Source organism: Periplaneta americana, chromosome 3 (genome assembly GCF_040183065.1).
Source record: "Periplaneta americana isolate PAMFEO1 chromosome 3, P.americana_PAMFEO1_priV1, whole genome shotgun sequence".
NCBI classification, from domain to species: domain Eukaryota; kingdom Metazoa; phylum Arthropoda; class Insecta; order Blattodea; family Blattidae; genus Periplaneta; species Periplaneta americana.
In genome coordinates, this window is record NC_091119.1 from 47,177,837 (window position 1) to 47,238,784 (window position 60,948).

The following is a 60,948-nucleotide window of genomic DNA, read 5'->3' on the forward strand; positions in this document are numbered from 1 at the left end:
TATTTGACAAAAAAATGGCTTGTTCTTTAATACTAAAATACTTAGTACCAAACTCCTCTATAAACACGCAATTCTGAAGTATTATATCGCAGTATGTTTGATTGAATTCTTGTCTGCACTGAACAAATGTTAAGCTTTGACTATTCCAACCACAGTAATGCAAAAACAAGTGCTTACATAGGTATACATTAGCTGTAGCTGCTCTATCTATTTGGACAGGTCACAACTCTTAACATGAACTGCTGCTACTATGAGACCGGGAGGTCGCTCACCTCCTCTATACTACCGTACATCGGCAACCTGATTGCATGCTGCGTGTGGCAATTTAACGAAGTCTAATTATTATGTACTGAACTATACCTTTTTTTAGCGTCCTGACGTAAGCATTTAGCGTCAGAGTTTCAACTCTGAAATGCCAGGATGTACTAACCGATAACTTCTCTAACTTGTTTGGGAACGAAAATGCGCTGCCTGATTATAAGCTAATCTCGGGTTTCGAGTCGGGTTCCAGTCTGATTCAACACGGGCCAGACCGGGTCGGGCCTAAGAATTTCGGTATGTGCAGACCTCTATATAGAATAACGATGACGACGGCCATATTTAATTTAAACCACTTAGCAACATCCTGCAGACATATTGGTGTTTAAGGATTAGTTTTGAGATGAAATTAAACAACCTGATAATATGATTCCTTTCTTTGTAACAGCGAGGACGAGAGATGCAGAGACATTATGTATGAGACGAGCAATTGATGTTCTGGAAGCGTCAGTATAAACTAAGACGCTTATCTTCCAATAATGAGAAGTGGAACCCATGACTTCAATGTGTCCCTGTTGTTAATACTGCAGCTGGTCATTGCTGAGGGCTGTGCAAGGCCCATGGCATCAGCGGTGGCTACCTTGGTGGCGCAGGTCCGTCTTCGTTTACATACTGGCTGCGTCTTTCTCATCCACAATTCTGAGACAGGTAAGCTTAACTTGGACTATAGATCATTTGTTATATCATGAAACCGAATGGATGCATGCGCAGTAGTTTATGAGCTATTCCATCTCAAATCGATCGAAATTTAGAGAAAATTGACCTTGCAGTTTCTAAATACAATGAAACTTTTTTGTACGCAGAGAACTGTGATACAATGCTTTGTGCAAAGTTTGAGGCATCAGAACTTCATAGTGTTTAAATTAAAAATATTTAAATTTATCGTATTTTTATGAAATTAGCAAATTTAAACTGTTGTAGCTCCGAAACCCTTTCACCCAATGATCAAAATCATGGTTTATTTTGATGCTGAGAAATTAAAGTTTATGTTGACATATAAACAGATTTTCTTACTTTTTATGGAAATGGAGAAATTTAGATTTTTCCTCATTAAGACGCCTTTGCCAAGGAAAAAATATTTTAAAAATATATAGTTAGATTCCACATTGAAAGTACAAATAAACACATATTTTTTACTGATGGTACGTTGATAAGAAAGTATTGAAAATATTAAATAAAGAAAATAGATAGTACGCGCGTGAACTAACCAGCTGACTGTGAGGCGGGAGCTAGCCTAGGCAAGCAAGGCCAGGAGACTTAAACACGTGATGTGTCGTCTAGCAGCGCATGGCTGTGCTAGCTTTATCACAGGTTTTCATAAACACTGGAGTAAAATGACGCCCAACGCTCGCTTATCTTCAGCTCTCGGCCAGAGCATGCGGTACTACGCCGTTCAAGTCTAGGCGTGTGAAAATAATTTATTTAATACCCTCGAAACTTATTGCCGTACCACTAAGCAAACAATGCCAAATTCCTCTTAATAATGTAAGGTTTTTTCTCAATTTTTTTTTTTTTTTTACATTTTTACAAATGAGCAAAAATCCCAAAAATAAGTAAAATCAGATTATCTGTCGCTCTGTGTGCAATAAAAATAAGGATTACTTCTTAACATAACCTACCAAATGTCAGCTTCAAAATAAGCTCCCGTTCAACGTTCTGCAGTAAATGGTTCCAGAGATTGGAGCGCTGAAAGAGGCTTGTTTTTATCAAATACGCTAAATTTGTCGCTCAATAATACGAAAACCGTTTAACTTTTGATAGTATATTTTTTAAAATGCACTCTCCTCAGCACCTTGCATAAGCAGGGAAAAAATTAGAATATAACAAATGCGAGGTTTTTTACTGATCGATTTCATATGGAATAGCCCTTATAGTGTGAACTAGTGTCGTGCAATGTTCGAACATGAGAGGGGATATCAAGATACTACAAACTTCACCCTACTCCATAGGCATCCCAACAGTACGTGGAAGTTATGCATGTAAACTAAAATAACCGAGTTCATTGAAAACCGGTAAGAGGCTTTATTTTCAGTTCAAGTTTGCCGAGTGTCTGTAGAATCGAAGCTCCTTTGCTTTTGTAGAATCTTTTCCTTTCCTTTAGACTGCTCGGGAAAAAGAGTATAAGTCAAAACATACAACTTTTCAGTACAAGCAATTTAATGGTTTACAGTCTACTGTTTGCTAATGTTACATACTAGAAAACTGATTGTATTTTAATTGAATAATTATATTATTTTACTTATATTGTTTATACCAATCTGTAGAACATGTCATGGTGCAACATAATATTGACTTATCTTATTTTGGCCATTTTTTTGACTTATACTCTTTTTCCCGAGCAGGCTAGATATATGTTCGGTGCCTTTCTCCTTACTTCCTGCTCTCCCTGGCACATATCCTGCGAAGTTACGCATAGTAATGGGCAGAGACCGGAACTTTGGCAGAATGCCTTTTTAAATGGGTTAAATCGATCTTCATTTTGAAAGTAAATCTGTACGAATTATACCTTTGTGATTGAAACGTCACAGTTTTATGTTGCCCTTTTCTGCCTTTTTAAATATAAATGCCTAATTTACAAAATAAATGCTTTTTTTGCCTTCATTTGATTATTTATCTATTATTTATTAATTTATTATTAAAAATTGCCTACAGGTATATTTTAATTTACTTCTATAACCGCTACAATGAAAGTGACTTCACCGAATGTATATTATTGTTTTTCAGTCAGTTCATATTCTCTTTGCAACAAAGAGTGCTGCCGTGCAAAAATGTATAACAGTAAGCTTGTGGTTATCGCTTGTGTTTATTTGACAAGGCAACAATGAGTGCGGGTCTAACGTTATTTTTAACGGTTTCCTTTCAATTTTCATTGCGACGTTGTTGTAGCTAGCTAAATATTTCATATCGCAACATATCAGTACAACCAAACACAAAAATGCACTTTCCAAGGCTACTGGGAAGAAGATGTCTTTGCTTCCAACAGTAATTGCAACATCGAGTCGAAAATCTCAATTTGCATTCGACCTATGTAAAGCTTTCCTTGTTGCCGAAATCCCTTTGTGGAAAGTGCAAGGTTGTGGGTCTAGTGCAAGGTTTTTGTAAGTGTCTTTTATTGCGTATTTTAGCTGTTTATAATGCCTTTTTGCCTGCCTATTTTAGCTATTTGTGATGCCCTTTTGCCTGCCTATTTTAATGATTCATAATGCCTAAACTTCCGGTCTCTGGTTGTTAATATACTGTGACATTTAATTACATCTTCAAATGTACGAGATTAGTCAATTATTTTGCAGTACATGACCGTTCGTGCAGGGATGGTTTGAAATTAATTTGATCATGCACAATAGTTGAGGTTGGAACAGTTTTCAAACAGATATCAAACCATCACAAACTCGCTGCAGAAACTAACCTATTGATATATGCTTTGGGTCAGGAGTGATGAAATGAGACCTGTTTATGCACTCTCGCTTATAAACCAATATTAGCTACATAATTCAAACTGGTTTATAGCAGATATTTGTCGAACCTCACTATATTACGTTTACTGACATTAGTATTTTAATAATTCAGATTTTCAGGTCGCCACGTGGGTGGTGCAGTTTCAAAAGAGAATGGCGGACTTTAATGTTCCAATCGTCACTGCACACCCACAGAAAGATATCCGAGAGACTAACTGTCACTCCTTGGTTATAGCTGTCGCAGAACATGTAGCAGCTCTGCAGTTTACCTTCCAGGTAAAATAATTTGCCATTGTACGAACTTCTTTTTTTTAAATTATGTTTTATTTAACGACGCTCGCAACTCCCGAGATTATATCAGCGTCGCCTGTGTGCCGGAATTTTGTCCCGCAGGAGTTCTTTTAGATGCCAGTAAATCTACTGATTTAGATTTGGTGACTTCCACATGTAATTTTCAGAGAAGGCAATTGTAATTTTTCACCTCATTTCCTAACTCCATATCAGATAGTCTATTACCTTCTGTCACAGTCATGTCAAAGCATGCGCATTTTTCTGACCTTGACGTCGTTCGCGGATATTAAGCGCTAGGTATGGAAGGAGGAAGAATTATGTATTGTATATGAATGAGCAGCCTGTTGGATGAAGAAGATAGTGGTGTACAAACTTCAAACGGAACGTGAAATTTTATGTCGTTATTTTTATATGGCTTCTTTCTGTTTGATATTTTATAAATTGTATGTAAAATAAAAGTACTAACGTCAATTTTTTAATTTTGTAGTTGTGTTTTAAATGTTAATAACATAATAAAGAGTTAAGAAGAAATATTCACATAAATTCCATAATAGTACAACTACACTATTCGAAGTGAATGAAACACATTATTCACAAAGAAAGTAATATTCCAAGGAAGGAGACTGAGCATGACATGATAAGTTGGAATTGATATTGATGGTATCTTTAGTCTTATAAAAGTAATCAATAAACTAATCAAAACAATATTACAGTACAAAGCAAAGTTACCTAGGTATATGTTTTACCTGTAACTAATATTACATAACAAAACTTTTAACGCATTATGCTTTTAAGGTGACATTGGTGCGCAACTTCCTATCATCAGAATATTAAGTTATTTTCTCGAAATCTGCTGAAGCTATAGAGCTGACGTTTTTACAAACATGGGCACATATAATTTCCTTACAAACATTTTCCAAGCAAATATTTTCAAACTTTTTAATACACTATCTTCAGTATGACAACAAATTGAAGTCATGATCACTGTAAGAATTTTGACAGTAGCATTTCTCAATATAGGCTACTATCTTCAGTAATACGTATTTACGATATATTAGATTTACGAAAAAATATCTGAAAATTTCATTTTTCTGTAAAAAAAAGTTAAGAAAATATTCCCTTTGAATAGAAAGACAAGCTTGTAAAAAAATTAGCATTAAAATTAAAACTTACATTCTTATAATGCATTTATACTTCTCAAATTTACAAATTAACATGGTTACAGTTTTAATAAGTTCTCTTCCCTTTATCTATTGAATCAGTGCTGGCCATCCCTGTAGGCTATATAGCTCGACCAAACGGCATATACTACCTCTTTTGTCTGTCTCTTTCTTTTCCGCTGTAAAGCGCTCAGGCTCTTCTGAGCTTTAAAGCGCACGCTTGCGCCTATGGGCGTCAGTTGACACGACTGCTCTATCAGATATTTTGACTTGCTGCAGCGCTTTTAAGAGACATTCTTTCAGTATTGACCTATGAATAGTTAGCAACCTTTCGATTGCCGTCTGTTCTTCTAATAATGTGACAAATAATTTGTGAACTGTAGAATTTTAAGGCGTTATGTACTTACATATACATGTACTGGGAAGCTGTCTAGGGATATGTGGGGCTGACTGCATGAAACTTGGATGCACAGCTAACTTTAGCACAGTCAACTGGTAGGAGTTACAATTCTCCTAGCCTGAGGTTAGCGTAATAATTAACTACGGCAAATATAGGTCTAGAGCAGCGGTCATCAGCACAGTGCACCCTCGGGCTAGCGTCTCTTACCCGCAAATCTCTTACAACACCAATGTGCATCCGAGGCTGCTGGCCGTGTATGCTTTCTACCTCTCTATTCTGCACGAGGGTGCATATTTCGTTGCACCGCTTACCTGTTACCCATTTCAACAAGTGCTGACGACCACTGCTCTAGAGGTTCACGCTCATCTTTCAGGTTAATACAGATGAAGCACAATTTGCACATTTCTCTTCTCTTCTCTTCTCTTCTCTTCTCTTCTCTTCTCTTCTCTTCTCTTCTCTTCTCTTCTCTTCTCTTCTCTTCTCTTCTCTTCTCTTCTCTTCTCTTCTCTTCTCTTCTCTTCTCTTCTCTTCTCTTCTCTTCTCAACTAGTCACAAGTTACGAAATGTTACTATTTTGTTGAATCAGATACACTTTGCAGGAATATGAAATGTATAATATTGTCTTATTATTTTATGAATTCTGTAGCGCAATAAATCGTAAAAGTGTGTTTCTTTAATCAAGAATTATCTGCCGCGTTGGACCATACGATAAAGATTTTTTGAAGTGACTAAATAGCCAACGAACTTAGATTTCAAACTAGTACTGTTTTATCTTAACCAGCGCAGACTGGCTTCCGTGAATGCAAGTCACTCTACCTTATAATACGAGCAAACAGGCAGGCTTTCTTGGGTCCCGCCTGGACTGAAGCTATAAAACCCGGGCTCAATGGGTTCAGTCTTAGAAGTTAACTTGCTTTGTAGCGTCACCGGAACCCAAGTCTGACTGCAAGCAGGTACGGGCGTGAGTCTTGTCTGATTTGCCGGTCTCTAATGCTTATCCATCTTATTCGTAATATATTGCCTTACATTTTCTAGCTTCACTTACCTCATGCGAAATGGTTGTTGATCTTGAGCAACGCTACGGAGGAAGATTTTTTGAGAGACGTTGACATTCCGGTGGACCGTTACGTGTTGCTGGCTAAGTGGGGAGCCACGGTGCTGGTGAAAGAGGTGCTTCAAGGTCCGCGACTAAAGCTAATCGCGGAATGGAACTTAACCGAAAAGTATGTCAACTGGGGCATTTCCGGAAGAAGAAACGATCTACGGAACCAATCTATTCAGGTAACATGAGTACATACTTCACGTTGGGAAATGTTCTTCTGACAGAAGAATCACTAGTGTAGTGACTTTCACTGCCGAAGTCCTAGTAGATCTGATATCATATTCAAATTGGCAGTCTAGGTACACTTTTTGAAAATATTCAGATTGATACTTCTAAATTCATCAATACAGAGTGATTCAGGACCTCTGCAACAAACTCTGGGGATCGGTAGATCTCGCAATGAGGATCATTTTTCGTAAAACAACTCATGTTCTTCGATGCCTCGTTTAGGAGCTAAGCGACATCGAAAAAAATACAGGTTTTAGTGACATTAACAGAAATGAATTATTTTTAAGTATGTTTGGTGTTCAAAGTGTCTACCCTGAACCTGATTATATTCATTACACCAGCCGTGGCGAAAATGTAACTCACGAGCACATTGTGGCTCGCAATGATAGCTGTGCATGTCTCTTGCTCCCCAACCCCTACCCTCTCACTCACTGGAGTCAAACTCCGTTCCATTTGTATTTGTCTCTGACCTGCGAGTGGCGTATCGTCGCAATGCCTCTACAAAAACGAAAGTTTCAAGAAGGATGGGAGGACATATTTTTTTGCTGCCTATATGATGAGAATATTAAATGTATGATTTGTTCACAAGTATTACGAGGAAAACGGTTGTATAACATAAAACAACATTATAATACATGTTACTCATGAAACATTAAAAGGTTGTGTTATTATTATTATTATTATTATTATTATTATTATTATTATTATTATTGTTATTATTATTATTTCGATTCTTTTTCAGCAGATGTACGAATAATGCGGTTAGGTCTTCAATTTAAACTCACAGATTTACAGTGTAATGCTCCAATGAATGCTAGATGTAAGGACTTGACAAATGGTGAACTTTTCAAATCTTTGCCAAAAAGTAAATATCCGAAGCTTCGTTCTTTCGCTTGCTCTGTTGAAGCCATGTTCGCTACAACTTACGTTTGTGAAAAATTATTTTCAACAATAAAAATAGTAAAAACCAAATTTAGATCACGACTGACAAACAAATACCTTCGTGATCAACTACGACTGGCAGTAAGTGACATAATTCCAGATTTTGAAACTCTGTCGCAGAGACATTTGAAGACAGTTAACTTTAGATTGTGATAATGTGGCTTATGTTTTCTTGTTCATTTCTTTCTTCGTTACACGTACTAAACATTAGTGTGTAACCTTGTACTGTATAAAATTATATTTGAGTGCGTGACGTAAGGAAAATGAAAATCCGTTAATAAGTCAGACAGTTGCTTCACTTCCCCTTCGGGTGTCTGCCTCCCTCCATAGGTGCTATGCACGTTGCAGGTTACACAATGCTCGGCGCACGATTACATTTTCGCCACGGCTGCATTACACCGTCGTATCAGTGGTTATCGGCCTGTGTCGAATTTGATCAAAAGCAGCTAATACTCGCATAGTCGGTTCCTCTCTGGTGTCAATTCCGAGTGGTGTATTACTTCACATTACCCAAAAGAAAAAAAAATGACGTGAAGTCGGGTGATCAAGCTGGCCACGCAACAGGTCCAGCTCTCCCTATACATTGCTCCTCATAGATGTTGTTCAGATGTGCTCGTACAACCAGGTTGAAGTGCGTTGGTGGTGTACTCGGCCATCAGACGGAGAAGGTGGAGTGGGGAGTTAAGGGATAGTCTGCAGTGACTCAATCGAGTTATTATGTTTTATCGTTCCATAGGGTTTTCTCTAAATTTGACCATCGTTGTAATGATGGATAAAACATTGAAAATAATAGGGAATACGCCGAGAACTGATCAAATTTATCGTTGCAATACTGCTTATCGTTATATTAGTGTCCGTTGTACGGAGATTCAACTGCAGGAGAAGTCATAATAAAATTAACAGCAGTGGAGATTTCGCGCGCTTGTTTTAAAATGTAATGTATGGTTGTCTTACGTTTTTGAAGATCGTGACGGCACTCCAAACAGACAAGGCCACTGGTCAACTCACAGGATTTTATGGGGAAGTCTGGAGAACTCTGGAACACACTCTAGGATTCACGTAAGGATTTCTGATTGGAGTCTTTCCATTGTATGTAGGCCTATTCACGATGAAGGAAACACAATTAAATAGAAAGCTACTAGACTGTCTGCAGATATTGCAATGTTTTCATTTGAGACGGAGTAGATTCTGGTTTATTTTACTACAGGTCTTGTATTTTTGTTACAATTATTTCCATTTTGCTGTAAGCTACTCTTGACTGTTGTAAAATAAGAAACCTGAAAATAATATGGCCACCTAATTTGAATTAATTTTCTTCATGACTGTGGTATTCTCTAATTAAAAAGTTCGTGTATTTGCACGAACTTTGATTCTTTATGCATACGTAGAAAAATAATCCAAAACTCTTCTTAAAAACAGAATGCTTTGTTTTTTACATTTTGAAAAATAATTGTGCAGGTAATATGCGCATATGAAGATAACAGCTACGGCTAGAAGAAAGAAAATTAATTATTTTGAAAAGAAAAACATTTATTGGTGATTAATGAAGTTTGGATTGAAAATAATGGTTCTTGGCTTCAAAAAATATTCCCACAAATAATTCGAGAAGTCTATAAACCATTGCAATTTGAAAAAAAATAGTGACAAAGTTAACGAACACAAAAAAGAAAAAAAAAACATATATATATACAAGGTAAGTCATAAGTATGTTTGGAAAACGCGTGAGCGTGCTCCTGGATCAAAAATAAGAACAATTCCTTATATGAAAATTTAAAGGAAAATGCTTATTTATTGGGGTAATAGTGACGTTTGTTTTCATAAGTATCTCATCATATTATTGTGTTGTTTTGTTTTGATTTTGTACCAGTGTTTATTTACAAACAACACAGTGAAAATACAGTAGTCATTGTTTTCGTTTCGATTGGACGCGGTGGTCCAGTGCCTTGGCCACCCAGATCACCCGACCTCACAATGACAATGACATGATGACATTGAGGTCGAGTAATCGGGTATTCACTCCTCACAGCATTCTATAGCAGTTATGGATGTACAGTACCGTATGTACATATAATAATGTGTCCAGGTCGGAAGTGTACAGTGGCGATTCGTACGGCACTTTGTTGCCGAATGGATCGTGGAACGGCATGATGGGCACGCTGGTGGAGGGACGGGCACAAGTTGCTGTGGGTGGCTTCGCCATCACTGCCCAGCGTCTCGACGCCGTGACGTTCCTCGCCCCTATGGTGGAGGGCAGGTAGGCCTACGTATTTTCATCCTATATTCTGCACGTAAGTCATAAACTATTCATGTAATATATTATTTTGACATCCTATCGTAATAACTAATAATGTACCCTTTTGGAAAGAAAAAAATACCTGACTGGAAATTTGTATGAATGTGAGTGTGATTGAGAGTGTGCCGGGTTAATATTGATTAACCAATCACCAAATATATAAAAATACATCAGGACTGCCGCTGGGAAGCATCTAATGGATGCTATAGAGTTACCAACAACGAAAAAAAAATGACCGGCTTAAAGGCGTTTTCATGGCGGCCATGCAGTACAGTTGTAACGAAATTTTGCATCTCTCTCTCTCTCTCTCTCTCTCTCTCTCTCTCATGCCTTTATAGCGAACATAATCTTGTTCAGCCGTTATCTCTATCTAATTTAGGTAATTATATAGCTCACGAATCTTCCAAATACACGGATTTAACAAGGAGCAATTTTCCATGTGCCCGCTATGTTCACAACGCATACCATGTGAAAAAGACATTGATAAAGACTTGTAGTCGGAGTGTGTGGTAGTTCAAAATTGTACAATATTTGACTACGATACAATAATTACCGTGTCCAAGGGATGCTGATTGTATAATTTATCTTTCAGTATACAGTAGGTTTTTATTTAGTTTGGCGTGACATATATTTAATTCTACTATCCCTGTCGTAATATTTACCCATATTGTGTGTCTTATTAGCAGACATCAGTTTTTTAGGCACTAAAAATTGCAGTTTTAAGTGCCTAAATTAAGTTCAAAATTTAATAAATTAGGCTGTATTTGAGTAAAACTAGGCATCTTAAGCATTTAATTATGATCAAGGCTTCAAACCTAATTTATTTTCGGAAAACGTATTATTTGACTTTCTTGTGTTAAATGTTATAATTGCCGCGGTCTCATGGTTAACATTCGGCAGGTCTCTGAGCAGCCTTGTGCATAACATTCGGCAGGTCTCTGAGCAGCCTTGTGCATAACATTCGGCAGGTCTCTGAGCAGCCTTGTGCATAACATTCGGCAGGTCTCTGAGCAGCCTTGTGCATAACATTCGGCAGGTCTCTGAGCAGCCTTGTGCATAACATTCGGCAGGTCTCTGAGCAGCCTCGTGCATAACATTCGGCAGGTCTCTGAGCAGCCTCGTGCATAACATTCGGCAGGTCTCTGAGCAGCCTCGTGCATAACATTCGGCAGGTCTCTGAGCAGCCTCGTGCATAACATTCGGCAGGTCTCTGAGCAGCCTCGTGCATAACATTCGGCAGGTCTCTGAGCAGCCTCGTGCATAACATTCGGCAGGTCTCTGAGCAGCCTCGTGCATAACATTCGGCAGGTCTCTGAGCAGCCTCGTGCATAACATTCGGCAGGTCTTTGCAATTTAATTGTATTATTGTTTTCAATTTCTTATGTCGCCGCTCCAATCACTCGCCTCAATTTCAATATTGCAAGCAATAAGCTGCTTCCATTATTAAATGACACCTACTTGTCTAATCCACGTGGACTAAAACAGAGGTTGCAATGTCTTGTGCTGAGGACGAACATTAAGGTATGTGATTAAAAATTATTATTAAAGAGTTATTATTAAGAGTTAAGAATGTCAACATACTCGTATATGAAATAATAATAATAATAATAATAATAATAATAATAATAATAATAATAGTCATTTAACAATATAACAAACTAGCGCTTCTTCTTATCGAGGAAGTAGACGTGACAACGTGACGCTTAGAGTGAAACTTGCAGAGCAACAATCGGTCGGCAAAATTATGTTTTAAAAGCACACTAACCAATCACATGACGTGACGCATAACTTTAGTTATGCAATTTGTTTCAAGTAACACACCTTCTTTAGGTGTTTGCCTTGTCTGGATTTCATAAGAAACATGAGGAGGCCAGCCTCCAATAATACAAAATCATTTGAACAAAAAGTTACATATACACAACAAAAATTATTGGATGAATTGGCTAGTAAAGCTTTTGGACGTCTGTGTGGGCCTATGATGTTATAATTTCCAAGAGCGTTGAGAAGTGGATTTGGATGCTCTTGTAGATATCTGCCGTAGAGATGAGTGATGCGTCGGATTATGACGCTCTGGATGGCTTCGAGACCCAGGTCCTCATGAAGTTGGACGATGCGAAGTGCACGTGGTGAATTGGTAATCATTCTTGCTGCTCTGTTTTGCACCCGTTGGATTTTTAATAGATGAGTCTTGGCAGCAAAACCCCAAGCTTCGCAGGCGTACAAGATGGCGGATCTGATGAGTGAGTAGTAAAAGACTTTCTTTATTTTGAGTGAACATAATTGATGTAGTTTCAGAATACACTGATGCTTTGAGGTAGTTGTACTCGTCTCTTAGAGAATATAACGGCTTGAGTTTTAGCAGTATTAATGTTAATTCTCCATTTCGTAAACCAATCTTCAAATTGACGAACATAACCTTGGAGAATGCGGATTATAAAAGGAAGGCTCTTAGCAGAATAGTACATCAGAGTGTCATCGGCGAAAAAGGCAGTTTGACAAGATCTGTGCAAAGGAAAATCAGCTGTATACAAAAGATAAAGAATAGGGCCAAGGACAGAGCCTTGAGGAACTCCAGCTTTGATAGGGGTAATGGGTGAAAGTTCATGTTCAAGGTAAACTTGAAATGAACGAGACGTAAGATAGTCGGCAATGCAATGCACAAGAGTATCAGGAAAATTGAACTGAATGAGTTTACAGAGGAGACCATTATGTCACACTCTGTCAAATGCCTCTTTGACATCTAGAAATAAAGCGACTGTATACACCGCACGTTATTGTATGATGCGGGCATGTTAAGCATGAGGCCACGGCGATAATACACCAACACCACACACATACACAACACATTTAATCACCCCACACAACACAAACATGCTGCATTCAGGACAATGGTACACAGATTACTCAACATACCCATGAGCCAACAACGCTACAATGAAGAAGTGAACACAATCAAATACATAGCACAAGAAAATGGTTACAACCCAAACATAATAGACAACATCATAAGGAAGACAAAACAAAAACTCAACAGACACAAAAACACAAAACACAACACAAACACAAGAACATAAGAAATACATCACACTAACATACGAAAACAAAAACAAACACAAGATCGCATCCTCATTCAGAAAACAAAAGTACAACATAGCATACAGAACAGAAAACACACTACAAAGATATCTCAACACACAAACAACACAAACAAATAAATACAACCACACAGGCGTATACAAACTCACATGCAATAGTTGCGACAGTTTCTACATTGGACAGACAGGCAGATCATTCCAAACTCGTTACAAAGAATACATTAAAGCAATAACCAGAGGACACAATACATCTACATATGCCGAACACATAACTAATGATAACCACACATACAATAACATAAATAACAGACATGGAAATCCTACACATACAACCCAAAAACCAAAAACTCAACACACTAGAACAATATGAAATATACAGACACACTAAAACACACCCTGATCAAATTCTCAAAACACAGATCAATTTCAGAACACACACACTATTTGACACCACATTTCAACACTTTTCAACAATCGAACGCACCCACACAACAGGCAGCGAAGTTCGAGATGACGCCGAGATCTAGTAGGTTCTGAGGATGGTGTGAAGAAGCACCGAAACAGCTGTAAGCCGCACATGCTTACACAATTAATACGAGTAAGATCGCCATTTAATCAATTAGTTACAATGTAATGCAATGGTTATTCCCAGTTGGCCATACCTAAAAAAAAAAACATGACGTTTGTGTTGCTTATAGTGTGACTGTGTACATACGGAGTGCCTCTTCGGACACTTTCGAGCCAGCCTGGTTGTGGGCACCGTTCAGCGTTGGATTGAGGCTGGCCTTGCTGTCTGTGGTGGTGTTGCTGTCCCTAGGACTCTACGCCTGCCAGAAAGAATGCCAACACCCCGCATGGTTCTGTGTGCTCGCCAGTTTCTGTCAACAAGGTGATTACGCGTTAGATATCCAGTTATTCAACGTAAAGGATATAAATTTGTAACACTCCATGTTTGAGAAATTAACTTCATAACAAATAGCAACAAACTTCCAAGTAAGGCCTGGTCCACATAAACCGAAACGGAAACGAGAATGAGAACGGAAAAATTTTAAAATACATATACAGTATTTAAATGAGAGCATTCACAATTAACGAGAAGCTTTTCGGAGCCCGGGAACGGGAACGTGAAGGTTGGCAAAGATTTAACAGGAGGTTCATTGCCGCCCTCACATAAGCCCGCCATCGGTCCCTATTCTGTGCAAGATTAATCCGGTCTCTATCATCATATCCCACTTCCCTCAAATCCATTTTAATATTATCCTCCCATCTATGTCTCGGCCTCCCCAAAGGTCCTTTTCCCTCCGGCCTCCCAACTCACACTCTGTATGCATTTCTGGATTTACCCATATGTGCTACATGCCTTGTCCATCTCAAACGTCTGAATTTAATGTTCATAATTATGTCAGGTGAGTTTCATTGCCACAGGATAGTATTAAAGAAAAAGTAGGCCTATTTACAAAATAGAAATAGGCATTTTTAGGTTCTAAAACGTTACAATAGTTCACAGTAGGCAAAATTGGTATTTTAAGCACCATAAAACCCCTTCCAAACATTCATATAAAACGTTAAGATATTTAACTGTTTTAGTTTATCCCTATAGAAGAAAATAGGCATTTAGCATAAAATCCGAGATCTAGTCATATGCATTTTCGGACTATGCGTTTAGGTATTTTTTCTTGTTTACTTACTTACAAATGGCTTTTAGAGAACACGGAGGTTCATTGCCGCCCCACATAAGCCCGCCATCGGTCCATATCCTGAACAAGATTAATCCAGTTTCTACCATCATATCTCACCTCCTTCAAATTTATCCTCCCATCTACGTCTCGGCATCCCCGAAGGTCTTTTTCCCTCCGGCCTCCCAACTAACAATCTATATGAATTCTGGATTCGCCCATATACGTGCTACATGCCCTGCCCATCTCAAACTTCTGGATTTAATGTTCCTAATTATGTCAGGTGAGTTTCATTGCTACAGGAGAGTATTAAAGAAAAAGTACTTACAAAATAGAAATAGGCATTTTTAGGTTGTAAAACGTTACAATACGTCACAGTAGGCAAAATTGGTATTTTAAGCACCATAAAACCCCTTCTAAACATTCATATAAAACGTCAAGATATTTAACTGTTTTAGTTTATCCCTATAGAAGGAAATAGACATTTAGCATAAAATCCGAAATGTAATAGTCATAAGCATTTCCAGACTATGCGTTTAGGTATTTTTTCTTGTTTACTTACTTACAAATAGCTTTTAGAGAACACGGAGGTTCATTGCCGCCCCCACATAAGCCCGCCATCGGTCCCTATCCTGTGCAAGATTAATCCAGTCCCTACCATCATATCCCACCTCCCTCAAATCCATTTTAATATTATCCTCTCATCTACGTCTCGGCCTCCCCAAAGGTCTTTTTCTCTCCGGCCTCCCCACTAACACTCTATATGCATTTCTGGATTCGCCCATACGTGCTACATGCCCTGCTCATCTCGAACTTCTGGATTTAATGTTCCTAATTATGTTAGGTGAAAGCAGTTCTGTGTTGTGTAACTTTCTCCATTCTCCTGCAACTTCATCCCTCTTAGCTCCAAATATTTTTTCCAGTTTGGGTGTGGAGAACTCACCCCCAAGGCTTGAACAAGTATTTCTGAATTACTCTGCTTAATAGCATAAGAAAGACGAAGGAATTGTATGCTATCGCTTTGTGCTTAGGTGATTGTCCCTCGATTCGGCGAAATTGGTCGGCTCGGGCGGTAATTGTGACGTCGAACCTGGTCGCAGTGGTGGTGCTGGCAGCGTACTCCGGTACACTGGTGTCCTTCCTCGCCGTGAGCCGTCCTGTCCTTCCATTTGATTCCTTCGGTGGCCTCCTTCAAGATGGATCCTATCGTCTGGGTATATTGGCCAGCTCAGCCACAATCAACTACTTCGACGTGAGTCAATTGCAATTGAAGACTGGACATAGGAAGGGCTATAAGTGCCAATATCTTTGAAAATTATTTTTTTCAAAAACAAAAGTCTATGTCCCTGGCTCAATCCGCTGAGAAAATGAAAAAAAATGGTAAGTCCCTTTGTAATTTTATTTAGAACCCAGCTTCTCCCATAGATGTGCAAAATGTATGATATTACATTATACAGTGCGTCCGCAAACTCACTCCACAGCGAGGAGACGGCGATGTACGAGCGTATACTCTAGGGACTGCAGTTGTGTTGGTAGGTGGGATTCACCGCTATCGGCTGCAATTATGTCGGGAGGTGGGATTCACTCCACTCGAAGGTCAACATTGAACACGTGTGAATGATTTTGCTGCCAACTTAAAACTTCCCGTTAGGAAATCAAGCGTCTCTCCTCGCTGCAGAGTGAGTTTGCGGAAACATTGTAGTTGCACAAGAAAATTCTGTTTTCTAAGGTTTGCCTCTCTGGCACTTTCAGATTTTTTTATGTCCAGTCTTGAATGTATGGAACAAGATTTAAAGTTAATAATGAAACTAGAATCTTTTTCATAATTGGTGTATGTTTCTTTATATATAATAATCCGTGGCGCTACAGCCCGTGAAGGGCCTAGACCGACCAGCCGGCTGCTGGCTTCACGCCCACATGCCGAAGCAGAGGTGGACGATCATCCAACCAGAATGGAAGTATCGTGTGGTTAGCACGATGATTCCCCCAGTTGTTATAGCTGGCATTCGCAACCGGATTTCGCTACCTATCGTAGCTCCCCAAGTGCATCACGATGCTGGGTGGGAACCGGTCCCATACACTGGCCGAAATTTCATGAGAAAATTTCTTCCTCCATGAGGACTCGAAATGTTTCTTTATAAATATTAAAAATTATATACTCCAGAGAAATAAATAATTTATGTACTTTTTGCCCTTTACTAGCTCAAAAACCACAAATTCTAAAAATGAAGTAGTAGGTAGGTAAGTGTAGCAGACGTTTAGATGAAACCACTAATAAATAGGCGTAGCTCAGTCGGCGAAGGCGCTTGCCTGCCGAACTGGGCTTGCGCTCGGGTACGGGTTCGATTCCCGCTTGGGCTGATTACCTGGTTAACCCAACCAGGTAATCCGAGGTTTTCCCAACCGAAAGTAAGGTAATCTATGACGGACCCTCGGCCTCACCTCATTTCGCCATATACCATCTCGCTTTCACCAATCACATCGACGCTAAGTGACCTAAATAATCAACTTGAAACTTGATACTACTAATAAACCCATGAACTTGTAACAAGAAATTTCGATGCTACGAAGATAACAGATACTTTTTCATTACCGGCATACGTTTCATTTGTATGGCATCAGTTCAATTCTTTCATCACGTTGTGAGTCATATTTCCGTGTATAGTTTTATTTTCCAGAAGTACCATGCAAATAAAATGAAATGAAATAATTTACTATGTGCCCCAGTGATGTCAAAGCTAGCGCTAAGTATGGAAAGAGGAAGCGTTGTGTATATGAATAAGCAACCTGTTGGATTAAGAAAACAATGGTGCACAAACTTCAAACGGAACGTGAAATTTTATGTCGTTATTTTTATAAGGCTTCTTTCTGTTTAATATTATCTATATTGTCTGCAAAACAAAAGTACTAACACTGATTTCTTAATATTGCACTTGTGTTTTAAATCTTAATAACACAATAGATAGTTAAGAAGGGATATTCATTTAAATTCCATAGTAGTGTAATGTTATATTGTATTAAGTGGATGAAACATATCATTCATAAAGAAAGTGATATTCCAAAGAAAGAGATTGAGTATGACATGGTAAGTTGGAATTTATATTGATGGTATCTTGAGCCTTACAAAAGTAATCAATAAACTAATCAAAACAATATTACAGTACAAAGCAAAGTTACCTAGGTGCTGTATCTGTTTTAAGTGTAACTAATATTACATAACAAAACTCTTATCGCATTATGCTTTTAAGGTGATATTTGTTAGCAAATTCCTATCATCAGAATATTAAATTATTTTCTCGAAATCTGCTGAAGCTATAGAGCTGACATTTTTACAATACATGGGCACGTATCTTTTGCTTATGATGTAACAGTAGTTGCTTTGTTAATTCATTTTCCATGCGAATATTTTCAAAATTTTCAATACACTATCTTCAGTAATACGTGTATACGGTATATTAGATTTACGAAAACATTCTGTAAGCCTACTACATAAATAGGCCTATACCTGAAAATTTCACTTTTCTATACGAAAAGTTGAGAAAATACTTCTTTTTGAATAAAAAAATCAAACTTGTGAAAAATGAGCATTACAATTAAAACTTACATTTTTATAATGCACTTATACTTCTCAGGCAAATCTAAAAATGAACATGGATACAGTTTTAATAAGTTCTCTTCCCTTTATCTATTGAATCAGTACTGGCCATCCCTGAATATAGCTCGACCAAGCGGCATATACCACCTCTTTCGCCTGTCTCCTTTCCGCTGTAAAGCGCTCAGGCTCTCCTGGGCTCTAAAGCGCGCGCTTGCTCCTGTGGGCATCAATTGACATGCCTGGTGTACCCGAACAAGATAATAAACTTTATTTTCCTGAATTAAACATGGAAGTCATTTTTTAATATAATCTCAAAATACCAGATATCTGACTTCGTTGATAAATTGGATAACTTTTTGTTTTGTGACGTAGGAGGAGCTCGAAGGCAGTCTTCAGTGCGCTTATTGTGCCTTACTTCTCCGTTCGTAGAAATAATGTAAAATTCCGAATAGTCGAGATCTTAACTCAGCTATGTAGTGCCATCTATAAGCTTGCAGGTCTTTATGAACTTGGACAGTCATCAGGGAGCACAATTAGCCCTCGAAAAGCCAAGCCAAAGCTATGTAGTAAGCCTACGCACATTATGAGGCTTCCTTCCCACGCCACTCGCTTTTTAGTCTGTTCGGAGGTGCGTCGGTGCGAGTTTTGTTCGCTCTGGTGTATCTAAATTCTTTTATTGTGAGGAACCAATTTTGTAGACTTTAAAAAAATTTAACATTATCATAACATTAAATAAATAAATAAATAAATGGATGGATGGATGGATGATGGATGGATGGATGGATGATGGATGGATGGATGGATAGATAGACAGACAGACAGACAGACAGACAGACAGACAGATAGATAGATAGATAGATAGATAGATAGATAGATAGATAGATAGATAGATAGATAGATAGATAGATAGATAGATAGATAGATAGATAGATAGATAGATAGATAGATAGATAGATAAGTAAATAGGTAAGCAAATAAATAAATGAATAAATGGATGGATGGATGGATGGATGGATGGATGGATGGATGGATGGATGATGGATGGATGATGGATGGATGGATGGATGGATGGATGGACGGACGGACGGACAGACAGACAGACAGACAGACAGACAGACAGACAGACAGACAGACAGACAAGTAAATAGGTAAGCAAATAATTAAATGAATAAATCTATACTAATAATAAATCTGTAGCCAAAATGTTTCTGGTAATTTTCGATTTTCCAAAAATAATTGCTGTTAACATGTATAATTAACCACCCTGAAACCGAAAATCGCTTTTTTGAAATTTTTGTTTGTATGTGTGTCTGCCTGTCTGGATGTTTGTTACCTTTTCACGCGGTAATGGCTGAACCGATTTATATGAAAATTGGAATATAAATTAAGTTCGTTGTAACTTAGATTTTAGGCTGTATGGCATTCAAAATACGTTATTTAAAAGGGGGGTTATAAGGGGGCCTGAATTAAATAAATCGAGATATCTCGCTTATTATTGATTTTCATGAAAAATATTGCATAACAAAAGTTTCTTTAAAAATAATTTCCGATAACTTTTATTCTATACCACATTTTGATAGGACTGATATTTAATGAGATAAATGAGTTTTAAAATTACAATAACAACGCCATCTAAGGCGCTGTACTGAAATAAAAACAAATGACTTCGTCTATAAGGGGCCTTGGACAACAACAATCGAAAGCTATTAAACATAGCCTAAGAGAATGTTTTTGTGTTTGTATGAAGTAATATCGGAAGCTAATTAATTGTTTAATTATTATTTCACCATTGGAAAGTGTAGTTTCTCTAGATGGACATAATTCTACAATGTTATTACAGTAACTTCTGAAACATATAGCAAGTAATATAAAGTATACACGTTAAAACTAAATGATATGTCAATCTTCATTAAACTATGGTTGCATGTAATAACAATTAAAAAACATGTTAAAGGAATTGTCATTGCACCAAATGATTGCTCTCTGGACCAAAATGACCGCATTTTAATTATTTAAATACAATTTAAATTAAGTAACATATTAAACGATGTATCCTTCTATCAAACACGAATGTTCCCTGGATCAAATGTCCTATTTTAATTTTGTAATTACTTTATATTTGTTTCTAACAGGTGCAGCGGAGCGCACGGGTACGGCTAGTAAATAAATAAATAAATAAATAAATAAATAAATAAATAAATAAATAAATAAATAAATAAATAAATAAATAAATAAATAAATAAGTGAATAAATAAGTGAATAAGTAAATAAATAAATAAGTAAATAAATAAATAAATAGTTTTCTTTCTTTTATTAACTTACTTTGACACATTCATCGGTATTTCTATTATTTCATCGCGAACTTTGGAACAGTGATCGATAACGATTTCTTTGTTACACACATTGTAAACTTGTAAATCAATCTCCAGCAGCTAGAAATCTTAATGTAACGACCTAACTTTCCTTAATAGTAATCACTTTTCATTATAGTACTTTGCAAACTTTTGGACCAATCGATGAAGCTGGAAATAATCATTGTCATGGACTGATTCAAATGTTGTAACTTATAGTTGTGCATGTTGCATTAAAAAGCAACGGAGCTTACTTAGTGAGGGTAATCGATTTGTCATCCTGCGTAAGTGCCCCTCATGTCACGTGACATGTAAAATAAGTTTATGCACTTTAATTCACTTAGCTTGAGTGTTAGAGCAATATTTCTTGAAAGGTCACAGTGCTGGGTCAAAATTCGATTTGAATATAGGGTATAAGTCTATTTATAAGCAATATAAAAGTTTATATTTGAACCAATGCTTAGTTACAGTATCAAGATTTACGTTTTGTTATTTATATATGCCTACGTTAGAAAATACGTAAATAACTTATTTTAGTTATATTACAATGAGGGGGGGATGTCCGATAAGAGGACGCCTATATACCCAATAGTATTTTCTAAACTCCGAATTCTCTGTAGATTAATATTCTATCATTCGTCATCACTAGGGCCCGGATATATATGCACTGAAAGTACCTAAAATATATATGCAAATATGCACTAAAAACAAAACAATATGCACTAATCAAATCTTGCAACTGTACTGTGGTTGTTTTTTTTCCAACACTTTGCATGAAAGTAAATGAGGTTTGCTGGGTTCTTTTCGACATAATTTACCCACTATGAAGTTCGCTATGTATCTGCCACACGAATCTGTTGATTTATCAACCAAAATCCATACGCAGTTCCCTCCTATGCAAGACCGTATTGAATCTAGGATAGAAGCATGTAGCGAAAGTAAATAATTTTTCCTAAGAGTGGATTCATCCGGTGTCCTCTGATTAAGACAATATTTTTTAAGAAATGATCGTAGATGTGGATTATTTAATTTATGCAGCGGAATGTTGCTGCATACAAAAGCTTTACAAAGGTCAGCGGAAAATGTACTGACTTCAGACCGTGATTTCATCTGAGTTAGAAGTACCTGTTGCGTGTTCTTACCCTTTTGTTTTGAACAGAGATGTGCAGTTGTTTTCCAATGCTGTTCTATTTAAAACTTTTTCTCGCATTTCACAGTCTTCTCACATACTTGACAATACACTACATCGCCGTCACTTGAATAGTCACTATTGCCAGTGTTTAATTAAAAAGAATTTAGTGGACTTATCTTTAGGCATTTTTAGTTTAATCTGACAGAACACCGCATAAACTATCAGTATATGAAAAACAAGTCAACAGATGAACACCTGCGGTCCTGTCGACACAAACTTTGAGAGGATACTGCATTGAGAAAGGAATGTAAGAAATTCCTTTTGTGAAAAAGGTCTGCAACGTTCATCTACCTGCATGTATTGTGAGAGTGAAAATATGGTCCCATTAACATTTCACTTGAAATAGGAAGGTTATTGTGGTGCCAAGGGATGTCCGACATACAAATTCATTACTAGATTTACAGTTCGTTCAGAAATGTCAGATAATTGATCATACATAAACTAAATAAATACCGAAACATGCACTAAGCCTCAAAATATGCATTTGCATATGCGCATATGCATTTTCGAAAAATCCGGGCCCTAGTCATCACGTACGCATTCGATCGTTCAGCCAGTCCAGCAGTTGGAAGACTCTCTGTGGCTTGCTTGCAGAAGTCGGATAACCTGCTGATGAGGGACATATTCAGACGGCTCGTGGCACCGGAGATGGGCTCGCTTCCGAAGTCGAATGCGGCCGGTCTGCATCACGTGTGCGCACGGCGCCATTATGCCTTCCTGTGCCCAAGTATAACCGCAGCGCAGTTGCTTCCGAGTCTGCCATGCGACGTGGTGCCGGTACCCGGAGCCAGTATCCCAGCGTCGTCTACCATGGCAGTCGGCAAACACAGCCCCCATCGACGCACCATCAACCACTGGTGAGAGTCTTGTTATGGCTATGACTTGCGAACAGTTTTCATAAGGTGGACTGTCTGACATCAACATCTCTTCGTAAACCGTCATGGGAGTTCACATCATAATCATTCAATTCTTTTTGTATATGTATTTTCGTAATAATTTATTGATGCGCATACTGGAAAACTTAGCTCCTGAATTTACTGTTATAATTTCAAATTCTTTTAAGTTAGCCATTTGGCAAATGAACGGGTTATTTGAGAAACCCCTCATGTCCATTTTTTTTCAAAATTGAGATACTGATAATACACTATCTTTATGGGTCGATACATCGTTTTATGAAGAAATCCCTCAAGTTTAGTCATTCTTGTAGCATACAGAGCCTGTTGGAAAATGCATATATTTGAGAAACCCCTCAAGTATAGGACATGAGGGTTTTATCAATTACATCACTTTCTGTGATTTTGGAATAGCTTTGAAAATATTTAATATTTATATGTTGGTAATGTTAAAAAGTCTCAGGAGGAAATTAAACACAGAATAAATACGAGAAATGTCTGTTATTAATCGGTTGAAAAGCTTTTATCATCCACTCTGATTTCAAAAAACCTGAAAGTTAGAATTTATAAAACAGATACATTACCAGTTGTTCTTTATGGCTGTGAAACTTAGACTGTCACTTTGAGGGAGGAACAGAGGTTAAGGATGTTTGAGAATAAGGTGCGTAGGAAAATATTTGGGACTAAAAGTGATGAAGTTACAGGAGAATGGAGAAAGTTACATAACGCAGAACTGCACGCATTGTATTCTTCACCTAACAAAATTAGGAACATTAAATCCAGACGTTTGAGATGGACGGGGTATGTAGCACGTATGGGCGAATCTAGAATTGCATATAGAGTGTTAGTTGGGAGGCCGGAGGAAAAAATACCTTTAAGGGGGCCGAGATGTAGAAGGGAGGATAATATTAAAATGGATTTGAGGGAGGTGGGATATGATTGCAGACACTGGAATAATCTTGCTCAGGATAAGGACTGATGGCGGGCTTATGTAAGGGCAACAATGAACCTCCTGGTTCCTTAAAAGCCGTAAGTAAGTAAGTAATGTTAAAAAGTTGTATATTTATATGTTGGTAGCATTTGTATGATTTGATATAGCTGGACAGTGCTGTGTATGTTACCTTCCCTAAGGATGATTTAATAGAAAATTCTTATCAACCAACTTTTTTTCACAGTATTATTGACTGATACCAATAATTTTTGTAGACATCAAAATATAGGATGTGGCAGTGGGATATGAAGATTTTTGCAGCCCTCTTGTGGGGCACTGGGGACGAATTGAAAGGAAACATATTTACTGGAAGTAATCTAGTACAATGCAATTTATTAATGTTAGATTACTTTTTAAAAATTACATTCCATAAGTAACCTCCACGGCAACGAATACATTCCTACAAACTGCTATGAAAGTTCTGCATAACTCGCCCCAACAAAACGGATTCGGTGGCACTAATTTCGTTCCTTATGTTTTGTTTCAGCTGGATGATATGATGGTGCGAGGCTTGTTGTGATACACCCTACTTTTGAGATAACTCCGTAGAAAGTAATGTGCGCACACTGCTCATGGTTCAATGAACTGACTGCAAAATATGTTTCCAGGACGAATATTGTCACGATTTGAAGACATTGACTGGCCGCCAAGATCTCCTGACCTGACTACAGCTGATTATTTCGTATGGGATTATCTCAAAAGTAGGGTGTATCGCAACAAGCCTCGCACCATCATCCAGCTGAAACAAAACATAAGGAACGAAATTAGTGCCACCGAATCCGTTTTGTTGGGGCGAGTTATGCAGAATTTCATAGCAGATTACAGGAATGTATTCGTTGCAGTGAAGGCTACTTCGAAATGTAATTTTTAAAAAGTAATCAAACATTAGTAAATTGCATTTTACTAGATTACTTCAAGTATATGACTTGTTTCCTTTCAATTCGTCCTGATTGTCCCACAATAGGGCTATAAAAACGTCATATCCCACTGCCACACCCTATATAATACGTGTATTAATACTTTACAACAATACAATACCTTCTATCGCATTCTGCTTCATTAATAATGACATAAATTCCCACATTTAATCTTTTATTTGAGAAAGCCTTCATGTCCCACATATTTAAATAATTTTTCTGAGGAACTGACTTGTGTTAAAACCTCAATTTTGGAAACATGTAGTTACAACGTAAAATTAAGGGAAAAATATATACTTCAATAAAATTATTTTCATATGGGAAATATTTAGATTTTATCTCTCCTGAAAATTTTAAGATTTTGGACATGAGGGGTTTCTCAAATTACCTGTTCAAATGTTGTATTAATAGCTATTTATCGCTAGACGATAAATGCTGTCCCGAAAAGGAATAGGAAGAGATTTTTTGAATATTGTAATCCAAACTCAGGGACATAGGCGGAGAGAGAACCGTTTCCTTGGGGGGGGGAGGGGGCAAAGCAAAATCATAGAATCCCCATATAACGGGGTTATCCTTTACCTCCTCCCCCCGCTATAGCTTGACCGTGGTTCAGTACAGTATAACCACAGTCTAGTATATACAGTCGCGAAGCTCAATACGTAGTAAATATGCAAACATTAGGTAGTTGCTCGCTAGTAGAATCGCTAATAACGCCTCATTACAGGCAATGCAAAATAGTACCGTCACAGTCTATTGTTTCTAGCACCCTCAAAACTCAAGCTTCGTGACTGTATATAGTAGACTGTGGTATAACGGAATATGATCATTTAATGAAGGTATTTTCGAGGGTGCATATTTCTTACAGTGTTACATCCATATCCACGATGTTTCGGACCGAATTGTATAGGGCTTGGACTGTAGATCTACTATAAATTTTATTATAATATGTCATAATTTAAAACAATCTCTCTGTTTTTCTCTCTCCTACAGAAACACATATAGATCAATAAAACTACGTAACGGTGCTAACAGAAACTTTTTTTTTATAATTATCAAGCTTTCCTGAAGATATCATAATTATGAATTGTAAACTCTATTATTTTATTTAATCTCATCTTTAAGTTTACACATTATACCGGGATCACTTTTCTTTTTTCTGCATTGTTGTGCAGTAAAAAAAAAGAAGGATAAAGGTATCCCCGTAACATGCCATGAAAGCACTTGGAGGGCATGGAGGTAGAGCCCCATGCTTTCAATGACCTCGGCACTAGAATGAGGTGGTGTGGTCGGCACCACGCTCTGACCGCCTTTTACCACCGGGAAAGACCCGGTACTCAATTTTATAGGAGGCTGAGTGAATCTCGGGGCCGTTCTGAAAGTTTGGCAACGAGAAAAAATCCTGTCACCACCTGGGATCGAACCCCGGACCTATTGTTGTGCAGTATGTTATTCATATTTCTTCAAGTGGCGGCCTGAACACCTGCAGAATTCTAACACATGATTAGAGGCTGTTACAAAAGAAACATTGCAGTGCTTCCATTCCTCATGAGGTATAGAAATTCTTACACATTCAGAAATTAAAATAAATATTATAGTCCAGACACATGGTCCGAAGACATTAATTAATCAATTTAAGCACAGAAACTTAATCATAAACAGAAGCAAAAAATATATTTTGAATTCAACACTTTCTAACGTTAAAAAAACAGAGGTCAGACAATTTGGGGGGGCCAGAGCCCCCCCCCCACCTATAACTCCGCCTATGCCCAGGCATAAAAATAAGTTTTTAATAATACACGGTGTTCCATTCAAACCTCTCTGACTTCAATGAATCATTGCTAACAAGGTATACGGGTTTATGAAATGAGACTGGTACTATAAGAAAGAGAAACTCAAAGAATTTGTATTTCATTTGTTTGAAGTTGATTGTTTTGTCACTACGTTGCGCAACAATCGCAAAAACAAAAATGGCAACTCCACAGCAACACGAGCAAACGGTGATGTGGTATGCGGAGACGAAATACGTTGATTTCAACGCAACGACGAGTGTACGGAGGAGTTGCACCTGATGAAAAATCAATTAGGCTCTGGTTCAATAAGTTCCATTCAAACCTCAATTTTAGGCAGTGTCCTAAAACAATCTGGTGGAGCTCGGCGTTCCGTGACAGAAGAAAAGGTGGAAGAAATTCGAGCGGAATTTCAGAGAAGCCCGAGTAATTCGCCAGGAGCAAAACAATTCAATGTGCCTCCGACGACTCTGTAGTTTCGTTGCGTTGAATTCACGGATTTCATCTCCGCATAGCACACCACCGTTTGCCTGCGTTGCTGTGGAGTTGTCATTTTTGCTTTTGCGAATGTTGCGGTTGTTGCGCAACGTAGTGACAAAACAATCAACTTCAAACAAATTAAATACAAATTCTTTGAGTTTCTCTTTCTTTTAGTACCAGTCTCATTTCATAAATACGCATACCTTGTTATCAATGATTAACTGAAATCAGGGAAGTTTGAATGGAACACCTTGTACATTTTCAGAAAATTATTTTTAGAGAGCGTTCACTTACATAATGTAGATCGATCGAGCGGCACGCGACCTGTACGAAGGCTATGCGACATGTGATAAACTGTCTCCCACACGCTCAGCAGTCCAGTTCGGTCTCTCTGTGGAAGTGGTTGTGTTGACATTAGATTGCGTGTTATTCTTCTGATTGTGTTTGTGAAGTGCTTAGATTTAAATTTAGAAGTTCGTTTGTTTTTTTTGCTATTTCCTTAGTCTATTCTTAAAATTTATTTAAGTCTGATAGTCCCTGACATTACTCGGTAGGGAATTCCAAAGTCGAGGAACAGCCACAGTGAAAGAAGATGAATATGAGGATCTTCGGTGGGAGGAAATGGATAATATTGAGGAGTGTTGTGATCGTGTGTCTAGATTATGGTGGGTGGATAAATTTTGAAAAAGAGACCCAAGATAGGTAGGAGTAGAGAAATGCAATATGTGAAAGAAGAGGGAAAGACAGTGGATTTTCCTACGATCTCCTAGACGGAGCCAGGACAACATATCGAGGGATGATGTTACGTGATCAGCCCGGTGAATATTTCAGACGAAAAGGACGCACATATTATGAACAAGTTGCAGTCTCTGTGTGGAAGTAACGCTTAGGTCAGTAAGCAGAATATCACAGTAATCGAAGTGGGGTTTCACGAATGTTTGCACTAACATCTTTTTCAGGGAAAAGGGTATAAAATTCTTCAGTCGCCTAAACGAGTGGATTAATGAGAATACTTTTTTGCAGGTTTCTGCAACTTGAATGTTTCAATTTAAACTTTTATCCATATAAATACCTCCACAACTTATCATATGTAAAAATGCATCTTACCTCTACACATTTCGTAGGGTTGACTACATTGTAGACTTTCAATAAATAAACATCAAGCAGTGTCTTCAATTGCAGTACGTTTACACGTGTGAACCGCGCGGTAGAAGTTCGCATTTATAACGATCAAGAGTCGGCCCCTTCTTTCTGACATGAAGTGTACCTATGGTCTGTCCCAGGTTTCTGTAGAGTAACTTCACGCATATGGGGGCGTAGTCTATCTGTGCCAGAGTGTATTGCGGGCAGCATCAGCTCGAGGCCGCTAAGGGGTAAGATGCTCGTGGTAGAAGGTAGAAATTATCTCCTTCCTGCAAGCGACTGCTCACTTCGTTCAACCAATACCTCCTCCCAGAGCGATCATTGGCCCTAGCCCTGCCACATACCACTTGCGCAGAGGTCTTGTTTCGTCTTTCTACTTTACAGATTCCTGGGACGGACCATAGAGGCTCACACAGCCGTAGGCTTGGCTCCGGCAGACATGAATAATTAATATTGAAAAGTTGTCCTAGTTGGAGTTCTCTGGACGCTCTTGTAGTTCTAAGTAAAGTTCAGTGTATTAGGTCTGCTCTCTGTGTTCATGTACTTGGGTTGGATAAAAAGTAATGGCAACAGTTCGATATTTCTGACATGACCTTATTCACAGGGGTTCAACATTTACGTACCTTCTATATAGTCGCCCCCCTTATTTATTACCTTTTGCCAAATGTTTGGAAGGCGTCGTACACCATCAGCGCGTCCATCTTTGTTGATGTTCCGTATTGACCGCCCTAAAGCACGGATAAGTTCATATCTGGTATTGTACCGGGTCCCTCGCAGTGGTTCTTTCACTTTGGTGAAAAGATCGTAATCGCATGGGTCATATCGGGTGAGTACGGTGGATGTTCCAGTAGTCCGCGTTTTCCGTCTGCCTTGGAGGTACATCGTAGTGCAGTATTACCCCATCAATGTCATACGCCACAATGAACATCTCCTTCACAGCACTTTGTGTAGGGCGCACTTTCTTTGGACGAGGAGAACCGGGATGCTTCCATTCATTTGATTGGCGTTTCAAGCTTGGTTCATATAAGCGAGTCCAGGTTTCGTCCATAGCGACGATTCGTCCAAGAAAGTCGTCACCTTCCCTTTGGTACCGGTGTAACAAGGCCTTCCCGGAACGCTTTAACCCATCGTGCAACTGTGCGATATGGCAACGCTGCATCGCCACATGCTTCACGCAGTCCCTGAAAACATTTTTGTGCACTATGACCTCGTGCCATTTCAATTTTGATCCAGGAACGTTGCTCTAGTTTTGTAAGGTTGGTCTTAGGGCGCTCGCACTATCCCTATGAAAGTGAACGTTCTACACACTGCACAGTGGGACGGATTGCGATTCTAGCCGGAACAAAATCTAATATTGATAAATTCCTTTCGAATCGTTGAAAATAGCAAGATGAAGGTAAATTATTATGACATTTGATGAAATATTTGTATGAGAACTATTATTTTAGTACAGAATGCCTATTTGTTTAAAAAAAATCATACAATAATAGAAATTGCATACAACTAATGCGAATAAAAAATTAAAATAAGTAGAAATTATTTCACAGACTACTATGGAGAAAAAAGTAATAAATGTAGTAAATTTTATGACTCATGTTTAGAAATCTGAAGCGTCTGTTGTATGTCCAGAAGTGTCGGACCTGCTAGCGCTACTGTTGTCCTCATCTTGGGGTTGCAGTTGAGCAGTGCTGGTGTTGGCACTTGTACGAGTTTAATTACCTCAACTTACATTTTTGATTTTCTTGGACTTGGATGTCGATTGATCTGGGATATAATGGGATCAGAAGTTACTAACAACACGTGTAGGACTCGATCTCTTGATGTGGAAACAGGCCTAAGGCCTAATTCCATGATGTAGAAGAAGAAGAATGTGTAGGACATCTTCTAAGTTTCTCTCACGAGAACACTTCATACTAATTCCCGTAATATTGGCTGTAATTTGTGGGTTTTCAAAAAACCGACGTGCAGTATCGCCATCATTTGATGTCCAGGGCCACCAGATTTCGGCTTGTCAATACGAAGCCCTAGTTGAGAGCGAAATCTAGAAATAATCTCCTGTTTTCTAGCTGCAAAAATATCTTTGTTGCCTCTGACCTGCCAAGAACAATGTTTTTTAAGAAAATAACCCTTTTTACGGTGGCACTACCCCCAACGTCGGTTAAAATTACTTCGAATATTTTTCAAAATATTACGAATGCACTGCTCACAATTAGAATGACATGTTTCAATACATAATTTGTTCAAAACATATCTATATAGTTCATCTAAGTCGCCACTTTTATTAGCAAGTATTGGAAATAGATCACTGCGCGAAATCACCGGTAGCGGTTCCGAGTCTGAAAAAAATTAACCACATGCAGAGCGGTCAGTAGGAGCAAATGAAACTAGGTTAGTCTTAAAGTGCACACTTAAACCTACATTCTGACATAAAAATAAATGTGACTCTGTGTGACTCTCCTATTATAAGTCAACGTTTACTATGATAAATAGTTTTAAAAAAATCGCATTTCCCGCCCTTGAGTTAACATGCCGTTTCTAAAAATTCAAAGTTATTATGAACATAAAATTTATATAATAATTATCTACCAACCTTGTTCTTCATTTTCCATTTCAGAATCACAAAATGTTTCACTCCCAGATTACAGAAAACAAGCTTGCTTCTTACACTATTTCAGCGTGGCTGAGCAATAAAACTGGTTACGGAGGGGAATCCTCGTCAACATCATTGTGTGACGTCCATATGTTTAGTGTCAAAGCTTCTTTCTCATAGATAAGCATTCTGTGATTCATTAGCAACAACTTGAGATAGGACACGCATAAAAATGAGAACATGTGAAAATTGATTTTGTTCCGGCTAGAATCGCAATTCGTCCCACTGTGCACTGCAGTAGATTGATGGAGTACTGTCGCCGCTGGCTGCACTAACTCATCTAACAGTCCTTGTTCATGTCCACACAGCTGGCAGCTCTCGAACGCACCATCGTCACGTGACAGCAATGTTGCCATTAATTTTTATCCAACCTATTTATGTTAGAAAATCTAGATTTCTACTACTATTTCATAAATTGAAAATTCCGTTGGTGTGTTGCAGTGTGCAGCAGATGCGTCGCTCTGGAGTGCTGCACCGCATACAAGCGAACACGTTGTCGTCGCCAATGACGGCGGTGCAGGAGATGAGACACGAACCCGTGTCATTTGTCACCTCAGCTCCTCTAGTCCTGATCCTTTCAGCCGGTGTGGCGATAGCGACCGTACTCCTGTGTGTGGAGCGATTTGTAACGAGGAGACAAGCAATTTTATAATAGGAAACACTACTGCGGTCTGTACATTGTTGAGCAGGCGGAAGAGATCCCTTGCTGAAGTGGCAAGAATAAAGATGAAGGTATGATCATATTATAAACAGTAATCTCAGTAGAGCTTTTGATTTATCTAGAGAAAATGAGAACTCGAGTGGGATTTAATTGACTATTACACGATTAGAAGAAAGTACATCAAGATTAGAAGAAATAAAGTACTCTGATAGAATAAAATATTAATTTACTTACTAAAATTATATTTCACTAATGTTAGCTTCACCAAAACGTTTGAACGGAGCCGCCATTTTCAGTTGACCAGCTATGCGGGAAACAAATGACGATCGCAAAGCATGTTTTATAGTACCGTAAATAATTTGGAGTTTGAAATGTTGGCAAACAAAGTAACAAATTTATTAATTATTTTATGTAAAAGCTTGTCAAAGTACAAATAGTCACTAAATACTACTGGGTGTTCAGTTCAAAGTGTGTCATGGCTCGCTGTATGCCGTCACGTGGCTAGTCGATGAGCCTAGAGAATTCAATCTTCTACACTTCCGCAGAGACGTATTACTTATCTGCCAGAGAAGTTGCCTAGCAAGTACGGCGTTCATTCAGAAGAGTACTTACCGATACGTACGGTAACGCCGGTAGTGGCAGGAATGTGAACTGTTTCGAAACATGTACTGAGGTGAGTTTTTTCTTACTGTCGGGATATGGGGAGAGGGTTAAGACGATTACTTACGTACTTGTTGACCTTAACTTCGACGGTCAACATGGACTCGGAGCATTTGATTTGTATTGTGGAATGTTACCGTACGCAACCGATGATAACAAATACCCTGCGTACGACTTGGCCGCGCAAAACACAGTTCGAAAGAGGTTATGATAGCACACAGATCGTACAGACCGCCATCTGTTGCTACGACGTTCAAGTTATACCGTACACGTTCTCAAGTTCAGATTGAACGCCTTGATTACTAGGCAACTTCTCTGACACAAAAGCTGAAACTCGCTTCAAATCGCTGACTCATCAATAATGACGTCATGACACACTTTGAAATGAACACCCAGTATAGTGTGTGTGTGTTAAAATTAATAAGTTATGTGACTAGCAGTTTTGTCTCGTTATGGAACTAGTTGTACATTTTCTTCCGATGGAAGGTATTGACACGCTGCGGGAGTCAGCTTTGGCCGAGTTTGTGAAAACGAATCAAGTATTGTAAGGAGCTTATTCGGGCTATATGTTTGTTTGAAAACGTTATATATAATGCAAGACTTACGTGATGATGAGGGGTGAGGAGGTTGTTGTCACAGTCAAACTCCTTATCCGCGAGGGCTAGCGATGAGCCTACCGGGAACCGGCATGAGTGTGTTGGACCCTTAGGTTTGACTCTCTCTGTAGTAATATTATTTTATTTAACGTCGCTTTCGATTGCAGAGGTTATTCACCGTCAAAATTGTACACGTTCTAGAAATAACCGACAGGTTTAACCTGTGGTACTTTATCAGGGAGAGGGTTAATTTTTCTGCTGCGTGTAATTCACAGCTTTACTTCCCTCCCGGAAGAATTTGAATTTTATCGTCCTGAAGACTGCTAAAATCTCCGAGGGTGACAATTATGTGTTAGTGTGAGTATGCTGTGTGAAAATGTTTTACTGTACTAAAAGATTTTTAACAATTATAAATTTAAATAACTATCTTTTGTGCTTTTAAGCAAATTTATGTTTTAATATACTGTATGTAACTCGAAATACATTTCTACGAGTAAATTATGGCTATTTTGTAAATTTTAAAAACTATGAATTTCCTCCGTATCCAGAGTTAAAGTAGCCCTACAGGACGAGGTCCTGCTCAGTGTGTGTATTTCTGCATCTTCTTCTGTTCCGTAGATAATCTTTGATTTTTGGTGCGCATCGCATTAGTAACCCTGAAAAAAAAAATTAAAGATTAGTGTGATGATACATATTTTATTTTGTTGGTCGCTTCGAAACGTTGCAAATTGCTGCTGCTTTTTATTACTTGGTTATTTAACAACGCTGTATCAACTACTGCAGTGGTCGTCAGCTTTCGCTGAAATGGGCAGAGTGCATGGAACTCTGCTGCGTCGTGCACAAGGGATAGAGAGACAGCATACTCACCAGCAGCGACGATTGTATGCTAGGGCTGTGTCTCCGCGGGTAAGGCCCGTAACACACTTGCAGAGTTTTCGCCAGCGAGAAATGTGTTGCGAGAAAATTAAAAAAAATGGATAACATGAATTCAGATGGACGTCCACACACTGGAAGAGATTCTCGCTCGAGACAAAAACCTCGCTCGTGTTTCTCGCTGGAATCGGTAGCTCAGCGAATTTTCTTGACACATTTATCAAAGATGTTTGACATTTATACTCTTTATGACGATTGAATGTGGAAAAAGATATCACGGGTGGCGATGAATTGTATTGTTTTTATTTGAAAATGAGGAAAGATGGCTGATAATTGCAGTCAGAAACTTATCGAACTTGTACGATGTCATCCGTAGGCCTATTTATATGATACACGGGATGAAAACTATAAAAACACGAAACTTAAAGAAGAAATCTGGAGACAAATATCATATTATCTGAAAATAAATAGGGCTATATTTTATTTTGATGAGATTTAATAGTATTGATTAAACATTTGAAATAATATATCTATATGTCTTAACAGTTTACGTAATTTTAATCAGAATATAGCAAAGAATTCTTTATCATATCATGAATGGCAAAAAAAAAAAACCTGTGGTCCATTGAACCTGAAATAACGCCTAAACGTATCATCATTCAAATCGAAACCAGTGTCCAAAACTCGCCCTTATTTTCTTAAAGATATAATGTGATTTTCAGATATTTCCGGCTTTAATTTTAGGCCTACTTCTTCTTTTCATGAACAAATATGTTCATGTAACTCCATTTCCTCATCATCTGAATACTAAGAATTCAACATAGCGTTCGTACGTAATTTGTAAATTACGACAATATACTTACAGGTTATATATTTAAGTACGACAATATACGTAAATACATAACCTATAATATTTCCCCCCAACGCAACGAGTGATTACTATAATCAGAAAAATGCTTTCTGCATGAAGGCAGTGCATAGATGATCATAGCGAGGTGTGATCTGTGATAGCGAGAACTGGCCAAGTGTGTGGAGGAAGGCTCTTCGTCTCTTTCTCGCAACACATTTCTCGCTAGCGAAAACTCTTCAAGTGTGTTATGGGCCTAAGAGACGCTAGCCCGAGCGTGCAGTGTTTTGATGACCGCTGAACTACTGGGTTATTTATCGCCGTTGGAATTAGTGATCGGGATGATATTTGGCGAGATTACCTGACATTCGCCTTACAGTTGGGGAATAATCAACCAGGTAATAAGCCCAAGCGGGAATCGGACACACGCTTGAGCGCAAAACTGGATCATCAGGCAAACGCGCTACCGTCTGAGCTATGCCGGTGACCACCTGCTGTTAATGACAGTAATGGTAAAGTAGTGCTAGTAATGATGGTATTAATAATACAGTATGTCATTCTTCATTGTCCACCGAATGCAGGAAACTTGCAAATAATTTCAAGAAATACGAACAACTGCAAATTCATCCACAGAAGGTGACAGGAACCGTTTCTTGTGACGTTTCCTCTTCAGGAACTGCTTTTCTTTTTTGCACATAATTTGGTCAGTCTGCTGCAAAATCTCTACTTCTTGCGTAGGCCTGCATCTAATAGTGTAGCATTTAGGATTGGAGCAGTAGAGTTCGTGGTTTTTTAGCATTTTTAATTTAAAATATTAACACATTAAATTGTACAGAGCGATCTATACATTCTCTACGGCACTCGGCGGCAAGCTGGCCCGGCTTCAGCGCTTGTCATTCCCGGTGAACGGAGTCCACTACAGTCGCACCACAGTCTAGTATATACAGTCACGAAGCTTGAGTTGTGAGGGTGCTAGGAACAACAGACTGTGCCGGTACTATTTCGCATTGTATGTAATGAGGCGATATTAGCGATCCTAGTGGTTAGCAACTGTCTATGGATGCATATTTAGTATGTATTGAGCTTCGTGACTGTATATAATAATCCCCATTTCAGCTTGGTTGATAGGCTTTCCCCTTTACTCACTTTCTTTACCATCCCTGAAGGGGAAGATGCTACTATTCATCTCACTAAAGTTCGACTAATTGACTTTGAACATAGTGAAAATTCTTATTACTGAAAATGTTTACCGGTAATCTATATTTCGATAATCTATGCTAAACGTTTGTACATCTTGATTATATAACTTTTAACACTGTATCACTTCGGAATTCTCAACACACAACTCAATTTCAAAATACATACACTCTTTGACTCTACACTACGAACGCACCCACACAGGAAACAAGAGGCGCCAAGACCAACAACGACCAGTTCCGAAGATGACCGAAAATAGGTCGAAACATGTTAACAAGGTACGTTAAAATTTAACACCAGAAAGTACTTATCATACATATTCCTAAGCGTTTGTATTTCATTTTATTGCTGTTTATATCAACTGACACATTAGAAACCTACTGACAGCAAAGATAAATGTTTTCTTCACCGCTAGTTGCTACTCTACAGCATACACAACGGAACAATCTGTACTGTGTCACTCCCCCCCCCCCCGACTTCATAATACCAACTAACATCCCTTAATTTAATTAATTATTAGTTGAAAATATTGTAAGAACGACACTAAAATATACTGAAACATGTAATTGTCAGACATCTGTGTCACTGTATTTTATATTCACTTATGTACTTTATTTAATATTTTATTTTCTTGTGTGTACAACTTGGGGGTTGCACGTATAAGAGGTAACAGCTACCGGTCTGTTCCTGACGGACTTAGGGAAAGTAGAAGGGGAAAGAAATGCCTTCGCTTCCTCTCAACTTGTATGAAATGTCGTTTAGACTATGGTGCGACCACAGTCTACTATATACAGTCACGAAGCTTGAGTTTTGAGGGTGCTAGAAACAATAGACTGTGACGGTACTATGTTGCATTGCCTGTAATGAGACGATATTAGCGATCCTAGTGGTGAGCAACTATCTAATGTTTGCATATTTACTACGTTTTGAGCTTCGCGACTGTATATACTAGACTGTCAGGGCTATAGCCCTGCTAGACTGTGGTCGCACGCTACAGTCTTTCTCTCTCTGTCCTTGCCTCCTTTCTCTTTTCCTGCCTTCAAGGACTCAGCACAAGGTCCAGTGGCGGCTCGTGGGTATTGAATTAAGGGGGGCTGCATACAAAAATAAACCAGGCAACTTACTTTATTTAAAGATTAGTTCCATGCGCCTTATCTTGTAAATTGTGTTTAAATGAGACAGGCTCATGTTAGTAGATTTACTGGCATTTAAAAGAATCCTGCGGACAAAATTCCGGGCGACGCTGATATAACCCCTGCTGTTGCGAGGCCGTTAAATAAACCATAATTTAATTTCTTATATGCAGATTTGAACCTTAGAAATATCTAACTGGCGATGTTGTAGTTGGTTGTATAATATATATATACATGATACATCAATAAATGAAAAAAATAACTGAGCCAGAAATTGAATTCAGGATATTCAAGAGTACGCACCAGGGCGCTTCTCTCATTTATTGTGATGTTAGAAGTTTTAGATTCCATTATGGTTTGAAAACATTCTAGCAATGGCTCCTTCTTCTCATGAACAACATTTACTGTTCTTATTTTAAATCCATCTTGTTGCCCCAGTTGATGGAATTGTCTTTGAAACACATTAATCTAATACAGACGGTATGGAGATCGAGAGAAGAAAGCAGGGATACTGGATAAATTATAAAAAAATATGCGAGCCTTTGTATTTTGTTTAGCGGCTCTTTCCATTATGATATTCAATTGATGGGCACTTAATTTCACATTTCTCGTGAATTGTTAAGGTACTGAACTGATAGACTGTAAATATTGTACAGAATTAGACATTGTTGCACTTGTTATACTCACAACATTAAAGAAAATGTATTTAAAACTGCGCGCTACTGACAAACTGCTGCAAATTTTGCAGCGCCTGGAAACTCTGGATTCAAGGCGAGGGGCAGCAGGGGGAGGGGTAAAACTAACGCGCAAAGCATCCGAGACGAGACTGGCAGCTCCAGGGGAGGAAGTGGCTTCATCCTATAGTCCTTCTTCTCTGGTTTCGCTCTGGCAGCACCAGGGGACTTCGTTACTGAAGTCACTTTTAGGTCTGCAGTTAGGCCTATGCAGTACTGTAATTTACAGTTTTCAACTTTACCTTTACGTTCAGGTGCCATGTCTCTCGAAACAGAACAACTGATTGAAGTGAAGAGAATAATCCTACTAACTGTATCATGTGTCGAATACAATTTCACGATCGCGGAAACCTTGGACCCATCAGATTGGTTAAATTATATGACTTTGTTTATCCACCCGCTTCCAGCTAACAAGGGGTAGCCGGCTGGGCTAGTGGTAGCCTACGAGACCAATGTCTTCTTTCATGTTAAGGAATTTCTGTATAGTTCTCAAAACTAAATTTTCCATTTTTGTAACACATGAGGTCTTGAAATCCAAGTCCTGTCCGTAATCAGGAGGTAAAGCAAGCTTTAGGACTGTGAAACAGCTGTCCGTGTCCGTGTCTGAGAGTGTCCGTAAATGAGAGTTAAATTTATCATTATTTCTATATAATTTCAGCTGGGACATAAAAATCTGTCCGTATACGAGGAGTGTCCGTATCTTGGGGGTGTCCGTAAGGAGAGGTTTCACTGTATATCATCGAGACATTTCGCATATATTGCTAAAGCGAAAAACCACGAACTCTACACATAATGCCTTAACAGAGGAAAAAAGAAAATGTTCAGAAATCTCACTCACTCACTCACTCACTCACTCACTCACTCTACGAAGGCTGCATTCTTCTCACCTCTCGATGAGAAAGGAGACAAACGCAATGCCTAGTCCCAGGAACAGGAGTATGTAGGCACCCTCGACGTGTTCGAGGCGCAGTTGCTTGGGCCCCAGGTCGGGGAGCGCTCGGCTCTGCACCACGGCCAGCTGCTGGCGCTCGGACAGGTACTCCCGCACCACCTGCAGCTCCCAGTACAGAGTGATGCCCGCCTCACGCAGGCTGTTCACCACGCGGTTGAAGTTGTGCATGTGAGGGGTGCCTAAAACGTGAGTCAATGTATAGTCCGGGTCATATCCTAATGGCGAAGTGCATCAACATTGATTAAAAACGCAGTAATCATAGATTACGAAACGACGGTTAAACAATAGTCGTGGTTAAAATGTAATTTATGTGCACCATTCATAATCACCGATTACTAAAACATGGCTAGCTGACACCTCATTTAACCAGAGTAAAGTCTATGATGGTACATTGTTTCTACAAAATGACTAAAGGAAAGCATCAATACCGCTGCAAAGATAACAGTCAACGTTTAAAAACAACTGCGCTCACTATGTTCTACATCGAAATGAACGTATCCTACATTTTTGCATTGCATTTGTTTGCCTTTGGGCGTTGTTATATTTGTGAGTTCCATTTCTTTATTTTTCAGTACTGTTAGGTTAAAATCGTACAAAACGGAAAATTGAATCCAAAAATTATTATATCCCAATCTTAGGTTGAAGTATCGATAGACTTAATTACTAGATTTAAATGTATTATATAAAAAAGATGGAATATCCATAAAGGAAAAGGATGCAGAAGATTAGTAGGAATGTGTGTACGATCTTGGACTCCATTTACACCAGGGAATTGTACATTATCCTAAGATCCATCCATAACCTCTCTTTGTTCAGCCAGTGACATAGAGAAAGAAATACCGGTATTCGAGTATTCCCTCTTAAAATACAGAAAATAACAGTTACATTGAATCGTAATATAAGCAGCCGATCCGTAGGAGAAATATGATTGTTCTTGTGTTATTTCAAGTGATCCATTTGTAGATTTTGATAAACGAAATCCCTCTTGAAATTTTCTGTCACCTAATTCCTCGTAAGAATTCTCTCTTTCCACTAAAGAACCTTCACGCTCACGCTCTATCCAAGTAATTCAAGTACTGTACAATAATAATCGTCTTCGAAATAATCACCTGTGGTTCTGGCCACCATTTTGCTTTACTTGCTCTACTAATCGCTCGTTATCTCTTTTAACCGCTCATATTTGGCCGGTTAGAGATTACTGTGGTTAATCTCCTATTTAAGTCGTAACCGAGTCGATCCACCGTAAAAATGCTTAATCAGGGATTAGGTGAAAATTTTAACCGATGGTTACACTAACCGACGTTGATGCACGTGGGCATAAGGGTGAAACCTAACCATTTTTCCCCCATTACTACATATGCTAGTGGACTGTGGTGATTTTCTACTGTTCTCCAACCAGGAGATTAACCGTGAAAGGAATATGCTTACTATTGCGTCATCTATTGGACCGAAGTAGATAGATTATATTACCGTCATAACGTCAGTTTAAAAAACATGCGCTCTACTGCATATGTTATTTCCTGTATGGAGGGATTAAAAGACCAGGAAATTAACCGTGATCTAATTTTGTAACTAGGGTAGTATAAATATGTGTGTATCAGTGTTATCGTTTGTGCTTCGAGAGTTAGCCAATGGAGATGCGTGTACCCACGTGTGTGACCTTATGACATCAACATTCATTCACAGGATCATCCCGCTGCGTCTCATTTCCCTGAGACTTTCTCCTGGTTGGAGTACAGTAGTTTGCAGGTTGAATTTTCTTTTGCCAACTTCGTTTCGAATTTCGATACTGTTAAATAATACAAATGATAGTGATTTGTAACTGTTATGTTGACAGCTGAGACAGACGTCGGTACTGGAATTCCATGGAATTAAAATTGTACGCCTACCAGATTTCTGAGCCGGTTACTGGAAGCTAGTGAAATTTGAACATAGGTACTAATAATTAATTAATATTAATACATAATTGTTATTTTATGTGTTGCGTTGTGGTTACAATTCAAGACTACAGTCAAGTAAGTGTAAATAAATATAACATAGATACTTGGGTGTGATAATGCAGGTGGGTAATCGATAGAAATACGATTTCACATTTCAATGAATTTCTTTCCTATTTAGATTTCTATTACAATAATGTCAAAATGAGGAAAAAGCATGACAGCGACTCCACCAAGAAAGCGTAAAGCGTGCTGCGAGAGTGGGGATAACTTCTACTACTGGCGTTCTGTTCTTTCAGATTTAACCGAAAGAAAATAATGAAGAAGGAATTATGCTCACAGAGACAGCAATTATAACTAGAATACTAAAATTATTAGCAATAAGTATTCTTAAGCATACATTTCATAGTGATATTCGGTTTTCGGAGTTAGTACTAATAATTTCATGTAGTCAAACAAAATACATTTTTAGGTTAGGTTTCGTGAATAAATTGCTTAGTCAAACCAATGAATTTCATATTGCCAGACAAAATACCTAACATTTTTATCTTTTTCTCGTATAGTTTGCCTACGAAAATATGTTACAAATTATTGAATTATTTAGAATAATCTTCCAAAATAAAGGTAAAGTACGCTAAGTAAATAAGTCATTCAGTATGTAGGATCGTGATTTTACTTCATATAGTGATATCTGGTAACAGTTGGCAACATTGACAAGACGGCTGTTTAGGAACTGTTCTTACGCGACCCTCACTATAGTTCTGGATAGACTTAGCATTCTTACAAAAATATGAGATTGAAGCGTTACCTTTCCTCATCATGAAGACGCAGTGTCCCCAGAATATGTCTTCCTGCATTAGTCTCAGATACTCCATAGACTCTTCCGTGATGTGCGGAGGCAACGCAAACCTACCTGCGACAGGAAAAAAAAATGGAGTGTTGTGATTACAGGATTGTACGTTTCTCTACTGCAGCCAATTTGATTCCCAAACGTCCGGATTGATTCCCATTTATCGAAGGGGTCCTGGATGGTTGATATTCGAGTTGATTCCCAGTCATTGAATGGATTCATGTTAGTTTGTATCCGAGTTGATTCCGGAATTTTCCTTCCCATTTTGTAGACTTAAGACTGTCTACTTACAAGATAACTACTTCACGCAGTTTCTTGTGAATAGATATGTGATTAAAAATGTGTGAAATTTTTCAATAAAATCATGATCTAAAATTGAAAAACTTTCAACATACCTGTGTTTAAAATATGTTGAATTTGTTAATAAAGTATAGAACTTAGCAATTATTAAAAATCTTCACTTAATGTTTGGAAGGAACTTTCAACACACGGAAAACGGCTAATTTAGATTTTAGATTTAGATTTATTTAATAATAACATATACATAAAAAAATGCTACATGAAAGTACCCCGAAAGAGCAAAGCTAGTGTTCGGGGACAGTTCCGTTTTGATAGAAAGACTTGAAGATGACATACAACAATTTTACTTTGTTCACCAAACATACCTATTTTTTCTGAATTAAAATTTAAGATTCTGATTACACAGATTATGAAATGAAATGAAATGAAATGAAATGATTAGCCTAAAAAATGTCCCGTTAAGGGCAAAGGCCTCCTCCTATAGAGGGATAGCTCTATTTGCCTCATGCGGTGAGCTACTCCGCGTAAGAGTGGAATTGTTCACTTGGTTCACATTCTGCACAGTTTGGTATTGTTCGCTTGTTTCTGTCGCACTGGTTTTAGTCGCTGTTCACTTGTCTTCTTATGTTTTTCCAGTCATCCCTATGTCTTGCTCTTACTGACCAATGGCTTCCTACTCGTTCACTGAAGAGGTCGGCCCATCTTCGTCTTGGTCTTCCGCGTGATCTCTTGCCAATGCGGGGATCCCATAGTCTGACTTTCTGCGTCCATCTTCCGTCTCTAAGTCGTGCAACATACCGGTAATTCACAAAAATAGAAATCTCTACTGCTTCTAAAATAAAATTTAAAATTCTTGCACTAAGATCACATTCTTAAGAAGAGTAGATGGAAAGATACATAAATATACATACTTTGTAGACAAAATACTTATGAAAAAAGGTCATATAAGATGATAATAATAAAGTTAGTAATAATAATACTAGTAATAACTGAGTGAAAAAAGAGACGATGTTGAGATTGGTGGATTAATATTAACTTATTATTAGTAGTATAATTAATACAGGTCATGTTGATATAGTAACCAAGATAAGATAGAAAAAATATTCTTAGGATAGAAATGAACTTGTTTTACAATACATGGTACAAACTATAATACAGGGAAGTCTGTCATATAAATTTTTTTATGCTCGACCATGCCGAAATGTAGTAATTATACACCTGGTAGCAGTCCTTTAATGCATGTCATTAAAGTACACCTATTCATTAAAGTTCAGGTTTTCGATTATTCTCGGATATGCAATCGAAAGATAACGAGGGAAACGTCACGGAGGCTGGAAATCCAATACTGTCGCAGAAGGTTATGTTCTGTTACTATAATAATTAGCGTTAATTGTAAATAATATTCAAATAAATTCTATTTGTCATCTCGTTTTTCAATTCTAAATCAACTTCCAGGTTATACCAAAATTAGTTCATGTTATTCTCTACGTCAAGATCAATGACATTATTGTTCCTCGGAAAAAATCAATACTTTCGCGTCTGCGCACATCTCACACGAGCTATGCACAAGGTCACTTCCGATCTTAAATCAGATACAAATAAAATGAATACTTCTGACTAATTTCAAGTTAGAAATATGGTCGAGCATAAAAAGTCGTATGAAACTTGCCTATAATAGTAATTAAGACGCTCGTATGAAAATTATGAAACTCGCTTGCGCTCGTTTCATAAACAAACATACTTGCGTCACAGTCTACTATATACAGTCACGAAGCTTGAGTTTTGAGGGTGCTAGAAACAATAGACTGTGACGGTACTATTTTGCATTGCCTGTAATGAGGCGATATTAGCGATCCTAGTGGTGAGCAACTATCTAATGTTTGCATATTTACTACGTATTGAGCTTCGCGACTGTATATACTAGACTGTGCTTGCGTCTTAATTACTATCATTATAGGCTCGTTGCATAATGTACTATAATTCTGGATCTGAAAATTTCATTGCTTAAAGTAGTCAATTCTGGATGAAATTTTATTATCGAATTGTATAGACGTGGACCATAATTTGTACTGTGTAGTAAAGTAGCAGATGTGATGCTTCGCTACGGTGATTTATTATTTCTCTTTTTCTGTTGTTATTTTCGTTGCTTGGAAGCTTTACATAAGTGCTACATTGAATTTCGTTTATAATTTCAATAATATGACAAAATTTCCGGTTGAGGAAGCAGAGGAATCAACTCAAACCTGATGTAAATATATGTTGGAAACACAACGGGAATCAACACGACGTCATTCATGCAGCTTTGGGAATCAGTCCGGTCTCAGCGCGTTTCTTATTCCAAATATTAATTCTTTTGTTTTTTTTTATTTATGCAGAATATTATGTTTATGACTAAGTTTGCCTAGTGAATCCAGCCTGATTATGTATACGTCATACCCACATCTGAACTGCTATCTATTGGCTGTCCACAAACCTCCTTTAAGACGTTCTACAACGAAGGCCATGTCACCCATACGCGTATGAGCCGTGAGTTCCTCCTCTGTGCCAACATGGAAGTTGTGAGTGAGGGTACGCAGGACGGGGTCGGGGGACTCCTTGATGCCGAACACGAAGGCGTCGTCCAGCGCTGCCCAGGGCAGACCACTTGCAGCCAGGTCGCTCGCAGTCTCTATGGGCGGCGTAAACCTTCAAAAACAACAGATCAGACTGCGGGTTATGTGTGCAGCGTAAAATTATCTTTAAAAATACAAATATATAGTTGGGCTTGCAATAGAAAATGGTTTTTTAACAAGAAAATGGTAGATAGACATCTTTTCAAAAGGAAATCCCTCCTAAACAAGAAATCAGATACCACACTCACTGATTTAACAGATAATAAAAAACCTAAATATTGGAATGTAATGTCTTTCTATTATAATGTATCATATAAGTAGACATCGGATTTTTAGGCACTAAAAATTGCAGTTTTAGGCGCCTAAAATAAGCTCAAAATTTGTAAAATTAGGCTCTATTTTAATGAAAATAGGCATTTTAGGCACATCAAGGTATCATACTTATTTCTTTCGCTGAAATTTTTAGTTATACACTAAAATACGCACAAAAAAGTATGTTTAAACATTAAAAAAGAATACTATATTATATTTATAAACAGAGCTGCACAAATTTAATATATTGAAACTAATGAAATAATGATTATTGATATCAAGATTACTCATTTTAAGTTATTGAAATTCAGTTCCATGCTCAGACTTTATTATAATTATCTGCACAGTACACCACCAGAATTTTTTCTAAATTCTCCACAGTTAACCTTTGCCTTTTGTCACTGAGAATCATTTTGAAAGCAGAAAAACTTCTTTCAACCGAAACTGATGTGAGAGGCGCAAATTTTAAATTAGGTACAATAGAAACATCAATACTTACTGGAACATTTACACTTTCCCCCGATATCACTCTTGATACTTTTTCCAACAATGAAAATCCTACATTCTTATTTAATACGTTGTCCCACTTATTTTTAACTTTTTTCCCAGTTTCGCCCAAAGCAGAATGTATGTTCACTTGAGCTTTCTTTACTATTGCTATTTGGCTACAAAGAGATTGTTTTTCACGTTCTAATTGTTCAATGCTTGCAGGTATGAAAGAAAAGTTTGATGTTATGTAGGCAATATCGTTTTTCACTCGTGAGTCATTCAGACAATCTTTCACACACGCTGCACTATCAGTTTCAGGTAATTTATCAATAACTGTGACCACTTCTTTAAAATACTTAGAATAATACACCACTGACTGAATCCAAGTTCCCCATCGTGTAACAACCGGCTGAGGTGGGAGTGGGATATCTGGAAAGTTCTCTCTGAATATTGAAATCCTGGATGGGGCTTTACAAAAACATTTTTTTGTGTTAGAAATAAACGAATTGACAAGAGGAAATTCATTCCGGATTGTTTCAGAAACCCTGTGAAGGCCATGTGCTAGACAGGTTACATGCGTGAGGTTAGGATAAAATGTTTTAAGAAGTGGAGCTGCAGCAACCATGTATGAGGCAGCATCAGTACAAAACAACAGAACTTTAGAATCGTCTATATTACCTGAGTATAAAGACTGTAGGCCTTTATTTACAAAATAAGCAATGGCTTGGCTATTCACTTTCGAAAGTTCCTTAACACATACGAGGTGTGGAATCGAAGGCCCATCAGGACTAAGTTTTCCTACTACCATATTTGCTATATACCTATTCATAGGATCTGAGGTTTCATCCACAGAGACCCATATGTAAGAATCACCTATATCCTCCCGAATGGAAGCTAAAGTTTCATTGTATATTCTGTCTAAGTAATTTTTTCTTAGGGTCGACTCAGATGGGATATTTTGTTTGCAGTATTTTTGTAAAAACTGTCTTAAAACCGGATTTTCAATTGTATTCCAGGGAATGTTAGCAGCAACAAACGCTCTGGTTAAATCAGCATAGAAATTGCTGCTGAGATTGGATGAAGTAGGCTGTGTTAGTAAAGTTTGTTGCAGTTGATTTTTCTGCTGAGCTTTAGCCTTATGAGCCGCTCCTTGCACATGCTGCTTTAGGTGGCACTTCTTTTCTTGCGAAATCTAAAAATGTAAAGTAAACTGAATTAAAATAAAATCCTAATTGTTGTATTGCCGTATTTCTATCACAAAGTTAGTGGGTTCGAACAATCAAAATTTTAATGACCTGCAAATACTTTAACTATCGGAATTTAAAAGGTTCAAGTGTAGTGGTCTTAAAAAGAATTATACCTCAGGATAGCTCAGTCAATGTATAAATATTATAGGCCTACTCATTAAAATTAATAGAATTTATATATTTCAACTATTGTTACATACCTGTTTGCTACAAATCTTGCAGAATATTATTTTTCCATCATAAGTGAATCCTGAATATTCTGTTAGCCATTGCCGAATCAATGTAGATTTTGCACTTATATTTTTCGGCATTATCGCGTTAAACTTCACAGGAAAACGTACTACCGCTCAAAACTTCTCAACACAAATAAGGTGAGGGAAATAGCAACTGTTAACGAGCATTCAAATGAACACTAGGAGGGCCATTCTTTTAAATATTTTGTAACGGTTTACCCTACTAATTCGCAGTTTTACGACTTTACATAAATATTTCAAAAACACTCTTTCTCCAAAAATTGTGATTTTATGACACTCTGAAGGGCAGTACAGCTAATCGGTTTCAGACCGAAAACAGTCATTTTTATAGTATAGTATATCTCTGAATCGGTACCAGCACATGTTGTGATTGTTGCCTGCTTCAAAACTAAGGTTGGTTCTTTGTCGGCATTTATGCCTCCAAACATGTTAAATTCGGTGAAATCTATTGCGAGTGTCGTGAGATTCAAAACATTTTGTTTCCTTTATCAATGGTTTCATGGCCGGTGTGAAGCAAACTTTCCACTTTTTAAATGCCTTAAATTTCGCAGTGAATGCATGTATAAATTATAAAAAGTAAGAGTAAAATGCGAAACTTTACAGTGAGTTAGGCATTTTTAGGCGAATATTAACAAATTAGGCTCTAATAACCGTTTTAGGGCATTTTAGGGCACTATAAAACTCTTTGAATACCTTTCAATTTCCATGAAACACAAATATTAATAATTATTTTTACTTTTCTCCTAAAGAAACAAAATAGGCATTTGCCCTAGAACACGATGTCTGCATATAAGTTACTTAACTTTCTGAAGAAAGAAAGTGTAAAGGTCACCTTCAAAACTGGTAACAAACTTAATAATGTCATTCCTAATAATATTTGTAATTTCGATAAATATGCTAGTGGTAGAGTATACATGCTGCATTGTAAGAATTGTACACTGAAATATATTGGCCAAACTAAAAGAAATTACAGAACTAGATATTCAGAACACAAAGCAGATTTTTGTCATAGACGTAATAGATGAAAAATTGCGTCCCACTTAATAGAGAATAACCATGAACTTAAAAAAATGTCAGATGCTTTACAAATTTTAAAACCTATTAACAACGGAAATATCAATTTAGTTTCAGAAGAATTTTTGTATAGCTAAATTTCTCGGTAATAATAATTCTTTACTTTATGAACAACTACCTAATCCTAATAACTCTTTATTCAAGTTGGCCAATAGGAGCTCTTCTTACTGCAACATGTACCCCCCTCCACTTACATCATGATGTGGTTCTTTCATATGTGAATGCATCAGTCAACACCTCCCAACTGGCCATGAAACATCGGTTCTTCCTACAGGTTCAAATTTTGTAATTTATTCTATTTATTAGAGAACTTTCCTTTTTGCTCCGTATATTTTTCACTTTCTTACTTATACGTTTTTATTGATTCTTACAGATTCCTAACACGCTACCCATTTTTTGCGTCGTGATAACTGCTGCAATATTTTTACCCATTTTAACTATGTTATCTTCACACTTCTACGCTGCACAAATGTTCTTTTAGCTTTCTATTAAATGTATGGATTCTGTATTTTAACATTTAGATTCTATATGAAGTTTAATCACTACAACCACTACGCCTTCAAGTGATTAACATCACATTATTCTGTGTTTGTACAGTTATTCATGTAATATTGTTTTTAATTAATCTCCTTCAATTTCATATCATGCAATTCATCATATTTTATTATCTTGCCATTTATCTATGCCTTTATGCTCAAAGCATTACTATATGCTAATAGACCTGAAGATGCCATTAATTGGCGAAAGCGCTAGTCATGTTTAATTGTGTAATGACCTAATGTAATTTTTGTATTAATTTTTAGGTTAATAAGACAGTTATTGAAGGATTATTATACTTATTTCATTTATATGCTAACTTGTTGGACCAATATGCCTCTTAAACTGTTTAAGAATAGATAATTTCTATTTAGAAGTTAAAAAAAATATAGATACCAACATGATAGAACTGTAAATTTACAGCAACATAGTCCTGTGACAGATTTTTAAATTTCCTTTTGAACTTCAAAGTCATTTGTCTCAAAACTTACTAAACGTCACTTGTATCATTTTGCTTCTGAGTGCCTCATAAAAGATTGGTATTGATTTCTTTCAAGAAATTTTCTTTTACAACAACATATTGTTGATACTTCGCAAGGTATCACTGTCAACTGAAAACTTGGGAAAATTTAACCAAATTTATTGTCAGTAAACAATGTGAAGAATACGAAATATTCTTGTTTCAGATATAGCATTTATGATACTGATTTATATTGCCTATAGAGTGAAAATTCACAAGAAGGTGCAATTTTTTAAATAAAATCTTACAGAAGTTTATTGATACTAATTTTCTAGCCAAATTAGAAGTTCTTGATCTGTAGCTTATACTCAAGCTTACAGACGTACCTTTGCAGTTAACTTGTACATAACAATTTCTGAAAATTGTTAAGTGTTTTACCCGTAACCTATTTGTATTTTCGTTAAATAAGACCCAGATCACTATGTTTGTAATGGTGGGATAACAATTTTTACATTTGTTGCCAACGTCCGACAAACAATAAATTAAGTACAGCTGGTATTGTTTGTCACTACTGACCGCGGTAGCGTGAGCACGGAGGCGAGACCTCCGCCATACGCCGTTGTGATGACTAGGAACTGTAGGATGAGCCAATTGACGAGGTGGCGCATGGGCACGTGGCGCGGCATCGTCTGGTCGCGCTCGTCGTCCGGTACTTGAAGCACGAACAGTCCCAGCGTGCGGAATGCGCACTCTACCAACGTCGAGTATTGGTTGCGCAGGTTTCCTCCTGCACAGAACAGAATCTATTAAGCCGGAAAAACATTATTGCCACGGCATGTGTTCTCCTGTGAGATCATATAAGTTGGAAGGCACGTGCTGTGTCGCGTTGTGTGCACATTATCGCCACGCCATGCCACTTCACACTAAACTTACAATCTGTTCAGTCGCTATTTTATTCAGTAGCTTTCTGTAGCAGAGATGGAAGGTGAATGGGTTAGTAGTTCCAGTAGTTCTTCAGAGTTTGAAGAAGACATCGAAAATGCTCTGGTTGATGCGGATTATAAATTTATTGCAATTGATGTAGGCTCTTACGGCAGAAACAGTGATGGGTGTGTTTTTGCTAATTCACGCTTTGGGAAAAAACTAGAATCTAATACTTTAAATGTGCCACAAAATGCTCCATTAGTTGAAAATGGGGAGCCACAACCACACATAATTGTTGGGCATGAAGCATTTCCACTAAAAAAATATCTTCTGCGTCCATATGGCAGGCACCATTTAGATGAGACGAAACAAAAACGATTTTCAACTATAGACTTTCCCGAGCGAGAAATGTGGTCGAGAATGCATTCGGAATTTTGACTGCTCGTTGGAGAATTTTTCGAAGATATATGGAGGTACAACCGAACATGGTCGATAGAATTGTACTTGCGTCATGCTGCCTGCATAATATGCTATGTAAAGACAATATGTTTGAGCCTGATGTGCAAGCACTTTCACTACCAACCTGTGCCCTAAGAAACCTAGACCACTTGAGAAGAAACAGTACACGCGAGTCTTTTCAAGTGCGAGAAACCTTGAAGGAATATTTTAATTCTCTAGGCTCAGTGCCTTGGCAATTAAATGTTGTTCGTCGAGGTAGATCGCAAAATTAAGATTAATGTCTACAGTACAGCTGTTGTAGTCATTGTTAATATGCACTTTTATGTGTATGGTCGCATCTACACTGATGTACCTCCTAAAATAATAATAATAATAATAATAATAATAATAATAATAATAATAATAATAATAATAATAAAATAGTAGTAATAATGAGGTTAAGTTGAATTGATGATTTACTTATGGGCTATTCCATATGAAATCGATCAGTAAAAAACCTCGCATTTTTTATACTCATTGTATCACTGTTCTCTACGTACAAAAAAAGTTTCATTGTATTTAGAAATTTTAAGGTCAATTTTCTCTATATTTCGGTCGATTTGAGATGGAATAGCTCTTGGAAATAAGTTAACATACAGTACTCACCGCTTATATTCATCTCTTTTCCTATTTCCTCCCAAGCTTCTTTTCTCATGTTTAAGTCTCTGTAATTGGATGACTTAAAATTATACATATATTCATATTGCCTTACTTTTTCAATGATATATTCCTCCATAATGAATCTGCACGTGCTCTCCACCGTCCGACAATGTCCGGTGCGACAGAAAATCTAAACGTGATGGCACGAGTGCTGCACAGGAGAGGACGTGGCGTCCGTGGCGTGGGAATAGTGTGATTCTAAGCAACGTAAATAAATGGAGAAAACGAATACCACACATTGAATGCAGAACGTGACAGCACAGGAAATCACATTTCGTGCCGTGCCGTGGCAATAATGTGTTTCTACCTTTAACCCTCGTTCACACTTTTCAAGTAACTTGAATTCAAGTCACTTGATTCGACGAACTTGAAAAGTGTGAACTATGTTTCAAGTTGACTTAAAATCAAGTAACGGCTTGAATTCAAGTTTCAAGTGAAGTTGAATCCCTTTTTACTTTTTACTTGATTTCAAATGACACTTGAAAGAACTTGAAAAGTGTGAACGTCACTTGATAACTTGAATTCAAGGAGAAAAGCGCGGGAATTTAAATAACAGCTGTTTTAAGAGCGTTAAATTAACAGCTGATTGTTTTTCTGTTCTACTGGGAAAGTAAAAATAATAGGAAACAATAGTAAGTGAAATAATGACGAAATACACTATCTATCAAAAAGTAATTTGGCACTGTTTTTGCCCCTTTAGAACCTCGTGGTACCACTTCTTGTTGCTATAACAGCAGCTACTCTGTCAGGCATGCTCTCCACTAGTTTGTGTAGATTATCCACTGGAATGCGTCGCCATTCCTCTTGCAAATGGCACTCAGTTGGACAATGGAAGTTGGCCGCATCTCCCAAAGCCTCAATCGCTGATCCAATTCGTTCCAAAGGTGCTCAATAGGATTGAGATCAGGACTTTGTGCAGGCCAGTCCAACAGGTGAACATTATTGTCTGCATACCACTGCATAGTTGCCGCCGAAACATGGAGCCAACTTCCATTGTCCAACAGAATGCCATGTTGCAAGAGGAATGGCGACGCATTCCAGCGGATATCCTACACAAACTAGTGGAGAACATGTCTGACAGGGTGGCTGCTGTTATAGCAACAAGAGGTGGTACACGAGGTTCTAAAGAAGCAAAAACAGTGCCCAATTACTTTTTGGTAGATAGTGTATTTGAGTTTCTGAAGTTGTGTAAAACTCATGAAGGCCTGTGGATTATAGAAACTGCAAAGTTTCGTGACAGAAATGCAAAGGAAGCTGCCAAGAAAGAAGAGTTTATTGAAGAAATGAACAGCAGAGATTTTAACATGGACACAGATGAGATAAGAAAGACAATTAAAAACGATTAAACTGTAGATAGAGAAGAAGTAAGGAAGATAGAGGGATTAAGAAGAGCGTTGCTTGAAGGGATGACATTTATCGGTCGAAACTGGCATAGTTCAATGTGGCTGACACATTCTTTTTGGGAACTGTAACAGCTTCAAGATAATTATTTTAAATTATAGTAAATCAGATGAGCTTATATTTTACTATATTTACATTAAGAATTATTATATCTGCTTGAAGGTTTCACTTATTCTATTTGTAATGGTCAATGGTCGTGTATTTCTCTTAGTTATCTAATTCCTAGCACATACTGAACAATTCGTCATCCATTTCTTCAATATATTTATCATTTCCCTGGCACGGAGGCTTGCTACTACAGAAATTCCTAATTGCACAACTTCCATCAACGCCATTTTATCCTATTTGAAAATAAAATAACTTGAATATGTCTGAACTGCAACTTGAATTCAGGTTACTTGAAATCGCGTGACTTGAATTAAAGCTATTTGAAAAGTGTGAACGAGGCTTTAAAAATGATAAATAACTGTCAATACAGTTGTTGTTGTTGTTGTTCTTCGCTATGGCCTTAATGATAACGTTTCCGACTACAATATTCGATCTGCTCTGGGTTGCAATACTGGCAGGGAAGTAAATATAATTTTATCTTTCTTGGTAACTGCATCTCTAACCCAAATCTTGTTCTGTGTTGTCTCAAGTTGTCTTGCGTCACACCGACCATACGATTATAAAGTTCTACTGTTTGTGAATATCTAGTAATGGTTGAAGAATTATTATTACAGATGTGCATACTTCTGAACCTGTCTGAAAGATTATAGGCTATATAAAAGTAAGCAAATTTGTTTTCTTCAATAAAGAGGCAGAACTAGAAATTGATAGCAAACTTGATGTTTTTACCATATGTTATATTTATTTACACTTCCCTGACTATAATCTTGAATTGTAACCACAACGCAACTCAACACATAAAATAATTATTATGTATTAATATTAATACTGATATTAATTAATTATTAGTATGTTCGAATTTCACTAGCTTCCAGTAATCGGCTCAGAAATCTAGAACAATTTGAATTTTCATAATTTGCATTACCGACAATAGCTGTTCCTGCTGCCAACATTGCAGTTAGAAAATCACTACCAGTTGTAGTATTTCTCAGTATCGAAATTCGAAATGAAGTTGGCAAAAGAAAATTCAACCTTCAAACTAGAAAATCACCATAATACACTTGCATATGTAGTAATGGGGGAAAATGGTTAGGTTTCAACCTTACGGTATGAAGTAAGCTGATGCGGATAATATCTGATATTTTACTTGCTCAATGATTGCACGATGCGTTATGTTACTGCTGCATAATATTGCATCATGCTATTATTTCTCCGCCTCATATAGAGGAAAAGCCTCAAACCCAGCATATAAAAACCAGTCAATATGTTTTATTTGTGAACGGGATTCATTATGGACCAATATGTGAAGTTAACATCAACGACAAAAAGTTTAATTGTTGCTTTGGACCGGGACATCGGTAAATAGTAGAAGAAATTTGTTGTCATCCGTCTTTAGTGTCTCGACCTTCCACAGGAAAATATGATATAGGAGGTATTAACAGAAAACATGGCAAATGAAAGTTTTGAAACGTATGTGTGTCTGTGAAGAGACCGTATAGGCCAGTTTCTATCTGATGCATTTCCAATTCACAGCGGGCTAAGGCAGGGAGATGCATTGTCACCTCTACTTTTTAACTTCGCTCTAGAATATGCCATTAAGAAAATTCAGGTTAACTCAGAGGGTTAGCAATTGAACGGGTTACTTCAGCTTCTTGTCTATGCGGATGACGTGAATATGTTAGCAAAAAATCCACAAACGATTAGGGAAAACACGGAAATTCTACTTGAAGCAAGTAAAGCGATAGGGTTGGAAGTAAATCCTGAAAAGACTAAGTATATGATTATGTCTCGTGATCAGAATATTGTACGAAATGGAACTATAAAAATTGGAGATTTTTCCTTCAAAGAGGTGGAAAAATTCAAATATCTTGGAGCAACAGTATCAAATATAAATGACACACGGGAGGAAATTAAACGCAGAATAAATATGGGAAATGCCTGTTATTATTCGGTTGAGAAGCTTTTGTCATCCAGTCTTCTGTCAAAAAATCTGAAAGTTAGAATTTATAAAACAGTTATATTACCGGTTGTTCTGTATGGTTGTGAAACTTGGACTCTAACTTTGAGAGAGGAACAGAGATTAAGGGTGTTTGAGAATAAGGTGCTTAGGAAAATATTTGGGGCTAAGAGGGATGAAGTTACAGGAGAATGGAGAAAGTTACCCAACGCAGAGCTGCACGCATTGTATTCTTCACCTGACATAATTAGGAACATTAAATCCAGACGTTTGAGATGGGCAGGGCATGTAGCACGTATGGGCGAATCCAGAAATGCATATAGAGTGTTAGTTACGAGGCCGGCGGGAAAAAGACCTTTGGGGAGGCCGAGACGTAGATGGGAAAATAATATTAAAATGGATTTGAGGGAGGTGGGATATGATGGTAGAGGCTGGATTAATCTTGCTCAGGATAGGGATCAATGGCGGGCTTATGTGAGGGCGGCAATGAACCTCCGGCTTCCTTAAAAGCCAGTAAGTAAGTAAGTAAGTAAGTAAGTAAGTAAGTAAGTAAGTAAGCAAGTAAGTAAGTAAGTATGTGTGTCTGTGAACGTCAGATGAGTTCTGTATAGGCCTACCTAAAATTTCAGTGGATAAATCACACTTCACTCCTGAAAAGAAGTGTGATTGTGTTCCCTGTCTACTGAGTTTTGACAGGGGAGATGCGATTGGATTACCTTGACAGCTTACCTAGCAGTTTGTGTGTCAGTTTCGACAGTGAGTAGAGGACCAGCGTCGTCGTGACCAGATATATGCAAACCGCCAACCACATACCCTTGGAGAACGGTAACAACGGGACCTTGAGCCCAGGCAGGGGAGTCGGTTTAGGCGCTACTACCGTGATACCACTCCAGCCGTATGTGACGCTGAAATAAAAACACAACAAAGCTGGAATTAACTATATCGTTCCAACCAGATGAACTTGAAGTTTTTCTTTACTTATGTTGAGTCCCGTTGCTATAGGCTTGTTGTGTGCCAAGGGGGGGCGGAAGCACATTGGACATCTTTAAAGTAAGGAACTAAACTTTTTGATATTACTATGATGTATCGAAGTACATATGACATTTCCATGCAGATATTCTGCGTCATCATATGATGAAAGATGAGTGGAACGGAAAAAAATTCTCTCCGGCACCGGGATTTGAACCCGGGCTTTCAGTTCTACGTGCTGACGCTCCATCCACTAAACCACGCCGGATTCCCATCCCGATGTCAGATCGAATCCTCTCAGTTTAAGCTCCATCTCTTGGGTTCCCTTTAGTGGCCTACCCTCATGGACTGATGTATGACACTCGTTATGAGTGACTAAGTGGCCGGGATCCGACGGAATAAGCGCCGTCACTAAAGTGATTATTTTTCGCATACCATTGTGATGTATATTATGATATTCTGCGTCATCATATGATGAAAGATGAGTGGATCGGAGAAAAATTCTCTCCCGACATCGGGAATCCGGTGTGGCTTAGTGGATAAAGCGTCAGCACGTAGACCTGAAAACCCGTGTTCAAATCCCGGTGCCGGAGAGAATTTTTCTCCGTTTCATTCGTCTTTCATCATATAAACTTTTTAAGTTTCTCTTTCCATTGTTACTATTTTCATGCATCTCAGATTCATAGAACGTAAATTACATGTGTTCGAAACTGGAAAGGTCTTTTGTAGGAACCCTGTAAATATGTCTAATCTCTTACGTCTTTTAACTGGCCCTGCGTATTAACAATAATGCATAAACCACTTATCACAATTGCTAGAGACTCAGTTATCAAAAAATAAAACAATAGGACCAAAAATAAATATTATGCACAAAATTACGTTGCACCACATTGACTGCATGGCCAGACACTTTCAATATTTGGGAATGTTTATTACTAGGCAGTGGATGCGGGATGACTTAAGGAAAAGTGAAGTTGTTTCGTATCGGAGTATATGGCACGTGCCGCGTCGTCCGTCTTTTGTGTACCTGGCGAGTACAGCAGCGTACAGAACGAAGGAACCCCGGTCCACATTGCAACGCAATGTGTGCAGTTATGTTATCCTGCTCAAGTATTTAGTACGAGTTGAATAGTGTAGTGCTGATCCAGTCATAAAGTCGAAGTCAAAATGTTAAATTCGCTTCGAGATACGAAATGCAATTAAGAAGTATGAGAGTGACATTTTATGTATTAACGAAGACAATATCGTGTGTAATGTATGTAAAATTGAAATAAAAACCAGAACAACTCAGGCTATAGAGAAACACTGCAACAGTACATCGCACAGGAAATGAGTTGAAATGAAATCTGAGGAACCATCATCATCATCATCATCATCATTATCATCATTTAGTTGTGCGGGTCTAAACGACACGTGCAACATGATGCTCAGTGCAAATATTCCTCTAAAAGAATTGAGTGATTCCCATTTTAGAGGTTTTCTTCAGAAATTCTCTCGATGCAAAAACTGTTTAAGCGATAGGCGAAGACGTTTCAGCTTCGACAACTTACGAGAATATATCGTCGTTTACTGCAACGCTGGTAATTGCATCAATGATGACAAGGACTGAATGAGGTATGTGCTACACTAATACAGTACGTTATTTTTCTTTTCCTTCTGACTGTACGGAGATACAGTAGCATGTTGACGTCGTCTGTTTACGTTTAAAACCTGTTGAGCCAATGGTCTGAATGAAAAACATGTAACATATAGTAAATGTGCACTTATATTCAACGATAAGTCTTCCCACATCCACTGTCTATTTATTACTGACACACAGTACTTTAAGAAAAGGAAGGTTTTACATAAAAGTTACAGGTGTACCTGTAATCGGTAAAGCGGTACTCGTCCAGCCAGAGGTACACCGCAGCGAAGGACACGTCCGCGCGGTCCTCTGCCACTAGCCCAGAGAGGCCATTGCCGCTGCCGTTGTCCCAGATCTCGCCCCACCAGTTGTCCAGGTCGTACACACCCTCGTACGTCATGTTGTGCTTGAGCACAAACTCATTAACCACTCGGAACTCAAAGCCGTCGTTCACAGGCGGATCCACTTCGATGTCCAGCACAGCGAAAGGCGGGTAGGGCAGCGTCGTGATGTAATAGGGCTTTCCCTCTAGGTCGCCTAGTTTGTCTGGGTAGAGGTCCGACCCACTCAAGAAGCCTTTGCCAGATACCCATTTGTCAAGAAGTATTTGCTGACCCGGATCTCGACCCTTAAACCAATGTGTTATCAAGTCAAATGTGTACCCTGAAGATTGAAGTGAAAAAATCGTTTCTGAGCTATCCATCTGTTTTCCACTGAATTTCAGACCATTCACGTCCTCATCACCAAAAATCTCAGTTTCAGATCGCCTGTTTTCCAACATCGATATTTCAAGTTGTGACTCATTTTCTATACCAAAATTATTAACGAGTTTTGCTTTTGATGTGGATTTCTCAACTTTTGATTTGTTACTATAATCAAAATCATTCAATTGATTCTTTTCTGATGTAATTCCTTCTGTACTTGAGCCATCTGTTTCTATTATATTGCTGAACATATTTTGTGCTCTTGGTTTCTTCCCCTCAAATTGGGAATTATCAAATTCTGAACCATTCTTCATGAAACCGGCATAATTTTTCTTTACGTCTTGAAAAATCAAAATTGTTTCGTTATCAAACTGTTTGACTTTCAAATTAGCCTTCTTAGTGGAACAATTATTGTGATTTCGTTGCCTCGAAATCTTGCCTCTGTCAAAGGAGCCAACGCAGTTCTCTATCTCAAGAGATAAAGCTGCAACCTCCTGAGAGTTATGGGATCTTAAATCGATTGTAAGTTCGTCATTATCAACATTTTGCAGCTGCTGCCAGTTCTCAAAGCTTTTTTCTCCTGATGCTAGATTTCCGAGTTTCATCTGCTCCTGTCTCCGAACTACAACTAAGTCCGGCATGAAATCGAGAGCCCTCGTGCCAAAGATGGCTCTAATTCCCTGCTCCCACTCCTCAGTGGACACCATTAATGTGGGCAGATAAAGGTACTTCCTGCTGATGCGCTGGAAAGCTCTCCTGGTCATCCTGTTGAAGCTGTCCACCATGCCTCCAAGATCTCGGGTCTGCACGATGTACGCCAGGCATCGCTGGTTGAGCGACTCCAGTAGCAGATCCTCGAAGTTGGCCTCAGATTCTGCATCCCGAAGGAGATGGATGATTGGCACGGCATTTACTGGCATATGCGGGAACATCGCAGCGGCACTGTTGTTGGATTCAGTTATCACTGTGACGCAGTAGTAATCACTGAAGAATCTGGATACTATCTGCCCGCTCATTTGTCCCAAGGCCTCCTCCTCGTAACCCACGTCATTTCGTCGGCATGACAACAGGTCAGAGCCTGTTCTGTGTAGCAGGAAGATGACGTATATCATTGCAGAGAATGAGTCCCCAAGCATGGCTGTTATTGAAGATTTTATCTGTGAATTCATATGTAAGTAACAAGATAAGTAAAGAACACTTGAAATGTGACAGTGATCGGATAATGAATAATAGGAATGTAATTATTTATTAATTACTGTTTCTGTTATTCAATATGACGATGACTGAAGTAAATCCCTTATTGATTCGTGACATTGATATTAATGGGACTTGGTAGTGTGAGCGTGTGGCTGTTGTATATGAATGAAGAAATTTTGCTATTGCTTTTCAACTTTTGGATGTCATTTACAATTTTTACATCATACACACAATATTACCAAGTATATTGTGGTTTTTAGATTATTTTTCTATCTCGTATACTTGATTTTATAAAGATTTTTTAAACTGGAAAATATTAATTAAATTTAGGTTAAAAACATAGATATTGTGGATCATTTTTTCTAGTAACCCTATGCACTACAATTTCCTAAAAATTCAAGAATATTTCCAATGCATTGACTATATTTGCCGCCATTTCCATAACATTACGAGTATTCGTTCAATATAAAAACAAATATTTTTCTTTCTGAATAAAATTCTTTTAAATTTTGCATATTTTTTATACTTTTATAGGTGTAAAATCCACAATAATTTTGATAACTATGTGAAAGTGGCCATGCTTCTTCACTACCATATGAAATAGGAGTATGCAAAATTTCAGCCTTTTAGCTCCAGTAGTCTCTGAGAAAAATGTTCCTAGAATAGCCATGTCTTTAACTTAAATAATAATCATCATCATCATCATTATCATCATCATCCACAGGGATTAGGCCTTTCGACCTGTTCCGTCCTCTCAAAGAAATTGATCTCTCCATCTCTTCGTAGGCCTTCCTCTGTCTCTCTTGCCTTTGGGTTTGTACTCTAGAATCTTTTTAGGAATACGGTATTCTGGCATTCTTAAATTGAGGATAAATTAAAATTTTTCAGCTGTATTTTTTTTTTATAAATTCAAGTATATGAGGTAGAAAGATAGTCTAAAAACCAAAATATACCTGCAAATATTATGTGTATGCTGTAAAAATTTTAAATTGATAGATTCAAAACTTGAAGAGTAACAACAAAATTTCTTCACTTATTTCACTCATACACAACAGCCATATCCTCATACTATCCAGTCCCCTTCAAGTACGTAATCAAAATGTTATAATCGTGATATCAACATTTTCTAGGTAGGAACTTTGTACTTCTGCGCTTTGGAACTGCTATTATCGTTGAGGAAAACTCAATGCTATTTCCTTGAAGAAAACATTATTTTTGCAAACATTTAGGATTATTTTACTTCCTTCTGAAATATCTAATTAGTATGTATATTCAACAACAGATAAAATGAGTCACATAATGAAGATGACAAAAATTACAGCAGGATTAAACTGAACATTATTATTATTATTATTATTATTATTATTATTATTATTATTATTATTATTATTATTATTATTATTCCACCAAAAGTCCACAATCACCCTTCACTCTGCGAAGTCCCGGGCCAGGCCTAAAGAATAAAGACAATGATTTGAGAGTAAAGTTGTAATAATATATCGTGTTTACTAAATATAGTTATAGATGGACTATTCTTAGCATGATGTATCGATTAGGCACGTCCTTATGATACGAATAATAATAATAATAATAATAATAATAATAATAATAATAATAATAATAATAATAATAATAATTCATTCATTCATAGTTTTCTGTCCAAGGAGACGTATCGCATGATTTCTTCTGCCCCTAACTTTTCTCCCGTGCAACATTTCTTCCAAAACATCCTACATTAGACAGTTTCTTCTAGCCACTGACTCAGCCAATTCCATTTTCTCTTCCTGATCAATTTCAGTATTGTTCTTTTTTTACCCATTCTTTCTAGCACAGCTTCATTTCTTACTTTGTCCAGTTCAGACGCTCAATTCCTCTCCGTCAATAATAATAATAATAATAATAATAATAATAATAATAATAATAATAACAATACTTACAAATCGCTTTTAGAGAAGCCGGAGGTTCATTGCCGCCCTCACATAAGCCTGCCATTGGTCCCTATCCTGAGCAAGATTTATCCCAACTTTCTCAAATCCATTTTAATAGTCTATTATCCTCCCATCTACGTCTCAGCTTCCCCAAAGTTCTTTTCCCCTCAGGTCTTCCAACTAACATTCTATATGCATTTCTGGATTCACCTGCACGCGCTATATGTCCTGCCCATCTCAAACGTCTGGATTTAATGTTCCTAATTATGTCAGGTGAAGAATACAATGTGTGCA

The 60,948-nt window shown here is 37.7% G+C and overlaps 2 protein-coding genes across 2 annotated transcripts; one reads left to right on the plus strand and one right to left on the minus strand.

The window, feature by feature from the left end:
* The first annotated feature begins 13,886 nt into the window (after positions 1-13,886).
* Positions 13,887-31,622, plus strand: LOC138696018 (uncharacterized). The gene is made up of 4 exons (XM_069820491.1): positions 13,887-14,173; positions 15,992-16,212; positions 22,693-22,955; positions 31,401-31,622. Exons 3-4 carry the CDS (start codon positions 22,711-22,713, stop codon positions 31,609-31,611), a joined length of 456 nt encoding a protein of 151 aa, XP_069676592.1. The 5' UTR covers positions 13,887-14,173; positions 15,992-16,212; positions 22,693-22,710; the 3' UTR covers positions 31,612-31,622.
* Positions 31,623-33,405: 1,783 nt separating this feature from the next.
* Positions 33,406-58,678, minus strand: LOC138696017 (uncharacterized). The gene is made up of 7 exons (XM_069820490.1): positions 57,065-58,678; positions 54,962-55,137; positions 49,261-49,471; positions 44,173-44,384; positions 41,358-41,462; positions 38,548-38,791; positions 33,406-33,532 (listed from the first exon to the last, which is right to left on the minus strand). The coding sequence occupies exons 1-7, from the start codon at positions 58,663-58,665 to the stop codon at positions 33,457-33,459; spliced, it is 2,625 nt and encodes an 874-aa protein (XP_069676591.1). The 5' UTR covers positions 58,666-58,678; the 3' UTR covers positions 33,406-33,456.
* Between the last annotated feature and the right edge of the window lie 2,270 nt (positions 58,679-60,948).

Excerpts from the sequence above, each read along its gene's own strand:
- LOC138696018 (XM_069820491.1), top strand. The coding sequence starts at position 22,711 with ATGAGGGACATATTCAGACGGCTCGTGGCACCGGAGATGGGCTCGCTT. Across the intron at positions 22,956-31,400 it reads CGACGCACCATCAACCACTG|TGTGCAGCAGATGCGTCGCT; the intron begins GTGAGAGTCTTG and ends GGTGTGTTGCAG.
- LOC138696017 (XM_069820490.1), bottom strand. The coding sequence starts at position 58,665 with ATGCTTGGGGACTCATTCTCTGCAATGATATACGTCATCTTCCTGCTA. Across the intron at positions 41,463-44,172 it reads TGTAGAACGTCTTAAAGGAG|GTAGGTTTGCGTTGCCTCCG; the intron begins GTTTGTGGACAG and ends TTCCTGTCGCAG. Across the intron at positions 38,792-41,357 it reads CGTCTTCATGATGAGGAAAG|GCACCCCTCACATGCACAAC; the intron begins GTAACGCTTCAA and ends CTCACGTTTTAG.